Source organism: Peromyscus eremicus, chromosome 1 (genome assembly GCF_949786415.1).
Source record: "Peromyscus eremicus chromosome 1, PerEre_H2_v1, whole genome shotgun sequence".
Classification (NCBI taxonomy): Eukaryota; Metazoa; Chordata; class Mammalia; order Rodentia; family Cricetidae; genus Peromyscus; species Peromyscus eremicus.
The window spans coordinates 22,225,659-22,297,327 of NC_081416.1; the positions used below are offsets into that span (position 1 = coordinate 22,225,659).

At 44.6% G+C, this 71,669-nt stretch overlaps 2 protein-coding genes across 2 annotated transcripts in view; both read left to right on the forward strand.

The window, feature by feature from the left end:
- The first annotated feature begins 10,642 nt into the window (after positions 1-10,642).
- On the forward strand, positions 10,643-56,410 carry Pdlim1 (PDZ and LIM domain 1). The gene is made up of 7 exons (XM_059258383.1): positions 10,643-10,851; positions 29,255-29,406; positions 31,390-31,474; positions 36,002-36,201; positions 47,282-47,433; positions 55,506-55,623; positions 55,887-56,410. Exons 1-7 carry the CDS (start codon positions 10,756-10,758, stop codon positions 56,071-56,073), a joined length of 990 nt encoding a protein of 329 aa, XP_059114366.1. The 5' UTR covers positions 10,643-10,755; the 3' UTR covers positions 56,074-56,410.
- Positions 56,411-67,618: 11,208 nt separating this feature from the next.
- Positions 67,619-71,669, forward strand: part of LOC131896067 (cytochrome P450 2C29-like) — a 60,353-nt gene continuing 56,302 nt past the window's right edge. The window contains exons 1-2 of the mRNA XM_059246653.1: positions 67,619-67,786; positions 70,032-70,194. Coding sequence (XP_059102636.1) covers positions 67,619-67,786; positions 70,032-70,194 — 331 coding nt within the window. The remainder of the gene's footprint in view (positions 67,787-70,031; positions 70,195-71,669) is intronic.

Below are 71,669 nucleotides of genomic sequence, written 5' to 3' on the forward strand. Positions count from 1 at the left end.
CTGTTCCTAGTTTATATCTATCTCAACAGGTTTCCACTTGGCTGACAGATACATCCAAACATCATTTGCTGGTGACAACCTACTGCAAATGACTATGAGCCCTGAACTTGCTGAAAGCTGATATGGACCAATTCAGCCGATATGTATACCATCTCTTCAGCTGGTCAATAGAACATTCCCTCTTGTCTTTGACTAACATTCTGGATTTCCAGGGCCTTGATAACAACGTCCCAATGTCAGCAGGAAGTAATTACAGAAGAGAGAAAACATCGCCCCTGTTTCCCCCCCACTCCAGAATGTTAGCTGAAAAGGGAATTTCTTGTCATAGGGAACCTGAGATAAAGTTCCAAGTTCCTTGAGGATAAGGAACTCTGTCAGCCATCATAAGGCTTTTGGCCTTGTGCTTCTGCTAATTACTGTTGGCTCTTATATCACTGATGTCTTAACTAAATGATGATTCATGTCTGGGTACCACTAAACTGAGGATGCTAGCATTCCAATATCCACCTCTGAACCCATGACACACTTGCAGATGGCAAAAACTGAATAAGGGGAAGCTCGCTTTGCCATTGATAATGGGAAAACTCCTATGTTCTGGTCCAATTAGTCTCCGATATGGAATTCTTTGAGCAGAGAGGCAGATACACTCGAGAACCTGTGTCTATGACTATTGCCCTCTTGTTAGGTATTGGGGCATCACTGCAGGAATTGGTACAGGAACTACTGCTCTCGTGCAGAGCAACCACCTTATGCAGTTACAAATGGCTATGACTACTGACCTAGAGGCCATAGAAAGATCCATTTCTGCTCTGGAGAAATCTTTAACCTCGCTCTCTGAGGTTGTGTTACAAAACATAAGAGGTCTGGATTTACTATTTTTTAAAGGAGGGGGGATTATGTGCAGCCTTGAAGGGAGAATGTTGCTTTTATGCCGACCATACTGGTATTGTCAGGGAATCGATAGAAAAATTAAGGGAAAGGCTGGCTCAAAGAAAAAGGGAGTTTGAAAATCAGCATGGGTGGTTTGACCTTTGGTCCCTGGGCCTTTCAGCAGTTGACTCGGTTTATCAAAAATCAGATTGATTCGGCCTTACCACGACATGTCTCGATTCATTATCACAGATTAGATTCCGAGGAGGCCGGCCAGGAGCCCCATCAAGGACTCAAATTCAGTGTCCTAAGTCCCCACGGTCCTGCTAGAGGGTACTCAATGACGGGAATAGTACAGGGCCCACGCCGGAGACAACAGCATACAGAGGTCACCCGAGACCGGCTCAACACGGCATGCTGCCGAGCGTGGGAAGCCCCCTGTGTAGCCTAAGACAGGGACTCTCTCGGACCACCCCGATCACATGGACTTGGTCCATTTTTGAGAAAAGAGGGGGAACTGTTGGGGACCGATTCCGGACAGCAGTGTCCTTACTTAATCAAACCTTACAAAGGCAGGAAGTTCCTGGCCTAACCGCGGGCTGTACAACTTCCTGGAATACCTGCTAATCAGCCAGCTGCAGGGGCCTGGGACCAAAGTGACCTCACCCTCCCTTAGGAATTTGCCATCCTTCTCTCCGTGCTTCCCCTGTTCCCCCTCCCTGCCTGAAGCCCTGTTTATAAGCTTCAACACCCAGTCAATAAACGGAGACCTCGACGCAACTCAGACTGACTTTGTCTTCCTTTACGCGCCTGGTCTCCTTTCTCTCTCGCCCCCATTGATCTTTCAGGAGGTGCCTCCTCGAGTCTCATCAAATAAACTGGCCCGCGGGACCGGGCAACATTTGCAGCCCTCTTGTATTTTTCTCTATGGAACATAACACCGTTGTTCATAACATACCTTTTCTTTAAAAAGAAATATTTGTAAATAAATCCAAGATTACAGAAAAGTTGTAAGAAGAAAACACACCTGTGTATCCTTCCCCAGGCTCACTGTTTATATGTTTTATTTTTATTTTTTAATGATTTTATTTATTTTTCTCAGTGCTGTCACTAGATGCCTGGCAAAGATGACTGAAGGGAGGGCAGTTTGTTTTGACTCACAGAGGAAGACAGCCCATCGTGGGGGGGGGGGCAGGGCAGCAGGAGCGTGAGTGGCTGGTCACTCTGTGTCATGTCAGGAAACCGAGAGAGAATGAATGTTGATGCTCGGCTGGCTTCTCCCTCCCCCTGTCCACTCGATCGAGCCCCAGACCCTAGCCTGTGGAGCCCCATTCAAAGTAGATCTTTCCTCCTCCTCAGTCAAACCTCTTCAGAGACGCTCACAGACATATCCAGAGGTGTGTCTCCTACTGATTCCAAGTCCAGTGGACAGCTAAGATTAACCCTCATGCTATTGTTAATGCTTTATCTACTTGCCTCATTCTTTCTTTTGTCTCCCACCCCAACTCAGCAAATATACTCACACATACATAGCTTTTTTTCTTAACTGTTTTGAATGTTATATATATGTACGTGGTCTTTTTGTCTCTAACTATGACCATATGTTTTTCCTAAGGCTTAGGAATATTCTTGTTCATAGCCATAGTCCTCTATCAACCAACACATTAGATATTAATATGATACCTTTAATGTACCAGTCGTCCCTGATTTTGTCAATGGATTCAATAACATCCTTGACAGCAGTCTTCACTTCCAGGACAGGACTGAGTTTAGCATCAGCTATCACCTGTGGGTTGTCTCTACTCTCCTTAATTTTTTCCTACATGTTGTTGTTGTTGTTTTTCTGAGACGAGGTTTTTCTGTGTAGCCTTGGCAGTCTTGGAACTCACTCTGTAGACCAGGCTGGCCTTGAACTCACAGAGATCTGCCTGGCTCTGCCTCCCAAGTGCTGGGATTAAAGGCGTGCGCCACCACAGCTCAACTGCTCTATTTAATCTTAATATTTCTTTATTTTATGACATTGCTGTTTTGAAAAACATAGTAGTTCCCACTCTTGTTTTGGTTTGATACCCAGAATGCATTAAAACAAACAAATAAAAAAAGTGAAGATCATTCAGTAAACAGCTATTGACTGAGACAAAAAAGAAAAAGAAATATCCTGGACAGTATCAAAATTCTCTCCCTCCCTTCTTCTTTTCCTCCTCCCTTTTTTTCTTCTTCCTCTTCTTCTTCTTCTTCTTCTTCTTCTTCTTCTTCTTCTTCTTCTTCTTCTTCTTCTTCTTCTTCTTCTACTTCTTCTTCTTCTTCTAGCTCTCATGTACCCCAGGCTGGCCTTTAACTCCTAATCCTTTTGCCTCCACATTCCAAGTGTTGGAATCACAAGCCTATGCCACCATGCATGGCCATAGCACAGTTGTCTGTATATCATGTTCTCGGGGAGCCGAAGTTTAGCCAGGATTGTACTATCTGCACAGGCCTCATCCCACTGTAATCTGTCCTCTTTATCTCTGACCTCTGTCCGAGTCCTCTTCCCACCTCTGGGCTTCACAAATTCACATAGCCAGTGGTTAAGTGTTAAAGGTAGAGGTTAAGTGGCTAGAACTGGGGGTTAGAGTAGACAACCCAAGGGCACATTGCTCAATGATGATGGCTGAGCCTTCTCTCCTTCCTGGGATGTGGTTTGGATGAGGAAATAGGTCTCAGTACCTGGAGTCAGTATTGTCACTGCCTGCTGGCCTCTGGCTCTAATCTCACTGAATAGCAGTGCTGGTGTTACCCAAGGACTGGCCAGTCACAAGGGAGCAGAGTTTTGGAAGTAACAGAAAAAAGGTGGACCCACAGAGAGTAGGTAGGTCACAGTGAAGAGGAAACCACCCTCTAGGAGCCCTGACCTCATGGAAACTCCCCTGGTGTCCTCTATCTGTCCTTGGCCTCTATAAATAGTCAGCTTCAGTATCAGCTATGGCCAGACCAGGCCAGCGGCACAGGCCAGCACAGAAAGGAAATGGACTTGGCTGGAAGAATGGATTCACAAAGAGTGGATGGGTGGGATGGGAAGGGAATAAAGGAAAGCCATTGCATGTTCCCACTGCATGACCCATTAGCTCACTGGCCTTTGGAGCCTTCCTACCAGAATATCTAGGCTGCTCCAACAGTGTTATTTGAGAAGACCCTTCCTACCCCTCTTATGACCTTGCTTATTCTGTTTGTTGCCTAGAATGGCCTGTTTGCTTTTGCTTATAATTTAAGAGATTAAAATTTTTTATATTTTAGATTTATTTTTATTTTATGTGTATGTATGTTTTGCTTGCATGTATGTCTATATGTGTCCAGAAGAGGATGTTGGATCTCCTGGAACTGGAGTTACAGATGGTTGTGAGCTGTCATGTGGGTGCCAGGAATAAACTCTTCTGGAAAAGCAACAGGTGATCTTAACCACTGAGCCATCTCTCCCATCCCATGCTTTTGCTCTCTTTCTCTCTCTCTCTCTCTCTCTCTCTCTCTCTCTCTCTCTCTCTCTCTCACACACACACACACACACACACACACACACACACACACGCAAACATGTGTGTGTGTATATATATATATATATATATATATATTTTTTTTTTTTTTTTTGAGACAGGAGACAGGGTTTCTCTGTGTAGCTCTGGCTGTCCTAGAACTAGCTCAGTAGATCAGGCTGGCCTCGAACTCACAGAGATACACCTGTCTCTGCCTCCCGAGTGCTGGGATTAAAGGTGTGCACCACCACCGCCTGGTGTTTTTGCTCATATTTAAAACAAAATTATTATTTGAGAACTTCATACATATATATACACAATGTATTTTGATCACATCAGCCCAATTCTCCCCTGCCAACTCCTCCCAGATATACCACATACCACATGCCCCTCCATCACATGTTTATTTATTTATTTATTTATTTTAAATCACCCACTGATTCAGTCAGTGGTGTCCAAAAGTGTAGGGCTGTTCACTGGATCATGAACGAGCTACCAGGGGACATTTCCCTACCCTAGCAGTCTTCAAAAGCCAAAGTTCCTCAGCTAGGGTTGTGGCCCTCCCCTATTTACGCTGAATTTTTTGACTGGTCTGATCTTATGCAAGCAGTTGTGAGTTCATGAGTTCAACAGCCTCTGCTGTCCTGCTAGCAGAACAGGAAGATCTGGCCATTTTCCCCTTTGTGGCAAGAGGGTTTGAGGGGTTTCCTGGGATCCTGGGAACCCTTCCTCTGGATTCTATATCCCCTCTGCCTCTTGGTTCCTGGGACTCTAACCTCATGAAGTATATTAGCATATGTAAAGTACCCAGCACATGCTCTAGCTCAAAGACATTGTTTATTAAATGAGGACTGTTGTTACTTGAGTATTGAACTACAGCCTAATGGAAAACCCTGACCCCAAGCATCCTTCCTTCCTTGGAGAGACTGTCAATGTGTGGCTCTGTGTTCGATCAAGTCTCACATTTAGACTCTGGAGTTTCTCTAGATGAGAAGGATGTATGTCTGTGTGTATATTTGTCTGTGGCCACAGAAATACTTATATAAGATATAAAAAAATGTGCTTTGGTTGTTTACTGTGGGATTTCTTTTTGCTTAATTTTTGAGAGAACAGGGTCTTATGTAGCCTAGGCTAGCCTAGAATTATGTATCTGAGGCTGGTTTTGAACTTCTGATCCTCCTGCCTTCATCTCTCACCAGCTGGGATTACAGGCTTGAACCACCGTGTCCCTGCCTGAACAATATTAATGTGACCTTTTCTTAAATTTTTTCCATTCTTTCCCTCCCTTTTTTCCTTCCTGCGTTCTTTTTGGCATCCACCTTTCTCTGTCTCAGAAGACACTTAGTACCATCTCTTAGTACATCTCCAGGTGTGATGATGGCCAAAAGGCAGGTGGGCAACACACTTGGGGCCCTAGGGGCTGACTGCCTAATTCTTCCTCTGCCAGGTAGATGGCCGCCGGCCTCTGACCTGCCTACTGGTAGGCTCACACCCTCATCAGCCTGGAAGGTCTGGCAGTCAGGTTTGGTTCCCAGGTGTCCTTATGGCTAGAGGCGCCAGGAGCATGCTCTATGCAAACTGAAATCTGAGAGGCACCCAATCCTGAGTGGCCACTTCAAGATTCCCTCCTAAGGAGAACAGGAAGCAGGAGAAAAGACAAAGCAGAAGCTTGGTCTCCTGCTCGGTCCTCACCCTTGGGTCTGTCAGCCAACCTTGTCAGCAGCGGGGTACCAGCAAGGGACATGTAAACCTAGGAGCAGAGTTGACTTGAGCAGGTTAGACCGGTGGGCAAAATTGTGTTTGGTTTGCAAGATTCGGAGTTTTCAGTTCTTTTCACGGAAGAGTTGGCAAGTCCCTCAGACGTCATTTGACCAAGTCCCAGGGCAGGTAGTGACACTTGTGTCGGGCCTGGGAGACGCGTGCGCGTGCGTAGCTGGGTCCAGTCTTCCTACGAGTTCTGTCCTCGCCCAGGTAGCTAGTATCCGAGTGGACTCGCTGGTCCAGCCGGGACCACACGCTCCTCTCGCCCCTGGGCTGGAAATGCTCCAGCCCGGCCCGAGGGGATCAGGCAACAGTTGCGGAACTCCGGGGTCAAGCCTGGTTTGGTCACACCCAACCTGGCCTTAGCCAGGTTCCCTAGGCAAGTCCAGAACTTGTGGAGAGTACGAGACTGCGTAGACTGAGCCAAGCACAGTCCTGCACACCCTCTGTCTTTACAGAGACCTTTGACTCAGCAGCGTCCCACGCCCGGGCGTGGGCGTGGCCAGTTCAGCAGAGGCCAGACGCAGAATCTGGACAGCCTCTGCTAGTCTCCTAATCAGCTTTGGAAAGCTTAGGGGTGGGGAGATCCACTGTGTTCCCTCCCTCTCTCGGCTTCCCGGGGCCCTGTCTCTCGGCCCTCCTCTTACCCTTCATTCCATTCCTCCTACAGTCTCCTCTTTCCCCAGTATCCAGATGTTTGTTGAAGGGTGTTTAGGACAACAAACTCTATGGAATGCATTACAATAACAAGGCGGTTGAAGTTCGGGGGTTGTTTAAGGCCATCGTGTCGGGCAAGCGTCAAGCTACCTACGGTCTGAGGGAATGTTAGTTGTGGATAAATAAGTAATGGCTTTTAAGGTAAGGCTCAAGTTTTAGGGCCAGCCATGTTTTCTGAATATGTACCTTTTGCTCAGCTATAAACGCTTAGGGAAGGAGGGAGCGCTCAGATAATAAGGTCCCCATCCTTCGGAAGATTAGCATTTCTTCTACACCCTAGGAGCTGAAGCCATTTGGTTGATCCTGAATAGCTTTAGAAATTCTCCCTAGTGCAAAGTTACCTTTTGAATTTTTTCATGTTGTTTTTCCAGCTAAAGTTTTTTTTTTTTTTTTAATCATGGCATACAAATAATTTTATTCCATTCATTTCACATATTTTAACTTTTGTTGGGGAGTGAATATAAGACCTCCTGTACGTTGGGTAAGGGCTTTAGAGCCACCACCACCCCTTAGGTAGTTTGAAGACACTTTCTGGTAGTCTTCAGGGTTATCATTTTCATGTTGCACACTATTTCATTACATGGTTATAATTCACTTAGCCTCATTTTTGTTATTTGCTGGCTTGACTGAGCTTTTTGCCACAAGTAGCTGTAGACATAGGACTTTTCTTCTTTTAAATCATGCCTTTGGAATCAGTACCCGGAGAGGGTGAAAGCACTGGCATTGTGTAGAGCTTGTTCTGTAGACCTAGACAACAACCGAGGATGTTTAGTAACAAAGCAAACGAGACAGCCTTTACAGATGTCTGGCTAGTGCACCTATATCTGCATACCAACAAAGCTGTGTGGAGTAAAAACATCTTCACACCTACCATGCAACAGATCCATGCAAGCGGGAAATCTGGGGTGACTAAGAGGCAGGCCCTGCCCTTGGGGAGCACAGGAACCATGGCCTTTCAACTTTCTCTCACTAGGACACAAAACAGTCAAGACTGCTAAATAGGTGACATCTGTAGATGCTACCAAATTCTGCAGAGACATAAAGCACTAGTGCCTTCCTGTTTTTTTCCCCCCCTTCAATATTGGACACTGAATGCAGTTACTCTTATATATAAACATGGTTATACAGAGCCAGGCATGGTGGCTTATGCCTGTAATCCTAGCACTTGGGAGGAAGGGGCAGGCAAATCTCTACAAGTTCAAGGTTAGCCTTGGTATACAGTGAGACCCTGTCTCCAAACACTAAAACCAAGGGCCAGGAAGATGGACCCATTGGGTAGATTTAGGCTTTTGTCACCACACCTGACCACTGAGTTTGAACCCCGAAATCTACAAGTGGGAAGGAGAGAACTGACTCCCATAAGTTGTCCTACGACCTCCACAGGCAGGCTATGGTATGTGCATGCTTTTACACACACACACACACATACACACACACATACACACACACACACACACACACACACACGAAAAAAATCATAATAAATTGCTATTTGAGTGGCTGACTTGAGTTTCATAAGAAATTGTGCAATTAATGTTAGGATGAGATTAGGACAGAATTCCCAACAATTTCTGAAGTGTCCCAAGACACACATTCCTGTTTTCTTGTCCTATGCCATGATGCAAAGTGGCAGTCTTGGCACTGACAATTATAAAATCAAAATATCTGTCAACTCTGGAAAATGTTGAAGCTACCCTATGTCCTCGCATATCAAATATTCAGCCAGGATTTAATTCTTTATGTAAAAATAAACAAGCACATTTGCCTCATAGATAGCAGGTAAATTTGTTTTTGTCATTAATACACAGTAAAATTATGTATATACCGAAGAATAGCCTTAAAAGAATTTTTTTTGTGTGTATATTCCTGTGTGGGGGTACGTATGTGTGGGTGCAGTATGTATGCATGAGTATGAACAGACATGTGGAAGTCAGAGGACAACCGTGATGCCATTCCTCAGGTACCTTCCACCTTTTGTCTGAGACAGGGTTTTTCATTGGCCTAGAACTTCGCCGAGCAGACTAGACAGGTTGACCAGGGGGCTCCAGGGAGCCCATCTCCACCACCCGTCCTGCAGTGCCTGGGATTACAGACTGTCCTGAGCTCAGCCTCTGGCATGAGTTCTGGGGATCAAATTCAGGTTCTCACACATTTAAGTCAAATGCTTTACTGACAGGGTCATTGCCCTAATTTAAAATAAACGGACTTACGTTTTTCAGTAAATGTTTGGTGTGTATACCTATTAGACTTACCTATAGACTTGGGGTAAGTTTTTTTCTGGGTGAAAAGGAGTTGAAGATGGAAAAAGTTTAAGAAGATCTGATCTACAAAACAGTGGTGAACTTGATTACTAAGAATGAGTAAATCAGTCCCAAACATGGATGTTTGTATTGGGTGAGGAACCAGGTGATCTTTTCATGTGGAAATCTGTGCACAGAGCTCCACAGAAGGTTGGCCAGAATGGCAAGGACACACAGAAACATTTGTTTTCACAACTTCATTCAACCTGGGTCCAGCTTCCAGAATGAGTGGGAACCAGGAAAACCGGTGTCTCGAGGAAGTCAGTGGTCCTGAGGGTGGCTAATTCATCAAATGATCGTTCTAGCCCGGGAACACAGCAGTGAGCAGTTTGCCAGATAAAAACCCTTCCGGTTTTGAAACTAGTGTTTAGGAATGTGAGTGGATTAAACAAATAAGTAAACTGTAGATTAGACAGGGACCGGAAGAAAATTAAGGCAGGAAAGATAGAGGCGTTTTAGAGAGGATGTTTAAATGGCTCTGAGAAATGGCCTTATTAAGATGATACCTGTACAAAAACAGCCTTGGGATGTCTGGGGAAAGGGTATTCCTATGAAGGCCTGTGGCAAGGCTAAGAATAGGAGACCTGTGTGGCCAAGGGTGGAGGAGACGAATCACAACAGATTGAAGTCATTCTGACGGTGGCCTTAGAGGTATTCAAGGGTTTGGGTTATTCAGGGTGGGCGAACACTCGGTGGACAGCATGAGCTGTGGCTTAGTCTGGTTTGAGAATGTGCTTCTGGGGTAGTTCACAGCAGAAACAGTTAGGAAGCTTAGAACCCAGGAGTGTCCACTCACCGCTTTCCAGGCATTGGCCCACCCCGGACTTCAGGACTTAATTGCTGGGAAGATCAGAACCTGCCTCCAATTCCAACTTCAACCTGGAGGAAAGGTTTCTAGGAAAGTCGTGTAACCTAATTATAGCTCCCCTCCCCCATTACAGTCTTATTAGCGTTGGAAAACTTCCAGGGTGCCCCAATGAGCCTGCAAAGTGATTCAGTAGCAACCCCAAATTGCTGTGTAGCCTTAGGGGTGTCTTTTAACCTCAGGCAGCCTCAATTATTTCATCTTTAAGATGAGACTAGAGGGCCTTCCGTCTAAGCGTCACGTGAGATCACTTGAAAGTACCTCTTAAACCTCTGCGGTTTCCAAAAAGCAAAAGCGAAAACTTCTGACTTCGCTCAGCCCTTTTTGGCTTTTTGCCAAAGCACACTGCGTGGGTTTGTAGAGTCCACTGTGAGTCGGGACACGGATCAGGTCGCACCTAGCGCGCACTCTGGGCTGGGAGCGGCAGCGCGGCTGTGGATAGGGCGGAGGAGATGCAGGAGGAGGTGCGGGGTTGCTGGGAGGAGCCGCAGAGCCCGATCCGGCGACCTGAGTCTGGCGAGGTACGGCGGACGCTCTAGGAGGAGAGGCGCAGGCCGGGCGGGGCTGCAGCGACACGACCGGGGGCGGATCTGTCCCCGCCCTCGCTCGCGTCCCCGCCCGCTCCAGGATCTCCCAACCCGTGAGGCGCGCTCTTTCTCCGACAGCTGCTCTGGGAGCCCTGCGCGCCTTGCTGTTCCGTGCCTTGCCCGTCTGTCCCCTCCGATTGTGCCTAGAGATGACCACCCAGCAGATTGTCCTACAGGGCCCGGGACCCTGGGGTTTCCGCCTCGTGGGCGGCAAGGACTTCGAGCAACCTCTCGCCATTTCCCGGGTAAGAGTGTCTTGGGACGCGCGTGGGAACAGGGCTCTTCCGTAGGGTGGCAGCGCGCGGCGTTCCGAAGGGAGTCGGGGAGGTCGGAGCCCGGCGGGGATCGCAGCGGGGCGCATCAAGGTGCGCCGAGCGCTGAGCGTTCTGTGCCTTTCGCCGCCCCTTCCCCGCCACCTCGCTCCGGGGCAAGCGGGCTCCGTGCGTGCCGCGCCAAGGCCAACGACAGTTTTCCTTCTGCTCCCCGGGAGCGTGGCTCTGCGCGGCACGCAGACGCTCTTTGTGCCCGGGTGTGGAGACGCGGAGCTCTGCAGACCCCGCGCGCTGGGAGTTAGCACGCCCTGCTCTTTAAGGTGGAAGAGTTGGGGAGCGCTGATTGGAAGCAGCAGAAAGTCCTGGAAGGTGAATACGGAGGAGTTCTCTGGAAGGCGAGCGGGATTCTTTTAGCTAAGAACTGAAACAACTATTTTACACTCCTAACTTTGACCCATAGCTGGCTCTCAGCTTCGTAATGCTTTTCACAGGAAACACTGGAGTTGGGAAATAACCCCAGATAAACCTTTGTAGTCTCGCCCTGCCTCAGGTGGTTAGATCGCTTTTCTGCCCTCCAGGTTATCTGTAATAAACCCATTTCCTTCTGGAAAGAGCAGTTCCAACCCTGTGAGTGGTGGTGGTGATTGAAAAGCTCTTAGCTGGGCCTCATCTCTGGGAGGCCCGTGGCCCATCGCAGACTGCTAGACCTGTGATCCATAAACGAAATGTAGCCCCCTGTGAGACTGAGGCTCAGTTTTTGAAGGCTAACACTTTGGACATGTGATCTGGGCCAAACAAGGACTATTTCCCAGTGCTAGTCAACATTTTTAGCCCCTTCAGATAGAAGGTGTGTGTGTGTGTGTGTGTGTGTGTGTGTGTGTGTGTGTGTGTGTTACTAAATACCTTCTGATTAAGGAGAGGGGGAAAAACTACAGCAATGGTTGGCCTAGCGGGACCACATTCTATTCTTTGGTACATTTGCTTGCTGAAGCTGACCTTAAACTTGTTTCCCCAGTCTGGTAAATATACCTCTTTTTCTTAGAGGGGTTCTGGGATGGAAATGGAAATGAAGATCCTGATGGGTCCTCTTCGCTGATGGCCATGCTTCCAGTAGCTGAAGGAGTTAGATGGGAGTTGCAGAAGCATTTCTGCCTCCTCTTGACTTTTCTGCCAGCTGTGGGGCTGCTCAGGCTTCCTTACAGCTGGGCTGGGCCCAGCAACTGGCTCTTTGACTACCTTACTCCAAATAAGCAGGCAGCCTAGTTTTAAGACTGGGTCTTCCACTTGACCATCTTGTCTTCCAGAGATTTCTTTGTTATTGGAGATGTGAACTGTTTTCCCAGCCTCCAGCCAGACTTTTCAAGTGTGGGAACTGTGTTTTACGCTGTCTGGACTTCTTACACTAGGCCTGCCTCAGGACTGCACTTGTCTGTGAATAGTGTATCCTTGCAGACAGAACACAAATGCTAGCCCACAGAGGGCATTGCCTCTCACATTTAGAGTTGGTTACCTCATAGTCCAGTTGTTCCCGCTCTTTGTGTCTATAATTAACCTGTCAGTCCTCTCCACTTCCAAGAAACTTTCTTTTTAATCAGGGGAGGATGTATTGGCAGTCTGTTGGAGGGATAGTCTTGGCTTGTCATTTTGGCTGCTTCTGAAAGTCTTAACACCAGCTGGGAATATAGCAGAGTGATGCATTTGGCACAGTGTAGAAATGAAGATGGCGTGGAGTGGAAAACACACTGAATCCATTGCTTTGGTCCTTTAGGCATTAATTAATTTTACTTCTTTTTTTTTCTTTTTTGAGATAGACTTATCATGTATCTCAGGGTGGTTTTGAACTCTGTATGTAGCCAAGGATGACTTTGAACTTCTGATCCTCTTGCCTCCTGCCTTATGAGTGCTGGGATGTATGGCACATGGCAGGTTTATGTAGTGCAGGGGATTGAGCCCAGATGTCATTCATGCTAGGCAAGCACTCTACCAACTGAGCTACATCCGGAGCCCCTGATTAATGTATTTTTTATACTCCACACTCATGTTGAATGAGCACATGTCATATGCCTATGCAAACTCCTCAGACCTGAGAGGATACAGCTCTGGCTAACCTTCATTATGCCTTTGGCAAGTGTTTTAATTGAAAAGTGAAAATAACTCAGACATTGACATTGTGATACTGGCATAATTTACTTGTCTCTTTTCATTGCCTCTGTTCACCTCTTGGGAATGAGAAAGTGATTGTCATAAAGAGAATGTGGCATGGGTGATCCAGCGTTGGTCTGGAGTCTAGTTCTTACCAAGCGGTATCTAAGGCGAGCACCTAGAGTTTATTTATTTTTTTAATCACTGCAGTGGGGTAACAGCAACCCTTGGCTACCAGTTGAAGAACGTAGAGTGCTCTGTAAACCGTGAATAATGGTGAGGTGTGAGCGTTGGTAAAGAGCTCTGCCCACCTTCTGGCTGGTGTGTGCTACATTTACTGTTCTGGGCAGATACAGTTTGCTAGTATGTTTTTGTGTAAGTAGACTTTCAGTCTCCACACCAAAGCAAACCATAAAATTAGGCAGAGAGAGGAGTGCCTCTTATTTAAATAACCATGTTTGCTTTCTCTTGCATGAATTATTCTGGTACTGGCTCCAGTCTTTTGTTAGAGTGATGAAGCCGAATAGAACTCCAGAGTTGTGTGTCCTGGAGATACTCTTTTTTTTTTTTTTTCTAGATGCATTTTCACTGACTGTAAAATGAACACATGTATAGCCACACCCTGATCAGGATATACAATGTTGGTGGTTCATAGAAGCTCTATGATGTAGTCCTGTCCTGACATCCAGTAATTATTCTGTGCTTTCCTTCATAGTTTTACTGACTAACTAGTTGTGCAAAACACAAGATGCTGAGTTTTACCTGTTTTTAAACAGACTTATATAGAGCATTTTATATAAGTGTGTGTGTGTGTGTGTGTGTGTGTGTGTGTGTGTGTAGCGTCTATTACTCCTTTGTGCTTTCATCTTTGTTTCTGTGAGGAACTTAAATACCACAGCCAAAATTTCTAACTATAGATGGACATAAACTAGTTTTTTTCTATCTAGTATCTCATTTAAGGCTTGCCTTTGACTCCCTGCTGCTGAAGCCACATAGTATTTAACTGCTCTCTGAAATATTTTTCAGTTGGTTCCTGTTCCAACCCTGTGGCTCTCCCTGCCTCAGTGTGTGTGTGTGTGTGTGTGTGTGTGTGTGTGTGTGTGTGTGTGTGTGTGTTCTTTCTGTGTAATTTTGAGTTTTCTCTAGTAGCCTTCAAGGGAAACCTTCAGAGAATCCACACCCATGTTGAAATGACTTGCTGCTGGGTTATTCTGACAACTGAAAAAAGACAGGAAGAGGCGGGGCCAGTGATAAGGGGATACTCTTAGCTGGAGTTGCTACTTATTTGCCCCTTGAGTCCAGGGGAACCCTTTGCTAAGAGCCTGTGGTTTCATAGTAAGTGTTTGTGCCCTTTGCCCCGAAGACCCCAAGGGGTTGCTTAATAATGGTTACTCTGTAGCCAGAAGGTCTTTTTTGATTTTCAAGAGGGTTATTTCCAGATTGGAGTAGAGTTTTACGTCATGTCATAAAGGTTGGAAGAGCAGGGCTCATTTGTCAGGTTATAAAAAGGAAGACAAGCCTAAAACTGCCCTGTGTGCATTAAAGGACCTCAGCTGCATGCTGCATGCATCGTGCGCAGTAAATCACCTCAAAAACATTAGCCGCTCAAGCTGATCAAGGCTGACCTGGGCATACAGGAGGCAGAAGCATCTGAGAGAATGACTTGAGGTGGAAGCTTGAGCCTCCCTCCCCAAACCTCTAGGATACTGACCATGTAGGTTAATTTTCTTTTTAAAAATAGGTTCTGGTTGCTTTTTTAACTTTAAGATTTATTTTATTATTTTATTATATAGGTGTTTTGCCTTTGTGTATGTATGTGAACTGTGTGTGTGCCTTGTACCCATGAAAGTCAGAAGAGGGTGTTGGAACCCCTAGAACTGGAATTACAGGTAGTTATGAGCTGCCATGTGGGTGCTGGGAATCAAACCCGGGTCCTCTGCAAGAGCAATAAATGCTCTTTGCTATGGGGCCAGCTCTCCAGCTCCATGCTGGTTAATTTTGATGAAGACTGAAGGAGGGACAATGGCTTTCAGACATCGCATCTTGGGTGGTACTCTCCTGGGCTGATCAGGACTGGGAAAGGCACCCAGTGGTTGCTGCGTCGTCGGCCCAGTTAAGGCTGCCTCCCCAGCTGTCTCCTTCCCTCCAGGCCATGACTTGCAGATGTTCTGTGGAGGACAGCAAGGCTGGTATCTTTGTGTAGATGGGAAGTCCACAAGCCTGCAGGTTAGGTCATTTGTTTTCATTTACATGTTTTAGAAAAAAGTGACTCAACTGCTTCTTAACTTCCTGGTAACAGAGTGATTGGTTATAAGTGAACAAAAGTGCCTAGGTTATAAAATTAACTTTTAAAGCATGATTTATTTCTAATGAGTCTGGGTGGTGGTGGTGGGGTAACTGACGGGGAGAGGCTGAAAGGATGGGACCTGGAACTGGGTTCAGTGTGGGGATTCAAGCAGAGCTGTTGTTTAGGCAGCTCAGCAGGCGACCCTGTGACCCTGTACAAGTCATGTTCCTTCGTTGTAAATAAGATGATCGATGGCTCAGTGGTTAAGAGTGCTTGCAGCTCTTCCAGAGGGCCGGAGTTCAGTTCCCAGCACCCATGGCAGGTCTCTCACAACTGCCTGTAATTCCAGCTCCAGGGGAACACACTCTTCTGTCCCCTCCTGGGACACCAGCACACACAGCGGGTGGGTGGGGGAAGCAAATAAATTGTATTCGGACCCTTTGAATAACAGAGCCCAGCATCTCTCACAGCATTACTTGTGCCTTCAACTGTAAGTTGATTGAGAAAATGTGCCATCAATTCAGGCGTAGTTTCAGATGGACTTGTATTGCTAATTATAAAAGCATACCTGTCATAGACACAGAAAAGATTCACATGAGAAGAATTTATCTTATCTCCTTGCAGTAATCAGAGTACTTAAAATATATACAGTAGGCCTTTTTTATATAAAAGACACTGCTCTAAGTATTTAATATCTTCTGTCAGTGAGTCTCAGGAATAACTTGTGAGGTAGGTACATTGAAGGCCCTCATTTTACAGATAAGGACACTGAAGCATGGAAATGCTGCCTGTCTATGCCATACAGCAGTGAGTGGCTGGGCCAGCTAGCTCCAAGGCCTGTAAAGTCAGATGTTTTAATAACTACTAATATGTTTGTTATGATCTGCTAATCACTGTCTTTTATACACTCTACAGCCCATGACCAGAGTGAATTCAGGACCAGAGTGTACTGCCCAGCAGGCTGCCAGCCAGGTAGCTTCAGTCACCATTCTGCCTCCTGATAAGCCATGACAGTGAATATTGTATCGCCAACAGTGTTATTTAGTGCAGACCTCCAGGAAAACCTGGTGCTGGTTCAAGCCTCCGTGTGAAGAGCAGGACCCTCTTGGGCTTCTTACCCGAGAGGCTTTTGCATCTGTGAGGATTGGCTGGGATGCCTGTGTTGTTGCCAGTAAGCTTTAGCTCAGAGCATCCTGGGAAGGAGCATGGCCCCTCCTTGACCCTTCAGAAAGGCCTGAAGTCACAGCCTCACCTGGGAGAGGTTTTATTCGTTCTGGGGTCCTAAACCCTTATGGACACTGAGAACGGAAGAGCAGAGGAGTTAAGAGCTGGTTAGAGAAAGGTTTGTTTGGGTGCTTGCAGGGGATCTGGGGACAGTTTATGGCAAATGAACATGACCAGATACATCTGTGTCAGCTGAGCCATGTTCAAAACGCAGTATACCTATGTGGTGGTTTGAATAAGAATGGCCCCCATAGGCTTATATATTTGAATGCTTAGTCACCAGGGAATGGCACTATTTAAGAAGGATTAGGAGGTGTGGTCTTGTTGGAGAACATGCCACTGGGGATGGACTTGGAAGTCTGAAAAGCCGGCGCAGGCACCCAGTGTCTCTGTTTCTCTCCGTCTCTCTCGGCTTTGTGGATTAGGATATAGCTCTCAGCACAGTTCCAGCCCCATGTGTGCCGCCATGCTGGACTAAACCCCTGAAACTGTAAGCGAGCCCTCAGTTAAATGCTTTCCTTGGTAAGAGTTGCCCTGGTCATGGTGTCTCTTCATAGCAATAGAACGGTGGCTAGGACAACTTACAAAATCCTGAGACAAAAGTGTTAGTAGTTGGTGTATGGCTCGGTTGTACTGTTTTTAGCTTCCTAGTGGTTGGAGTGGACACTCATCAGTCACAGGTCTGTGGTGTACACAGCACATTCCCTCCTTGGTACTACCATAGGCACGAAAACCAACACACTGACCTTGTAAGAGGCCAGCTTCTGAACAGTGCTTCAGAGTGTCATTTTTATAGATGCTATATCAAATCCATTAGCTACTATGTAAGATCAGCTAATAAGGACATAGGTATGACTTATGTAAAATACAGATGCCTAAATGCACGTGATGCAGAGATGATTTACATTATTAAAAGTATTATGAAGGGCTCATACTTCTAAAAGCTAAAATACAATTCTAGTCAGATAATTAATAGAAATGACTCCATTTAAATATCAAGAGTCATACTTGGGAACTTCCCTGTGGCAAATTTTCCAATAGCTTTGAATTAAAAAAGTTTTTTTTTTTTCAGATTTACCTATTTAATTTTATATGTATGAGGGTTTTGCCTGCATGTACATATGTGCATCATGTGCATGCCTGGTACCCATTGAGTTCAGAAAAGGGTGTTGAACTGAGCTTGGATCCTCTGCAATATTGAGCCTCTCTCCTGCCCCAGTAGTCCTACATTTTAAATAATTCAGATGACTACTAACAACAGTAACGTGTAGGCAAATGCTGATTGAGTCATATGACACAAAACCCCACAACAATGGTGAAGGTGGGTGGTGCCCGTAAAGTGCTTAGCGCTGTGATAACCCATAGCAGGCATCAGGATGTGGCAGGCTGTTAAAGGTTTAATGGCAGCTGCTTTCTTTTTTTTTTTTTTTTCAGGATTTAAAAAGTTTTTTCTTTCAAAAATTATTTTATTATTTCATGTGTATGGTGTTTTGCCTGCATGTGTATCTGTGCACTGTGTATGTGTCTGGTGGCCCTGGATCCCCTGGAACTGGAGTTACAGATGGTTGTGAACTGCTACGCGGTTGCTGGGAATTGAACCCTGGTCCTCTGGAAGAACACCCAGTGCTGTTAACCACTGAGCTGTCTCTTCAGCCCCAAAGATTGATTTTATTTTTAATTATGTGTACGTGTGTGTAGGAGGGGGGAATGTAAGTATGGGTGATATCTACAGAGTTCAGAAGAGGGTGTCAGATCCCCATGTAGCTGGAGTTAGAAGCAGTTGTGAGCTGTCTAAGATGGGTGCTGGGAACCATATTCTGGTCCTCTGTAAGAACAGTATCGACTCTTAATCCATGAGCCATCTCTCCAGCCCTGATACTGTTTTGAACACTTTAAGAACACCTTTTCAACACCCTAATGAGATCGCTATGGTTGTCAATTTCATTTAATCAGTGAAGGAACAGAAACAGCCAGAGTAGTCTGCAAAAGTGAATGTCAGGTTTTGGCTGTGGGCGGCAGTGGTTAGAATTGCTTTAAAGCGTGCATAGTCATTGTAGGCTTTTGGACACTTGAGAATTGATGTCTCTTACTGAGAGATTAGGGTATTCTCTTTACTGGCAGCTCTTTTTGCCTTTCTGTCTTCAGAAGGGTGATTGCTTGGACCAAGAAAGCAGCCAGTCTCTCTGAACTTCCACCTCTGCGAACTGACTTTCTTTTACACTGTGCCTGAAGGGAAGCTGGGTTAGGACACAGCTCATCTACAAGCACCCAGCCTACTTAATTGCCTCATTTCCGGAGAAAGTGGTTATAGACTAACCAAGAACATTTTGAAGTTGTATTGTTTCAGGCCAGCCTATGTATCCTCATGCAGTGTTTGTGGCTTTGATGTGGCTTCAGGGTCTGGGTGGCAGCCTGGACCCACAAACTGCAAGCCAAGAGAGACCCAGGGAGGAGTTCACATTCAGCATTTAAATGTGGCAGGCGGCCTGCTTTTGTGTTACCCCACCTCCAGTTTAGACTGTCAGATTTATACCTAAAAACACTGACATGGCCGTTAGATCAAGAGACTGTGCTTAAAGGTCTGCATGCCATTGCGATGGAACTTGCATTTCGTGTTTTGTTCGTCCGGAGATGCATTGTATTTATGCTTCCTTTCTCACTTTGTTCTGCATGGATGTAAGGCAGTTTACAACACCAAAAACAGATACTTCTGATATTTAAAACACAAGGACATAATTAAGATTTAATGAAATGTTTGAAACATAGAAGCGGAAACAGCAGTGTTTCAGGAATGTTAAATCAGTTGGTTTCTGTAATTGCACACTGAGTTTAGCTGTGAGTTTTCTGGTCAGGCCAAAAATGGGAACCATGTTGAGTGTGTTAGACATCTGGCCTGACATGTCTTTTATAATACTTGACTTCAGTTCTTTCTCAGAGGTTGACCGGCATTGATAGGGCTGTTTTCTCCCTCCTGCCGTCCCCTCCTTCTGACCCTCTCTCCCTCCCTCCCTTTCTCCCTCCCTCCCTTTCTCCCTCCCTCCCTCTATCCCTTTCTCCCTCCCTCCCTCTATCCCTTTCTCCCTCCCGCCCCCTCTTCTTCTGTCCCTCCCTTCCTTCTCCTCTCCCCTTCCCTTCCCTTCTTCCCTCTCTCCTTCCTTCCCTCTCTCCTTTCTTTCTTTCTTTCTTTCTTTCTTTCTTTCTTTCTTTCTTTCTTTCTTTCTTTCTTTCCTTCTGTTGTAGTGAGAGAGAGAGAGAGAGAGAGAGAGAGAGAGAGAGAGAGAGAGAAATACCATTCTAACTGGTGTCTTCAGAGGGGCTTCCATGTGCAGGAGTGTGAGTCCTGCAGGTTGTTTCTTGAGGAGCTGGACTTTTAGGTTTAAGTGTTTATTGTCTGTCTAGTAATTTAACTTCATTCAGGAAGACAGTGTTGGGAAAAGAAGTAGTCAACATGCCCCTTGAAGTTTCCAAACCCAGTGAGCATCATTTAGGCTTTGCTGGGAAATGGAAAAAGCAGAGGTTAGGGGCTGAGGATATAGCCTGGTAGTAAGAATGTATGCTTAACATACCAGAGACCCCTAGTTTGGCCTGCAGGACAAAATAAAGTAAAGCGAACGAGTGCATGAGTATTTCTGGATCATTTTGCGTTGATTTGAGATGGAGTGGGGCTCTGTGTGTATTTTACCCCCTCCCTTCAGGGTATGTGGTAGGTAAGAAGTTAGAAGTCAGTACCACGTCCTTGCAAATAAAGTTCTGAGCTATTGGTGAGCTGGGTTGATTTCTGGCCCCAGGTTTAGTAGCCAGCTCCAAGGGGCAAGTGTTGTGTAGCAATGGGGAAATTGACCTGCAGCCCTAGCCCAAAGGAGAAGTTAGAAAATTATTTGAATAGAGAGCTTTTTTTTTTTTTTCCTTCAAAGGGGAGAGGGGAAAAATTATCAGTGCCTCAGAACATATAAAACAATGACAGAGGCTTGGTTGAAACTCTCACATCTGTCATAGGGCAACAATTAATTTATCATCCAGTATGGAACTCTTACTTTTCTTCCTTCTCTTGTTACAAGGTCTTCCTTGGTAGCCTAGGCTGGCCTTGAATTCATGATGGGACCCAGAATGGCCTTCAACTTTGATTTGGTGTCATGAGTGTTGGGACTGTAGGTGTGCACTATCACTCCAGGCTGGCTGGAACACTTGAGAACAAAATGGGGCGCTTTCCATGGTTAAGAGGCAATAGGTTACTGACCCGGGCGAACAAAGGTGTCTGGTAATCCTGTCTGGGAAGTATTTCTTTTCTTCGGTGCTGGGCATTGAACCCAGGGCTTTATCACCATGGGGTCCCACCTCAGCCTATCATAAAGGGCTTTACTTGTAATTGTGCTTTGCACAGCCTTGAGCTGAGCCTTCAGTCCCAAGCTCATTTGTATGTGAGACCCGGGAAGCAACTAGAGGCTGAGTAGAGGGTGAAGTAGTGAGATGAATCATGGTAGGAGTGATGACAAGTAGTGCTGATACTGGGTTTCTGTGCTGGGCAGTTAGAGCATGATGGGGCTTGTGGCTAAGTGGGTAGTATGTTTCTCATTGAGAGGGACCGAGTTTCCTCAGCTGGTGCTGATGGTTGCCATATAGAAATCTAAGGTCCACAACTGCCAGATTTTTCACAAGCTTAGAATCTATGGGTTTATATGAAATTTACCAGTATGTGATTTAAATTAAAACTAATACAAAGCAGTCTCGATTGCGGGCCCGATTCACTTGATGGGCTCAGCTTTTAATGTCAAGTGCCGAAAGTTAACGCCTCCAGCTGCTAGTGAAGTTTGGATTTTAGGTAGGACCTTCTAAAGATCCACTAAGGCAGTGGTTCTCAACCTTCCTAATGCTGGGACCCTTTGCTACAGTTCCTCTTGCTGTGATGACTCCCAACCATAAATTATTTAGTTGCCACTTCATAACTGTAATTTTGCTACTGTTATGGATTGTAATGCAAATATCTGATATGTAGGATATCTGATCAGGGCCCCCCAAACGGGTTGCGACTCATAGGTTAAGAACTACTGCACTAAAGGAATGGCTGAGCTAGGGGCTGAGTGAGTGACTCCTGGAATGGGTCCAGTTTGAATTGCCACTAGAAAGTATGCTGGCTACTTTTATGTCAACTTGACACAAGCTAAAGTCATCGGAGAGAACCTCAATTAAGAAAATGCCTCTGTAAGATTAGGCTTCTGGCAAGCCTGTAGGGCATTTTCTTAATTAGTGATTGATTGGGGAGGGCCCAGCCCACTGTAGGTAGTGTCATCCCTGGGCTGGTGGTCCTGAGTTTATAAGAAAATGGGCTGAGCAAGCCATGGGGAGGAAGCCAGTAAGCAGCATCACCCCTCCATGACCTCCGCATCAGCTCTGCCTCCAGGTTCCAGCCCTGTTTGAGTTCCTGTCCTGGCTTCCTTCAGTGATAGACTATAGTGTGGAAGTATAAGCCAAATAAAGCCTTTCCTTCCCAGCTTGCTTTTTCAGTCCTGGCTGTCTCATTACAGCGATAGGAACCCTTAGTCGGAAAGTATCCATCCAGTGAGGTACAGCTAATGGTCTCTAGTCGTCTCCTCACAGCGAATACTGTGTGGTAATTTCATTGTTTCCAGATAAAATGCAGGGTTCTCACAGCCTGCTCTCTGCATCTCCAGTCTCATACCCCCCTGCCCTCCCTTTGCTCCCTCGGTTTCGTCTCGGCAGTTCACAGACTGTTCTTGAGACTTAGTCTACTCTTTCCCCCCTCTTTTGGGGCTTTGTGGTTTTAAACAGCACCACCTTTAGGGAGTCATTTCTGTAGCCGTGTGTGTGTGTGTGTGTGTGTGTGTGTGTGTGTGTGTGTGTGTGTGTGTACGTGGATGTGCAGGTACAAGAGCACAGGAAGGCATCAGGTGTCTTCTAGTACTCTCAGCCTTATTCCTTTGAGGCAGGGTCTCTCCCTGAACCTGGAGCTTATCTCTCCATCCTAGGTTGACAGCCAGCAGAAATCTTCCTGCCTGCACACCCCCTCTCCTCCCACAGTGTGGGGGTGGTGGGGTTTGCAGGTTCGCAGCAAGACCCTATCAATCTTGTCACAGAGGTGCTGGCATCCAAACCCACATCTTCATGGTTGTTCAGTAAGCACTCTTAACCACTGAGCCATCTCTCCAGCCCCATCATTAGCCTTTGGATGGCCTTGTAGCTTCGACATGTATCATTCAACATTTCTCATCGGCCTGTCTCTTTAGGGACTGTGAGTTCCTTGGTAATAGGCTCTGCCCTTTTCATAGAACGTGGTTCCTGGAGCTCACAACTAAGAGCTCTACATTTCTTTTTTTTTTTTTTTTTCTTTTTTCTTTTCTTTTATTTATTTTTTAAAAAAATTTATTTAACTTTATTTTATACGCATTGGTGTGAGGGTGTCAGATGCCCTGGAACTGGAGTCTCAGACAGTTGTGAGCTGCCATGTGGGTGCTGGGAATTGAACCTGGGTCCTCTGGAAGAGCAGCCAGGGCTCTTAACCTCTGAGCCATTTCTCCAGCCCAAACTCTACATTTCTTGAGTTCGGAGCGCTTGCTCTGTTTTGAATCATCTCAGCAACCCTCACAGCAGCCTCCTGAGTCAGGACCACTGAAGAGTGAGCCACACAGAGGCACTGAATCACAACCACAGGATATCAAGTCCTGGCCTCCTGCCTCTAGAAGTTCTATCTTAACCTACAAGCTGCTCCATCTTTCAGAATATGCGTGGGGATGTGTGATGAGTGAGTGAGTGAGAAAGGAAGGATGGGGGAGGATGAAGCGAGCCAATGTTACAAAGGAGGGGGTTAGCTTTTACTTGTATGTCTCATTGAAGAACTAGGGAGAGCTACACCACAGTTCTGTTTTGCACTACTTAAACTGAAGTTAAAACCTTAGCAGGTTTTGAAGGCATCTTAGGAATATAGAGTATAGAGTCAGTGTGCTGGGTGATGGCCTCCAGGTAAGGAGTGGCCATCTGGGACTGCGGGTGGGCCCAAGGATGAACTCAACTTGAGTGACTACTACAGAAACCAGAAGAACATTCTTTCCTTAATAGAAATTGTTGCACCCAAGCCACACTAGTTTTTATAGCAACAGTTGTGTGCTCTGGTTGCATGATCTCTGGGGGGAAAGAGCTGACTGAGGGATTTTGGGGGATGTCCACTTAACTAAATGGGTCTGGTTTTTTTGGAGGGAAGTATCAGATTTCTTTTCTTTTTTTTTTTTTTGAAATTGAAGCTGACTCCATCATGAGCTGGTTCTGATGGAATTTGATGGGTGCTAAGAAATTAGGCTAGACACAGTGGTGTAGCGGACCCTGAAGCCTGCCCTGGCTTGCTACTCACCAGCTGAGTCACCTTGAGCAAGCTGCTTAACCCTTGTTCCTCCATTTCCTCATCTTCAATGATGCAAATAACATTGCCTGCCTGATAGCATCATGAGAGGATCATAAGCCAACCCTTACTAACCACTTAGACTGCACTTGGCATAAAATCCACACTCATTAATGGTGGCCACTGTTAGAACTGAGGTTCATTGTGGTCGAATAAGTATGTGGTAAGGAGTCCTCCATTCAGGACAGGAACTCTCCAGCAGCAAGATCCAGGTCTTCTCACATGCAGCCCTTTTCCGTTTTGTCTTATAATTGGCATGTTGGATAATGGGTGGGGCTCTGGGCCCCAGCTCAGTGCAGAGCAGGGGAGCTGTTTTCTCATGCCTGGGAGGCACCTGGCCAACAGGGTTTTATGGCACTCCGGTTCTTTGTATAGAAGGCCATGGCAGATGCACCTCTTAAAATTCTAGGTTTGTTTTCAGCTCTGACAGTGGGCTTACGGTCTCTGCTATGGTATTGCACCGAAGTAAAAAAGGGTAGAATTTGTGAGGGGTTCTGTGTTAAAACCAGGCATAAGCCTTCAGCTCTGTGAACTTGAACCACTCACAGCATCTCTCTAGTCCTGTTTCTAAAATGCTGCTAATATATGCTTGCCCATCTAATCTATGTGAGCGCCTTATTTTCATTTTTAACATATCCTTTGAATAGGCTCTGTAAAGGTAAGTTCTGTGATTTATTTGACTTACCACTCTCTCATCTTTTTTTTTTGAGACAGGGTCTCAGGTAGCCTAAGTTGGCTTTAAACTCACTGTGCAGCCAAGGATAACTTTGAATTTCTGTCTTCTGGTCTCCACCTCTCAAGTGATACCAAGTCCAGTGTATGTGCATTGGGAATCAGTCCTAGGTTTTGTACATGCTGGGTGAGCACTCTACCTTTTGGATTGTATCACCAGCCCCAATGTTTTTAAAAAAGAGATGGCTCATAAAAGAACATTATTCCATCAGAGCCTGAGCTGATGATCTTTTGTAATTTCCAAAACTTTCCTTTGGCTCAAAAAAAAGAAGAAGAAAAAGAAAAAAGGAAATCAGATTGAAGGATAGGCTGGGTAGGTCCAAATTACTCAGGTGTGGGGCTCCTAGGACTGGTTTTAGCTTGTCTAGGGCCTGTTGGGATGTTCTCTGCAGAAATGCCGCTCCCACAAAACAGTTTGAACCAAATGCTGGAAATTCCAGACTTCTTAGCAATTGAACATAAAATGTAAAAAGAAATCTTCTATTTTTAAGTCCAGGATAGTTATTTTAAGGGAAACAGTTACTTGACTTAAAAAAAAATACATTGTTGAATATTTTGAATTATTCATTTCAAATGGTAAAATATGTATGTGCCCGTGTGGGGCAGAGGTGGTCAGTGCCCTGCTCTATCGCTGTCCACCTCATCCCCTCCAGACAGAGTCTCTCTCTTTAAAATTGAAAATAAAATTATTTTTGTACTATGTATTCTGATCACTGTTTCCCCTCTCTCCTCTCCTCCCAGACTCTTTCCAACTCCTCACCCTTCTCTTTCTACATCTTCTTTCTCTCTCAAGAAAACAGACAAATAAAAAGACAAACAAGGAAAATAAAAGAAAACAAACAAAAAGAAACTAAGAAAGAGCAGGAGAAATGCACACACACACACACACACACACACACACACACACACACACTAAAAACTCAAAATTGGAAGCCATAATATATAAGCAAAAACCAGTAACGTTAAAAAAAAATGCCCAAACAAAGCAATGTGAGACAAAAATTCCAAAAATACCTTTGCATTCATTTTAAGTTGGCATCTACTGCTGGACATGGAACTGCCCTTAAGTGTGGTTTGTATACACAGTGACTCCCTTGGAGAAACTGCTTTTTTTCTTTGTAAGCAGTTGTTAATTGGAGATAGCTTCTTGGTTAGGAACAGTTGGACCATCTGGTTTGGACCTGTGTATCAGCTCTGTTGTGTCTGGAAGACTCCGTTTCCTTGGTATCATCCATGCCCTCTGGCTCTTAACGATCTTTCCACCTCCTCTTCCACATAGTTCCCTGAGCCCTGAGACACAGGGTCTCTTCCTGAACCTGGAGCTCACCAGTTTTTAGTTAGCTGGCTGCCGGAAGCCTCAACAATCCTACTGTGTCTCCCCACTACCTGAGCTTTGGGGTTATAGCATGCAGCCACACCCAGCTTTTCCGTGGCTTTGAGGGACCTGAGTTCAAGTCCTCATGTTTACACTGAAAGGCCTCTTACCTGGTAGATAATCTCCCCAGCTCTTGATAACATCTTTAACCTCAGTGGGTATTTTAATTTGAATCATTCATTGATTATTTATTTTGAGCACTGACTATCATGTGATATGTGCCATAGACTAGGGGTCAGGGGTGACTCAGAAGGGTAATTTCAGTAGAGACTTGAGAGGCCAGAAAAGTCAATCAGGCAGAGTTAAGAATACTGAGGTGGAAAAACACTTGAGGAGGAAGCTAGAGCTTAGTGGGGAGGTAGCTTGAGGGGGAGGGCCTTGCTAGAAGGTTTCTGGGTTATCCTAAAGGGAACTGCGCTGCTCTTTTATACTTCTATATTTGATCATAAATAAGTGGCTTCGGTTGGTGTTATTCTCCTGGTCTTCCAGCTAGTCTGCCTGGAGATAGAATTTGCCAGTCCAGAGCCATTATCAATCCCAACTAAAGGGATACTTAGGTAGGACTGTTAAAAGGTGAGCCAGTGGCTAGAGAGAGTTTGAGGCCAGCCTGGGATACATTCTCCAAAAGCATCAAACAAACAAACAAACAAACAAACAAACAAAAACAAAAAGCAAAGCTCTGCATTGTCATTTAGAAAAATGGACCGTATATGGTATAATACCAGGTCAGCCTGTGTTTTTACTGCCTCATGGAGTGACTCAGAATGAGCTTCTGATTGCTGACTGGGAGGAAGGCCTGTGTCAGACATCTCACTCAGTGGCTGCCTGGAGCACAGCTCTTATTTGGTGAGAGTGAGATCTCTGTAAACACATGATGGGAGAGCGGGAGAGGAAGGTTAGGAGGTCAGGATCTCTGTACTGGTTCCTCGTCTTCACATTCCAGGAGAGTTTTGTCTGGTGAAGCCAGAACATGTTCAAGCTAGAAGGGATCTCAAGGACTAACTCAACCCCTCATTTTGTGGGGTCAGGGTGCCAATGAGGGATGGGCCATGGCAGGGCTCCCACACCAGCAGCCCTATGAGGGTTAGCGTTTTCTGTTTGAGGAGGGCTCTTTGGGAACAGGGCTGTGGAATACGGAGGCTTTGGGCCTTAGTCCTGTATCCTGATTTGGCATTTTGAAGAACCAGCTTATGGGAACAACCTGTGGTTTGCAACATCTTCCACTAGCTCCCAGGAGCTATGGGGGTGCCCAAGAGGAAGCCAGAGCTCTTTGGGGTCTGGAGGTGTACCATTCTGGCCCTGGGATGGCCTTTTAATATCACACAGTCATGGACTGGCCCTGCAGTGATGATAGTAACATTTTGGTATATTCTGACCGAGAAACTATCCAATAGCAGTTACTCTGAGGCCAGTGCTGCTTCAAAATGAATGCCGTTCATCACACCAGCATCTGTGTTGACTTGAAAAACCATTGTAGGTCTGTGTGGGGGCACATTTACTCTGTCCACAGGGAATCCTTAGTAGGCAGGTGGACTTAAGGGCCTGTGACAGTGACTAATTGGCCACCCCAGGCATCTGTGGTCTACACATTTGGAACTACTAGTCTGGAAGCATCACCTTGCAGAAAATCAGCCACCTGTAAGGAAGGATCCTAACCATGGCCAACTTCCTGGTGCAAACCCATGCTACCATATTTAAAAATTAATCTTCATTGCTTGCTTTTTTTTTTTTTTATTGTAAAAGTAGCTCAAGCTCATTGTAAAGAAACTAACATGTTACTGAAATTTTAGCTGTGAGCAATTCCAGTTTTGTCTGTGCTCATAGTTTATAACATATGCTAAGATTTTATAGAAATAGAAGTTCTTGCTAAATGTGTGAGTTTAAGAAAATGTGTTGGTACAGGAGAGCAGGCCCTGCACCCTGTCTAGGCAGCATACTAGAGCTGACTCTGTTGGCAGGGACACCAGTGAGCTGACCCAGGGAGCATGAGAGCAGGAGAGCTCACTGCCTCCCCTCCTTCCCCCGCCCTCATATACCCCCAACAGCAATCAGGAGAGCGGGCCTGGCGGGCTAACCAGCCCAGCTGCCACCCAGGCTCAGAACCAGGGATTTGAGTTAGCTCACTCCAACATTCACCTCATCTATGAACTGCTGGAGCATGTGAGGGGGACGAATCTACAGATCAAAAACTTCAGAATCTCCATGACACAGGACAACAACAGGATATCCAAGAGGAGCCCCAATGAGGGCCCATTATCGGTAGTGTAGCAGAAGCCAGAGGCCTTGAACCAGACCAGTGACTCATTGCAGTGAACACTTGCAAATAAAGATGTATGGACTAAAGGGTAAACTGTGTTACTCATCAGGCTTCATGATGAGATTTCTTCTTCTTCTCTCCTCCTCCTCCTCCTCCTCCTCCTCCTCCTCCTCCTCCTCCTCCTCCTCTCTTCTTCTGTTTGTTGGTTTTGTTTGTTTTTTGGTTTTTCTTTTAAATTTTATTTTGTTTTGTGTGGGGAGGTTGTAAGGGCAGAGGGCAGACGTGAGGGGATGGGGAGATAAGTGGGATTGGGATGCATGATGTGAAATCACAAAGAATCATTAAAAAAAAACAAAACAAAACAACCACCACAACAAAAGAAACAAAAATGTGTTGGTGACTTACTTTGAGGTCAGAACACTGAGTGAGGCTCAGTGTTTGAGTCTGCAGTGGGCTGGCTGGATGGCTAGTAATGTACTAGTTGGGGGATCCTGGGTGGGTTGTCAAGCTTTCTAAGCCCAGTTGCTGGTGTTCACTCTCCTTTCTCACGTGGTTGTTGTAAGGGGACAGTAAGGTCACATACACCAGAGGACTCGGTAAATGGTAACAGATTGTATAAACATGACAGATCGCTGGTGGTTAAATTATGATTTTGGCACACTTTTTTGAGCACTTCTGACCCTGCTCTTTCTTTTTCTTTCTTTCATCCTTGCCGGGTCTTGTTATATATCCCAGACTGTCCTCAAACTCACTACGTGTAGCTCAGGCTAGCCTCAAATTTTCTCCTGCTTCAGCTTCCCCAGAGCTGGACTTGTAGGTGTGTGCCACCATGCCAAGCTCTCCTTTTTCCATGCTTTGATCTTTATTAGCGGATACTTAACCTGATAGTGTTTACTCACTGGTTTTCCTGGAGACAGATGGTAACTAATGCGCTCTCCTCTCTGTTGCTAGGTCACTCCTGGAAGCAAGGCTGCTATAGCTAATTTATGTATTGGAGATTTAATCACAGCCATCGATGGAGAAGACACCAGCAGTATGACACACTTGGAAGCTCAGAACAAAATCAAGGGCTGCACAGACAACATGACACTCACAGTATCCAGGTGAGGCTGTGGAAGTGTTAGTTCATTTCCAATGGACCCGAAGCTGTTTGTGGACAGCGTCTGCCTCCCCCATCTCAGAAGCCCTGGTGCTTCCCCGGCTCTGTGCTGTGCATGATGAAAGCACTCCGGGAGGCCTGTGGCTCCGGACCTTGAGGTTGCTTGTGTCTTTTCTGATCGTCACAGGACTTCTCATCATCTAGGCCTCTTTCTCTTAAGTTACCACATTTTTACTTGATCTGACACAACTATCGACAATCCTGAGGAGGTAAAATAGCTGCACACTGTTAAGGTAAAATGAAATGGAAGTGTCTTCCTGAAGACCTCTGAGTATCAACTTAGGATGGTGTTGGACCCTGAATAGTGAGTGGGTGGTGTGTCATGAGGTTACTGCAGCAGGGAAGGACCTGAGCCTGTTAGACAAAGCGCACGACACTGAACAGGCAGGCGAAGAAAGCACCTTGGAAGCTGTAATTAGGGTAGAATTTCCATTCTTCTTTCACTTGCTCTTGGAAGTGGCTTTACGGAGCCAAGATGTCAGGAGTGATTGGTTCAGCTTCTAGTGGCTTCCTAGTTCCTGTTGGATCAAGTTCAGCTTCTTTTTGCTGTGCACACCTGCTTTATTTAATGGCTCACTAACCTTAGCTTTTACAGCTCTTCAGCAGGTCCTCATCTGTGAAGTACACTTTGTGACCCCCCCCCCCCACACACACACACTTGTGCTATAGAATTGATGGACAGACCAAGAGTGGATGAGAAATGCCGGAATATTTTGTTCCTTTCAGAGCTCCACTTACTCTGTGGGAGGCGAACTGTTTCATTGTGATTCTTTCAAAAGCACATTGACCTTTGTTCTTGTCTCTTGTTCTGTCTCAGCCCATGTAGTCTCCCTCAAACTCATGTTCAAGTCATTCATGCATTGATTAGTAGTTTCTTTTTTTTTTTTTTTTCCTTCTCATTCATTTGCCAACACATTGTACAGGTGTGTCTGATAATTGTCTGGTTACTATGACAAATACAAAGTAAAGTATAAGTATTCTCTGCCTTGAAAGAGAGAAAAAGCCCTATGCTAATGAAAACTGAAACTGTACTAAGACCATTGCTGTGTGATTGGCAGGAAGAAAATCCTTTGCAAGACTGTAAACGGAGATCCTTGATTCATAAATATGTTGGTGATATGATCCAGGCTAGGAACACTGAGCCAAGATACAGCTGACGTTTATCCCACCCCGAGTGGAGGTGGCAGCGTGAGGCAGATCTAGCAACTCAGAGGAGCCTGGTGCTTATGTCGGCTCCCCAGACTGTAATGAGGGAGGCGGAGGCTAGATCAGAATGCAGGCCAGCTTGGGAAATCCCTTAAGGCTGAGGGTAGGAGCCGTCCAATATGGCTGCCATCTAATTGACAAATAGAGGGTATGTCCGGTGGCAGGGTACAGGTTCAGAGGGTAAAAATCAAGGAAAAGGGGATGTTTTTCTAATTTGCTTTTAACATGTAAAGTTGTTTCTTGGCATCCATGGGGGTCAGTCCCCAGAATTGTTATGGATATCAAAATCCCTGAGTATACAAGTCTCTTCTGTACAAAGCAGTGTAGTATCGCACAGAGTCTGTGTGCATCTTCCTGCATACTTTAAGTCACCTCTGGATTACCTATAATATCTAATGCAAAGTCAGTGCTATGCACGTGATTGCTGTACCATATTATTTGGAAAATAACAACAAGGGGGAAATCTGTACATGTTCAGAACAGGTCAGAGCTGTCTGTCTGCAGCTGCCCGAATCTAAGCAGAACCTGTAGATACAGAGGTGGGACTCGAGTCTTTATTTAACACGAATGAGACAGCAAGTAGCTTTACGCTGGAGCTGTTGCTCAGTGGTAGAGCCCTTGCTTGACATGCATGAGATGCTGAGTTTGATCACCAGCACTGCAAAGCAGAATGAAATGAAACAAAACAGAACGGAACAACAGCTTTGTTCATTTGTCGCAGGTCCGAACAGAAAATTTGGTCTCCTCTAGTGAGCGAGGAGGGAAAGCGTCATCCATACAAGATGAATTTAGCTTCGGAACCCCAAGTAAGTGCTTATCTTTGCCCCTCCTCTGCCAGCTGCTTTCCTGCCTGGGCATTGTTTGGCTAGTCCCTTGTTTTTCCTGCCCTGGAGGTCTGGGGATAAAGAGGCAGGGAGAGCCTTCTACTGTCTTTGCTGGGATCTGGCTCAAGTTCAGTTCTTCCCGTAAGGGAACTGCCAGAGGAAAGGGCTGGAAAACCCCAGGGCAGGGACGTGGCCTGGGCTGGAAGCTGCGTGTAGGAAGGCAGGCAATGAGGGAGGAGGGCGGAAGCCATCCTGTAAGCAGGGTTGGTAGGACTCTAGTGAAATCAGAGCTCTAACTCAGCTCTTACGGAGTTTAGATTCAAAGAATCATTGGCGGTGAGGGTATGTTTAGGCCTGAAGCCGAGTAAAAAAGAAACATCGGAATTTAATGGTAACTTTTCTTTCCCTGTGAGTCCTGAGGCAGAAATCTGTTATTCGCTTGTTAGAGTGAAACTTGAAGAAAGACATTACAATTAGTTAAAATGAGGTTGAGGATTACTCTTTAAAAAAAAAAATACAGTAAGGAGTCATTGCGTTGTTCGTTGGTCAAATAGAATTTTCTGGAACAGTAGATTGTCCTGAGAGCCCATATTTATAAATAAATCTCTCAGTAGATAGCTGCTTATAGGTATTTTTATTTCTCCCTTAGTTGTATCTTCTAAGATATCTACACTGAGTGGGTATGTTTTGAAATAAATAGAGAAATAGTTAGAACATCTTGGTAAAATTCCCACATTGCTCATAACAAAGTATGTTCTCTACTGGATAAGTGGATGAATTATTAATAAGTGAGGGACCTAAGGAAGTGGCTTATGGGTTAAGTGCTTTCACACAAACACAAGGACCTGAGTTCTAATTCCCAGCACCTGTGTATCAAAGTTGGGCATGACTGTGCCCGTCTGCACCACCATCAATGAGAGCTGGTCCACCAGCTCAGCTAGAAGGCTAAGCTTCAGATTCGCTGAAAGACCCTGTGTCTCAAATGTGGAGAAGTGAACTGAGGGAGACATCACACATCAACCTCCAGCCTCCAGCCTCCACACACTTTCAGGGGTGAGTGTGCCTGCACACATACACACACACATACACACACACACACACACACACACACACACACGCACACGCACACGCACACGCACGCACGCACGCACCACATACCAAAAAAACACCACCAATAAGTGAATAAGTAAATTGATAAATTTTTTTCAATTTAATTTTCTTTTTCAATTTTCAAACCAGGGTTGTGATTATTATATATTTAATACCAGTTGAAGGTTTGAAATTGAATTTTTTGTTTCTAAGTTTGAGACCCTAGTTTTTATATAGAAATAGTAATCAAAAGTTAATACATAGTCAGCTCTTTTATGTATAGTATAGAAATTGTATGAAATTGAATTCACATGGTGCCTTGGTGTGTATAAATTGAATGGTTGATTATGTCCTTATTTCTTAAAGTGGTTCCATTAAAATTTCAGAAATGTAGTTACAGTTTTTTCTATTAATACCATAACAATCATACTTAAAATGCTGAGTCCTTTTAAGATTGTTTTGCATCTGCCGTGTTGAAACTGACACGAACATATTATTCTGTATAAGTCCTATAAGGAAATTCATAAAATGTTATTTTGCAAACTGGCAGTTATATAAACAAATTTAAATCATGCCAGAGTTAATTTCAGTTTCCCTGGTAGTTTAACAACTTATTAAATTTACTGTACATGTTGAATTTTGATGTGTTAAGTATTCATATCTTTTATAACATGAGGAATGATTTTGGTTTAACTTGGTCCAAAATGCTTACTTTTCACTTGAGGTAATTATTCATATCTTGGTTATACTTTTTCTTCAATGCTGATGTTTTGAAGATCATTTTCAGACTAAAAAATAATTATTCAAACTACTATAAAGGCTAGCTTGAGTGTATCTTTCTCTTTATTCATCAAAAAATCTTCCCACCTCCCATTTTCCCCAGATCTTCCATTTTTAAGCCTTCTTAGCTAGAGGACAAATAGAACAGAGTTCATGGATATTATAAAGATCTGCTAGTTCACATAAAGCTAACCAACACCCCAGCTTATCTGAGGTCAGCATAGTTACATACCTAGTTTGTATTTCCTCATTATTGAGTTTCCTTGGCGACTGATAAATACAAAACCCAAACAATTACGTCATCCCTTCCAAAAGGCAAGCCCTAAATCCGCCTGTCTTCTGGTAAGACTGGAATCCACATGGGGGTAGAGATGTTTCTTTTTATGTACAAACCAGACGCATTCCTGAAAGATGCTTTATAAAGCAAGCATCAAAAATTAAAAAAAGAAAAAGCCACTCCAAAGAAAAAAAACTCCACCATTCCCACAAAAGAAAACGGGTGGAGTGGGGGAGGTTGGGGAGATGGCTCCTGATGCCAGGCCTGCCTGAGGACCTGAGCTTGATGCCTGGCACCCATATGACTCTCGTAAGTTGTCCTCTGATCTATAAATGTGGGCAGCAAACAAACAAACAAACAAACAAATAATAAGAATTTTCAACATGACTCTCCCATAGACTTCCGTTCTGACCAGAACTATTTTTGTTTCTATGGGGAGAAAGGCCCTAGCCTAATGAGAATACGCCGTGTTCTGCACTGTGCTTGGTGAACTGAGGCGTCACACCATGTCCTGCTGAAGAAGCTTAAATAAGTGGGCTCAGAGAGGCATAACTTGCTCATAGCAAAGTGTCAGGGAAAGTTTGAGCCAAGACTAAAGAGTAAGCATCCTGTGCGGCTCCCAGATTGCTGTGGAGACTGAAGGATGCATGCTGGATGCTGTCATGTTGCCCAGGCTGCCCTTAGTGATGGGGTGAGAGCTCCAGGCCTCTTCTGTAAATCTGCTGCTGCCTTCACAGCCAATAATTTCAGAATTCCTTTGAGTCAATGTACATAAAACTACGTAACCATTCCTTGATTATGGCCATTTTTTTCTTTAACATCCTCTTTTGTGATTATTTGTAGCCAGGCTTGGTGGCAGAAACAGGTGGATCTCTGTGAGTTTGAAGCCAGCCTGGTCTACATAGTGAGTTCCAGGATAGCCAAGGCTGCATAGAAAGACTCTGTCTCAAAACAAAAACAAAAACAAAAACAAAAAAAATACAAGCCTCTTTTGATTATTTGTGCAGACATGGACAAAGTCAACTAAAACTCTCTGAGTCTGACTTGAAGAGAAAATTTACTGGAATAATGGAAAAAAAAATTTTATCATAAAAATATGTCTATGCTGGCTTTTACTTTAAATTAGCGTTGTAATGAATTAAACTGTTAGTTTTCATTCATAATGTTTTGCAATTAAATGCTGAAGTTTCTTTTTCAAAGGAGGAAAAAAGAGCAATAGAGGGACTGGAATTCTTTTCAGTTATTTGGGTGTTTAAGAAAGAAACCAGGGTTTAGAAGAATTTTCTTGAGAACTCAGAAAACATGTTGAGTTTAGTAGGCAACACGGAGTTTGCGGTACTGGAAGCCGGAATTGATTTTGAGCATTGGAGCAGGGAGAAACTTGCTAAATGAGTCATCACGTAACCTGTGATTATTTTTTTAAAGGAATGTTAGTTTAAAAAGTATACCTGGGTGGTGGTGGTGGTGCATGCATTTAATCCCAGCACTTGGGGGGCAAAGGCAGGCAGAATCTCTGAGTTCAAGGCCAGCCTGATCTACAGAGCGAGTTCCAGAACAATCAGAGCTACACCGAGAAACCCTGTCTTGAACACCCTCGACCCCCAAAAGTACTTTGGTGTGTTTGTACAGATGCCTCCAGAGGCTGTAGTTGTAATTGTTCACCAGACTTCCGGAGGTGGGCAGAGAGTGTGTTGTCACATTAAGGAGAGAAGGGGGACACAGAAACTCAAAAGTCCTCCCTTCACAGGTTCTGCTTTGGACTCGGCTTCCAGAACCTTCCACCTTGTGTTTTACCCACAGAGAACAATAGTCCCTCCGCCCCTCCGCCCCTCCGCCCCTCCGCCGCCTTTGCAGAAACTGAGACTGGAGTCGGCAGCTCTTGCTCCTGTGTTCCCATTACCTCCTTCCTTGATGATCTAACCCGGGGAATTATCTACACCTTTCGGCATTGAGGGCTTTGTGATGACCTAAGCCACTTCTCCTCCTCTTCCTAATGCCTCTGGAATGTGTCCTGAAAGGATGCTTCTTCGGATCTGACTTGGGTTCTGGTAGCCTAAGGCATGAGGTGTTATCCTCCCAGAGGTACCTGGAGATCAGATCTGCTGGGCCTTGGAAAAGAACCAGAGATGGGGCTGATTGAGAGTGTGGGGGATGTACAGTTGTGCATCTGTGGACGCTTCCGGGTCATTGCTCACTGTCGCCTTGCGTTGGTTGGAGCCCCTCTGCCCCCAGTTGAAGTTAGATTTGAACCAGGGCTGCTGTATCTTAGCAGGAAGTTCTGTCTGGCTTTTAGCCTGTACTGCACATGATAAGGGGTACAGGGTGGACACCTCCTTGATTTTTCCTCTGCTCCCTGCCTTCAGGAGGTCTTGCACATAGGAAGTGCTCACAACCGAAGTGCAATGCCATTTACTGCCTCACCTGCTCCCAGCACTGCCCCCCGGATCATCACAAACCAGTACAACAACCCCACCGGCCTCTACTCTCCTGAAAACATCTCTAACTTCAACAGTGCTGTGGAGTCGAAGACCACGGGCAGTGGGGAGGAGGCGAACAGCAGACCGTAAGTCGACCTCTCCACACCACCCCAACACCTCCAGATAAGTCCTGGGAGAGGCCTTTTCTATTAGTTTCTTCTAGCAAGTTGAACCACTCATCCTGGGAGGGAACCTTTGGCATTCAGCTTCTTCACATGTGAAAAGGGGCTCACTCCCTCCTCTCGGTAGGATTGTGGTTAAAAATAAGAAAATGTGTTACTGGAGCAGGAGCTTAAGGTTGATGTGGCTGCTGCTCAGGATAGAGGATCCGAGTTCTATTCCTAGAGCATACATAAAAGCTAGGTGGGCTTGGTGGCCTGTCTGTAACTCCAGCACTTCAGAGGTACAGATGGGGCATCTGGAGCAAGCCGGCTGGCCAGACTAGCCACATGAGTGAGCTCTGGGTTCAATGAATAAGGTGGGGAGCAATGGAAGGAGATTCCTGATGTCACCCTCTGGCCTCTACATGCGTGTGAATACCTGTGCACCCGCACTGTGCACACAGGTTTGCCCATACACTCACCAGAAAGAGAAATAAAACATAATATAAAATGCCCAACCCTGTGTCTGACACTCACAGTTCTTGTGATGATTGAGAATTGTTCTTGTCCTGAGTGCTGTGATCACTCACTCTCAGCTGCTGGTCATGGTCTTTCACAGGACTGTTGTGTAGAGTCCTTGAGGGGGCTGCTCCTTACCATGGTCTAGCTTATATCCACATTTCCCACACAATCTGAGCAGGGGGAGGTACCCCAGTATGTGCAGTGGTGAAGCAGTTTCTCACCAGAGTAGACCAGAAATGATAGAGAGAAATCCTTGAGGCTGCAAGTGCTCGCCCTTGGGATTAGGTTCTGACCTGGGAAGGGAAGAGATGGGGACTGTAGGTGGAACCAGACAGGCACCTTCCTTTGTCACAGACCTGTTGGCTGTACCTGCCTTTAGCTCTGTATTGGGTCTCTGCATCTTCCAGCAGAGGGGCCTACTGTCTGCTCTGTCCCCAACTCTCTGGGGACAGATTTCAACACTCCTGCCACCCCATGGCAAGGGAACTGGGCGTGACAGTGTCAAGTTAGGAGGGTGGGGAGTATATTAGGAGTTGACAACTCATACGCCTGAGGATGGGCCCGCAGGGTAGGAGCGCAGGGCAGGGCTACCAGATCAAATGTAACTGATTTGCACTTGTGGCGCCTCATGCTCATGCCCTGCCCACAGGGATGGGTCCTTGGTTCCAGCCAAGAGTGCATGCAGACCTGGGAATTCCACGTCTGCTGATTACTTTCACTGAAACACAAGTTGGGAATTTTTTTTTTTTTTTTATAAACCTGAAATTGCTGACTTTTAAATGTTGGTGACATTCAAATTTTGTTGGAAAACAGTACATTCTAAAGTTGTCTGATCTCTCAGGATCTTAACTCAGATTTTGTGTTAACTCCAAAAGCTTATTTTGGCATTCAGTTTCTTCCCTATCCATCTTTATAATCTGCCCAGATTTCTTAGTTGTAAACTAACTGTTTCAAATGCAAGTTAGGAGGGGGTTTTGATCCCAGGTTCCTTAACTGTCTGGAGGGCTGTTCCAGGAACCCCATTGTCTCCAGGGGATGAGAAGGAGGGGTGGGAGAGAGAGGAGAGGAGAGGAGAGGAGAGGAGAGGAGAGGAGGGAGGGAGGCAAGCAAAGACAGACCAGAAAGATACTAAGACTGTTGGGTATCCACTACATGCAAGTCTCTGCCCCAATACTGAGAGGACAGGACAGGACAGATCCGATATGTTCCCTAGAGTCTAGTGAGGTTTTGGATTCAGAAGATGCTGAAGATCACTGGCATTAATGGCAGTGCCCAGTACCACTGCTTCTTACCCCAAATCATGGTTCCTGTGAGTCCTTACCTGCTTGATACATTGATGCCCTTCGAGGTGGTCATGGGGATGCTGGGGATACTTGAGAAAGCTACACAGGGGTGCTTTAAGCATCACTCTCTGAAGGGAAGCTTGCATGTAGCTCCGTGAGGAGTGGTTTGAATACCAAGGGCCACCATTCCTGTGTTTGGAGTGCTTGGAGAGGCTGGGAACGTGACCCTTCTTTTACTGTCCCAGAGTGGAATGTTCCATGATCTGGATTTAATAACCCAGGAAATGACACATCCTTAATTGAAAGAACTGCTATGCACTGTGAGAAGTATGTGCCTGGAAAGTATTTTTAGTGTGGCTGCATTAGATAGTTTTCCTTCATTAATGTCTTCTTTCTTCTTCTTTCCTGCTTCCGGGTTGCTCCCCACCCCCACTGTCTGCTCCTGTCAGTCTTCTTGGCTGCAGCAGCCCGAGGATCTCTATCAAGTCTCTGTTCAGATTCCCTCGCCTATTACCTACTTCAGCCCAACAACCTCTTTGAGAATGTATCTAAGAAGTGGCGGGAATCCCTGAAGCCAGAGGCTGAGGAGCTACTGAGCCTTGCATGTTTCTTGTACAGGGATCTCTGCCTGCTGCTTTGTTTCTAGCATGTTCTCAGAAAGGAGAGACAGGCAACCCAGCAGCCATTCTGTAACTCTCCCTGCTCAGCACAAGGCTCTGAGCTGGCTCACACTCCCCCCCCCCCCCCCCAACTGTTTAGTCTGAATTCGCTGAGGTTCCAGAACTGGCTCACCAAATACTTGGCATCTGAGGTCATCACCCATTCCCTGGGGCTCACCCTGGTTTTTTTTTGTTTTTTGTTTTTTTTTTTTTGGTCCCAAGCACTTGAGAGCGTTCTGCTGTGTGTGTGGCTGGCTGTCTTGTAGGTCTTGGTACAGCTGCATCCCAGGCAGGCCAGGATGTCAGCAGCAGCGTTACCACCTGGGAAGGCAGGTGGGGGTCTCCTCAGCAGATCTTCTAGAACACAGCAGAGGGAGAGGGAGGCCCTCTGTGGCCCTTCCCCTCTAGGTGACTTCAACTCAGCGGTCCTTTTTTGAGTACTTGCTATGTGCCATTCCAGTGAAAGAAATGGCACCTTTTCTCTCAGCTCTTTAATTGTGTGTAGAAGGGACCTGTTAAAGTTTGGTAATGCCGAGACTGGATTTCATAATTTAGGTGATGTCTGTTTACTTTCTACAGGTTTGTAGATTTGAGTCCTAGAATTGGCTCTGCCCTGCCAGCTGAGTGACCTTAGGCAAACCTTGTAAATCCTCTGAAACCTTGTCTCCAGAGCTTAAAGGTGGGCCCTTCACTACGTGTCTTTCCACCAGCTTGTCAAGGGAATGCAATACCTTGTGTTGGAACGTACTGAGTGAATGCTGTTACTTGGGAGAACCCTGCCTCAGCCCTTACTGAGTGCCGGGGGCTCAGAGTGGAAGCGTGGAAGCGTATAAGCACGTTCTAGAGGAGATTTGCCTTGGTCTACTGTGAACTTCTTTCTCCCCCTGGAGTCCTTGCCTAAGTTGAGCTATGGATACCACTGGCCAGCATCCTTCTGGGGTGATGGTCTCTTCACGGCATAGATGGTTGAGCTCCCATAACCAGTGTAGAAATCCCAGAGTACTAGGTCTTCCCAATTGTGTTCAGGGTACTCCCCCAAACACTCAGGAGGGAGATTTCTAAGCAAGTGCAGTGGAGATAAAGGGTCCATTGCTATCCAAAAGGTAGCAGGGGATTGTGTTAGCCCTGTCTAGCTGGGAACAGGAACAGAAGGCTTCCAACATGAAGGCTGCTTGTCTCTGTACCTAATATGCCTGCACTCCACAGTGTCTGGGGTCTGAGTGTTCTTCCCTTTTCTCCTGATGGCCAGAGTTATTCCTTGCTCATCATAGGAGACTAAAACACAGGGAACATTCAGACCAGGCATTCCCTTTAGAACTGATGCATAAGCTTTCCAAGACTTAATTTTTAAAATTTGTTTTTATTTAATTATCAAGTAATAATCTGGGGCATCTGAAACCCAAGATCTTATTTTCTAGGACATCATGAAACATAAAGGATTTTTCTGCTTCAGCTTACTCCTCGTGTATGTGTGTGTGTGTGTGTGTGTGTGTGTGTGTGTGTGTGTGTGTGTGTATGTATGTGTGTGTTTTGAGATAGGGTCTCATTGCTTGGCTGCCCTGGAACTTACTATATAGACCAGGCTGGCCTTGAACTCATAGAGAACCACCTGCCTCTGTCTCTTGAGTGCTGGAATTAAAGGAGTGTGGCACCATGTCCATCTTTCATCTTACTGTCTTTTTTTTTTTTTTTTGGTTTTTCAAGACAGGGTTTCTTTGTGAAATAGTCCTGGCTGTCTTAGAACTCACTTTATAGACCAGGCTAGCCTCAAACTCATTGAGATCCACCTGCCTCTGCCTACCGAGTGCTGGGATTAAAGGCATGTGCCACCACCACCCAGCCCTTACTGTCTTTTAAAATTTCTTTTGAGATTTATTTTTATTTTATGTGTCTGGGTGTTTTGCCTGCATGTTTATGCACAGTGTGTGTGCAGTACCTGAGGAGTCCTAAAGAGGGTGCTAGATCCCTTGGAACTGGAGTTACAAACAGTTGTTAGCTGCCATGTGGGTGCTGGGAATTGAGCTCTGGTCCTCTGGAAGAGCAGTCAGTGCTCTAAACTGCTGAGCCATCCCTCTAGCCCCGCAGTTTATTTTCCTTATCCCGACCTTAAGACAAGAACTACAACCTCTGCATCACTTAATGTTAGCACTTCTCTTTGAGACAAGGAATTCTTAAAGTGGGTTCAGCCTCTCCTTCTGAGATAGCTGTAGATGTGTGTGAGGTTGGAGGGAGTAGTACAAAGAGGTCTCTTATTCCTTATCCAGTTTCTCCCGATGCTGACTCTTGTGTTGTTTGTTTCTTGAGACAAGGTCTTATTCTGAAGCCCAGGCTGACCTGGAACCTACAGTAATCCTTTGGCCTCAGCTTCCTGAGTTTAGGATTACAGATGTGAGCCACTATGCTGGGCTGAGTGAATTATCAGTAGAAGATGGACAGCAATACAGTGTAAAGAGCATTTGAGTCAACTGAGCATAGTGTCGCACGCCTTTAATCCCAGCACTTGGGAGGCAGAGGCAGATGGATTTCTGTAAGTCCAAGGCCAGCTTGGTCTACATAGTAAGTTCCAGGCTAGCCAGGTCTACTGTCTCAAAAAAAAAAAAAAAAAAAAAAAAAGCATTTGAGTCTGCACCAGGATTCCAATGCTGTTGCTGTACCCACCCCTAGCCATATCCACCACACCCACATCCCTCACTGCACAGCCTCCAGCCCACCAGTCTCTCATTATTACAGCTTTGTTAGTTCAAGAATGTTTTATTAGCAGAACTGTAAAGTATGCAACCTTCTGGGGTTTCCTCAGCGTAATTCCTTGGAAAGTCATCCAGGTTTTCTTTATATACCAATAGTGTGTTCCTTTTTCCTTTTTAAAGTGTGGTAAAAACCACATGACATAAAATTTACTATTGTAAAACCACATGTGCAAAGCTATGCAACAGATCTGTTGAATTTGTTCAGCTTGAAAAGCTGAAACTCTACACCCAACGAACAACTTCTGTCTCTCCCCAAGCTCCTGGAAGCCCCCGCTCTACTTTCTGTTGTGAGCACCTCTTGCAAGAGGAGCCATGCAGTATTTGTCTTCGTGAGCTGGCATATTCCCCTTAGCATTGCTCCAAATTCACCCAGGTAGTATATGTCAGGATTTTCCTCTACTTAAGGACTGAATCCATTCTTCATCACATTAAAACAAAAATCCATCTATCTGCTGATGGGTAGTCAGGCTTCTTTCATCTTTTTAAAGATGCCCCTTAATGATGAACGCTGAAGGCTCTCTCACAAAGGTGAATGAAACCAAGGCTGTGCACTCTGGTACTCTTGTGCATCGTGCCATGGATTGTAGCCAGTAACAAGGCAAGGGAAGAATCTGGAACTAATTGCTATGTCCAGCAAGAATGTATCAGAAAAACACCACACAGGCTATAAGATGGACATAGAATCAGGTGTTGTTTCTTTATGCTGGCAGTAAATGTGTGAACATTGACATTGAAATATACAATTTACAGTTACTTCTCAACAGACTAGACTGGAGTTTGCCAGAGGAGTGGGGAGAATAGGAGGAAGGGAGGAGAGGCCAACCAGTGTGTACAGTGCTATTGTTTGAGAGCTGCAGCTAATTCCAGTGCCATGTATCACCATGGGGTGAATAATGAACACAAATACATTGTATGCCTCAAGATAATGAAACAAGAGAATTGACAATAAACTCATCTAAATGAATGATAAAGCTTAAAAAGAAAAAACAAACCCACATCACTTCTCAGGTACATGTGAAAGAGTCCGCTAAAAGAGATTGTAAGTGAGACTTAAAGCACATCTTATTGAACTTGAAACTGACAGTAAGTATCTTTTCCAACCACAGTGAATGAAAACTAGAATTTAGCAAAAAGAAAGCTGGAAAAATGACAAATACGTGGCCAGTGAACAGCACAACTGAACAAGCCATGTAAGAATCCCGGGGAAATTAGGAGATATTCTGACAAATGGGAACAGGTAACATTCCCAGCATTTAGCAGGGTCAGGCATGGTGGTACGTGCCTGGCATCCCAGCACTCAGGGAGGCTGAGGCAGGAGGATTAGGATTTCACAGCCAGCTTTGGTCACGTAGTAAGATCTTGTCTCCAAAACAAAAACTTAACAGGAGACAGGAAAAGCAGAACCAAGAGAAATCAGAGGGAAGTGCCTTAACAAAGCAAATCTGACTTTTAAGGAGGCCCTTTATTAGTTTGTGCTTTTAGCGGTTACTCTTGGCGTCTTAAGTCTGCCTATCTCTACAGGCTAAGAATTTCTACTTAAATTTTTTTTTTTTTAAACATGGTTTTCCTTTGTATGTTTCAGTCTTAGGCATTAGCGTACATTGAGTTAATCATGTGGGTGTGAGATAAACAATGTGGGGTTGATCACAATAGCTGTGAAAGGAGTCTTGAAATCCTGGAGACCAGTTCCCCCCATTTTATTCTTTTTTGAAATTGTTCTTAACTTTTCCTTTTCATTGCCTCTACAAATCACAAACTTGGCACTCTGTAGATTCTTTTTCCTTTTCCCTTTTTTTGGGGTGGGGACAGAGTCTCATACTATAGTCCAGGCTGGCATTGGAGATTACCATGTACGACAGGCTGGCCTTTGAACTGGTGGCAATCCTCCTGCCTCAGACTCCAAAGTGCTAGGAATAGAGGTGTGTGTACTCGGCTTCTTTCATCAGCTGCTCTGTAGTACCAAGGATTGAACCCAGGGCTTCCTGCATGCTAAGTAAGTGCCCCCTCCCACCTCCCCACTGAACTACATCCCTAGCCTTCTCCTATTTTTTATTTGGAGACAAGGTCTCATAAGGTAGTCTAGTCTTGACTCACTATGGACACCAGGCAAGGCCTGAACTTTTGATTCTCCTATCTCAGCCTCCTGTGTAGTCAAAAATTTTTTTTTCCCCTTGTGAATCTGCTGATATGGTCAAATGATTAAAACCTGACTGAGTTTTGAATAGTAAACCAAGTAGTACATGCTACTTGGCTGTGACATATAATTCTTTTTATATATTGTTGAATTTTATTTGCTATGAAATTTACGTCTCTATGAGGGACTCAACCTGCTTTCTTTTTTAGTACTGTAATCTGGTTTTACATTAGTGTGATATTTACTTCATTAAGTAAGTCAGGAAATACTTTCCTCTCTTTACTTCAGGGAAGAGGCTATGTAGAGTTAATTTGATCTCTCGGTCTTTCTCTGAAATATGTGCCTTTATGTAGCCCAGCCTAACGTTGAACCCTTGAGGCTCCTGTCTCAGCCTCCTGACTGTCGAGAACACAGGCCTGGCTCACTGTAGAATCCTTATTTCTTTACTTTTTTATCTATACAAATAAGAATCTTTTTCTCCATTTCTTATGCATGCTTTTATCCTAATTACTTTTTTTTCAGATATTGCATTAATGTCTTATAGCTGAATGTCCAGGACGTAGAATTTCTGAGTCTTGTACTGTTTTTTGAATTAGGTTGACAGTGTTTCTGTTAGGGTAATGGATACTGAAAATACTTCATAAAATGTCCAGCATATAAAGATGTTATCAATATTTGGAAATAAATAGTGAATTGGTCTGTCTGTCTCTCCCTCCCTCCCTCCCTCCCTCCCTCCCTCCCTCCCTCCCTCCCTCCCTCCCTTCTCTCTCTCTCTCTCTCTCTCTCTCTCTCTCTCTCTCTCTCTCTCTCTCTCTCTTTCTCTCTCTTTTTCTTCCTTCCTGGGAATGATTCCCAAGGCTGTTTGCTGGAAGAATATATGATGACCTTGTGGTTTAGTTCTGTTATTTTTAGTGTTCCCTTGGTGGCTTCCAGACATAACATACAACAAGTAAGAGAAAAAAGTCTTCCCCCAAACATTCCATGGCCTGATCTTGATTTTAAAATAGTCCTAAGAGTAATAGGAAAAAGATTGATAAAGAATAATGTAATATGCTTATTATAGGGCAGGTTCCAAGCTCAAAACGCAAAGAAGCGAGTATCTAACTTAAAAAACAAATGGATGGAATAGAGCCGGTAGAAGACCCTTGCTTAAAAAAAACGACTTTACCAGGTTTTCACTTTACCTGCCCCACACTTTCCTGCAAGGGGAGGGAGAGAGAGCGACAAGGGGTGAGAGACACCAGCGCTGCAGGCAGGCCAGGCGAGGGTGGCTGCTGCCACTCAGTCACTGCAAACCCAAGGTGGCGGGGGGCAGCCAGCGTCAACCTTGCCTAACAGTGGCAGAGCTTGGGTCACCCTTACGGGCCTCGCTTTCGTTAATGGCAGAGCTTGTGTCACCCTTACGGGCCTCGCTTTCGTTAATGGCAGAGCTTGTGTCACCCTTACGGGCCTCGCTTTCGTTAATGGCAGAATGTGGTTGGAGTCCAAGGGAAACACCTGGGGCTTTACCCCTGTGCTTGAGTCTTTCAGTTGGGGCTGAGTCTGTAAGTGTCCCAGGAGGCTGTCCTGGCTGCCCCACAGCTTGTTTCGGAAGAGAGAAGAAGGAGAGACAGAAAGGGAGAGAGGAGCAGGGAGGGGTAGCAACCTAGAGGCAATTACCCATGGAAACCATACTTCTTCTTTTCAAAATGGAGCGTGAACCAGTTGTACAGTGGTGGGTGGGAAATGAGTGGATGGATGTAACCACTGTCAGTCCTTTGCTCCTGCCTGTGTCCTTCAGTGCTGTGGAGGCTGCGAGCTCCTACCTCAGCAGCTGCAGCTTGTGCGTCTGTGTATGGGTAAATCTATCTGTGTGCATTGCTAATATCCGTCACTGGTAGTTGATCTGATCTTGGTGCTTTGCTTCTTCTGGCCACGGTGTCCCTCAGGCAGCTTCTGAACAAGTTATGGAAGTGAGAGGAAAGAGGGCATGTGGGCTCAGGAAGTGGGTCCCCCGCAACCCTGCATCGTTTCCAGGTGGGCTTGTAGGATCAGGGAGAGCATAGCAAGCAGGAAGTGTCATCTGTGCTTACTCACTTACTTTCCTGATGTCGAGCTCTGAGCCTGGGCTAGGCACTGAGCCAGACCTGGGCGTTTACAGAGAGCAAGGCAGTATGCTTGCTTACCTTCCAGGGGAAGCCAGAGGTGCAGAAATAAATGCAAGTAGAGAATGCGGTTAGGTGTGGTGACCCCAATACCTGGCTCCAGGTTTGTTCTTATTAATAAGACCTTTTAAGATTCGTGCTGCAGTTAGGAGAGTGAGTTAGAGGGTAGTGAGGAATGGGGATGTGCGGGACCGTCATAAGTCAAGGTCACTAATCCTCTCTGAGGAGTGTATCCTGTGTGAAGCAGGCTTGGAAGTACATGAGGAGGACAGTACAGGCAGGGCAGTGAGAACAATGCCTGGAAGGGGGCTGGCTGGCTGGTTTAGCCACAGCTATTCTGAGGAAAGGCCGTATCTTAAGGGCCTTACTCCTTATGTAAATGAATATTTATTCCAAAGGAGTTAAACTTGATTAAACTTGTGTTTTGTTATAAAAACAAGGAGTGTTTGGTTCTAAGTCAAGCGAGAGGACATTGACCCTCACCATGAAACGGTCTTGATTCATGTATCAGAAATATGTCTCTGACCTCTGGTTGGAAATATAACTGTTCTGTTGTGCGGTGGTGGTGCACGCCTTTAATCCCAGTACTCGGGAGGCAGAGGCAGATGGATCTTTGTGAGTTCGAGGCCAGCCAGGTCTACAGAGTGAGTTCCAGGACAGCCAGGACAGTTTCACAGAGAAACCCTGTCTCGAAAAAACAAAAACAAACAAACAAACAAACAAAAACCAGCAACAACAACAAAAAAGAAAATATAACTGTTCCAAGGCTGACCACGGCCGTAGAGGGACAGGTCAGCTGGTAGGTCTTGCTGGTAGTCCACAGTGTGGCTTGGTCATTCAGGGGAGCTGGGAAGAGTCAGGCTCAGGACAGTCTGCAATCGAAGGCTCCCTCCCTCCCGCCATCCTCCTCACCACACTGCCTGCCTCAGCTTGTCCTGGGGTACGCCGCCGAGTGACAGGAGGAAGGAGTGGGAGGCGAGGCCTGGCTTGCCTCTTCCCGGGGGTCTGACCCTTTACATAGCAAAGCCAAGCCCGTGGACTTTTCCTTCTTCTGGCAGCCCCTGGGAATGGGGTGGGTCAAGACTGCTGCCTCCAGCTAGGGGCGCAGAAGCCTAAGTGCCATTCTGAATGATGAGGAACGTCTGGAGGCACGAAAAGCATGTTGACGTGGGGGAATGAAAAGGAATTCATGTGCACCCCCCTGCCCCCTCAGGAGACCCAGCTGAGCTTTAGTGGTCAAGTTGTGATTGAAATTTTTCCTCTTTGAAATTTTCTCTTGACGTAATGTTGATTATGTAATTTAAAAAGAAGGGAAGAATTCCCCATCTGTGGGAGTTGGCCAAAGTGTAATTGAATTACAGAGACTATTTGGGAAAATGGCCTCTTACTGTAGTAAAGTGGCAGCCAGCTCTGCCTACCAGCATCCCTTATAACATTGTCAAGAGGGCTTGAGACATGGGATAATCACTGTTCATTCTTTCAATCAGTGCGTGTTTGCTTAGAAGGGAGTGCCTGGTGGAGTTCGGAGCCTAACTTTTGACCCTTGTCCTAATGGATTTCCAAACATTCTTCTTAGCTTGGATCAGCCTCATCCTTCAGGCAGCCTCATCATCGACAAGGAATCTGAAGTTTACAAGATGCTTCAGGAGAAGCAGGAGTTAAACGAGCCCCCCAAACAGTCCACCTCCTTCCTGCTTCTGCAGGAGATCCTGGAGTCGGATGGGAAAGGTAAGGGGCGCTGTGGGGAGTCTCACTGGAGAACACAGGGGAGCACAGCTCCCAGGAGGTGGAGCCAGCACAGCTTGTTGTGGAAGGCTGGGTCCTGCTGTGCAGCCTAGAGCTTGCCATCCTTCCCCGAGTCTGGAGTTATATGAGCACACACCACCGCTTCTGCGTTGGCATTGACCTTTTTTAGATTGCAAAACATGTATGGAAAACAGGAGCAGGGGAGAGGGGGAGAGGACTCAGATGCAGATCAGTTGTAGAACCTACGTAATATGCATAAAGCCCTGGGTTCCATTTCCAGCACTTGGGGTGAAGGGTTACTGGGTTAGGAGTGGATGGGAGTGTTGGTAGTAGGGGATGGGACAAGAGTGCCCCCTCTGGATTATACTTTCTGGCTCAGCCTTTGCTTGTAAAATAAAATGAAATAAATATTTTAAAGTATGGTTGCTTTGCCTGTACATATGTCTGTTTACTATATGCATGAAGTATCTGCAGAGGCTAAAAGAGAGCTGTAGTTAAGAGTGGTGAGTCACCATGTGGGTGCCGGGAACTGAACCCAGGTCCTCTGCAAGAGCAACAATTGCTTTTAACTACTGAACTAGCCCTGGTTGTTCAGTCTTTTCAAATGTTTTAACTTTTAAAAAGAGATTTATTTTATTTATGTATGTGTATGTGTGTATGGGTGATTGTGGAGGCAAGAATGGGTGTTGGATCTCCTGGAACTAGAGTTATAGGAAGTCGTTTTGAGTTACCATATGGGTACTGGGAACTGAACTTGGTCCTCTGCAAGAGTAGCCAGAGCTCTTAGGCACTGAGCCGTATCTCCAGCCCCTATTTTATGTTGTTATAGATTCATTGTACAAAATGATGGGTTTTATATGACATTTTCATTCAAGTACATCACATACTTTGACTTTATTAACTTCTCCTGCCCTTACACACATTAGTTGGTCATATGTACCATATTTTCTTTACCCAGCTATCTGTTAATGGGCATTTCGGTTGACTCTATAAGTTGGTTATTGATTGCATAGAGTGTTACAAAATAAACATGGATGATCAGGTTATGCTGACCTAGGTTCCTTAGGGTATATTTGTAGCTTGTGTTTCCCTGCCTGGCCCACAGTCAGGACAAATCTCTCTCACCCACCAGTTCCACAGCCGCTCAGACCCAACCAAGTAAACACACAGAGACTTATATTGCTTACAAACTGTATGGCCATGGCAGGCTTCTTGCTAACTGTTCTTATATCGTAAATTAACCCATTTCTATAAATCTATACCTCACCACGTGGCTTGTGGCTTACCGGTATCTTAACATGTTGCTTGTCATCATGGCGGCTGGCAGTGTCTTCCTGCCTCAGCCTTCCACTTCCCAGAATTCTCTTCTCTGCTTGTCCTTCCTATACTTCCTGCCTGGCTACTGGCCAATCAGTGTTTTATTTACTAACCAATCAGAGCAACACATTTAACATACAGAACATCCCACAGCATATATTTCTATAAGTGGTATAGCTGGATCATACGTTTTCTTTTTAGTTTTTTGAGGAGCTTCCATACTGATTTCCCTAGTGGCTGCCTCAGTTCACATTCCCACAAGCAGTGTATGAGGGTGCCTTTGTACCCCACATCCTTGCTGGCGTTTGTTGTTGCTTGCTTTTATAGACAGCCATTCTGAGAGGGGTGGGATGCAGTCTCAGTGCAGTTTGAATCTTCATTTCCCTGATGACCAAGGATGCTGAGCACTGACTGTTTCATGTCCTATTGGCCATCTGCACTTTGGCTCATTGATTGATTAGATGATGGGGGTTTTGTTTTTGGTGTTCAATATTTTTAGTTTATTGTATATTCTAGATATCAACCCCTTTGTGGCATGTAGGCTTTATTGAAGCAGCTTTGTGCCTGGCCATCTGTTTCCTGCCATACATACATTAGAGAGCTGAGGTTGTAGTGAGTGTGACCTTTGTGAGATTCTGTTGGTCTGTCTCTTGGCTGTTTTATTTATTTATTTATTTATTTATTTATTTATTTATTTATTTATTTTTGAGACAGAGTTTCTCTGTGTAGCTTTGGTGCCTGTCCTGAATCTCGCTCTGTAGACCAGGCTGGCCTTGAACTCACAGAGATCTGTCTGCCTCTGCCTCCCAAGTGCTGGGATTAAAGGCATGCACCACTGCCGCCCGGCTCCATTGGCTGTTTTAATTCACATACCTTGCTCCCAAGGTGACAGATGAAGAAGAGCATGTGGAGGCCACAGAAGGAAATGGATCTGTTAGGCCAATGAAGCTGGAAGTCTTCCTTCCCCATGGGGCCCCCAGGTTTGCTCTTGCTTTAGGACAGATGGCCTTTCCTCATCGTGGAGGCCCCTGGGTAACCACATCCTCAACTCTTGGCTAGTTTCTGAACTATGCTCCAGGCTCAGAAATCACAAAGTGTGTAAAACAGCCATCCCTGTGTGCACAGAGTCAGCAGTCCATCATTGTTATAGATGCTGGCACTTCATCGGGAGGCACCAGCTTTGCTTGTTTGTGCATGAGTTCTGATGCTTCTGCTGGTCTCAGGAGACAGCTCTCCTTGGAGAGATTGCAAACCATGTATGCTGAAGTGACGTTCAGTTAGGTAGAAGGGAGGTCTCCGTTCAGTGGCTAAGGAATGTTGTGAGGCTGATACCAGGCAGAAAGGTTTTCTCTTCTCTAACTGCTTTGCCTAGCAAGCCTTCAGACTTGTCACCTCCCAGGTACCTTCCATCAACACCTCCTTGTAACACGAATCTTAAAAGGTCTTATTAATACAAAACCCAGAGCCAGGTATTGGAGTGAAAACTGAGAGATCAGAGAAATAGAGCAAGCCACAGCCAACCTCACCTCACCAACTCCTCAGCTGATTCTGTTTCCTCAGAATGAAAGCCTCTGAGTCCTCACCCGAATGGATCTCAGCTGAACTACTGCTAAAAAGCTTCTAGTTCCTGGTCCTCACGCCTTATATACCTTTCTGCTTCCTGCCGTCACTTCCTGGGATTAAAGGCATGTGTCCTTCCCAAGCAAAGACATGAGATCTCAAGTGCTGGGATTAAAGGTGTGTGCCACCATCCCTGGCTCTGTTCCCAGTGTGGCCTTGAACTCACAGAAATCCAGATGGATCTCTGTCTCCCAAGTGATAAGATTAAAGGCATGTGTGCCACCACTGTCTGGCCTCTATGTCTAATCTAGTGGCTGTTCTGTTCTCTGATCCCCAGGAAAGCTTTATTAGGGTACACAATATATCAGCTACACCCCCCTGCTCCTGTTCTGGAGAACTGCTTTTGTATACTTCTCTGGTCCCTATGATGTCTACTCCTCCATACTCTGCCCCCTTCCCTAAGACTCAGGCACCTAGCTGACACTGTGCCATCTACACTCTTTATCTCCCCACAGTGAACACCTATAGGTGCTTCAGGAACAGATACCTGGGAAGGGTAACGTCCCTGAATGTACCATAACTGGGCCTCCTCCTCAGTGGTGTGGATTCTGTAGAGAGGGACAGTTTACACCCACAAGGAAGTATAGTCAAAGTGCTTCTTTGATGCTGCACATTGTTGTTCTACTAGCAGTAAGTGAGCTAGACATTGCTTAAACCCCACTATGAGGCCTGCTTGACAAACAACTTGAGATCCAACCTGTAGGGATGACAGCGCTGTCAGAACACATGAGAAGGGGCAGGCGGTTTCATCTTGAGTAAGGACATTTCAGTTAAGGTAAATGTCCTTACTTCAGTTCAGTAGGACACAGACTGTGCCACAAAACTCATCTGAGCTCATGCATGAGGACCTAAGCACATGTGAATCCATGTTTATAGCATCAAGACCTCCTTTCATCTTCTGCCTCAGTAACCAAAACCCAGAGCTCCCTTGTTCGAAGTTATCCTGACTGGCATCTGGAGCTCCGGCCATCATCCTTACTTCCAGGCACCAGGAGGAAGGAAGGGGTCAAATCTAAATGGAGAACCCCTGTCAGATGCTCCATCTATCTCCTTCCCAGAAGTTGACCACTAGTGTTGCAGTATACACACTACCATTCCACTTATATTTTATTATACACACTACCATTACACTTATATATCATTATACACACCACCATTCCACTTTTTATTGGCTGGAATCTAGTTGCTGGGCTGTACCTAATTGTGTAATCTGGGGTTTATGATTTTATTTTATTTTATTTTTTTATTTCTTAGACTGGATGCTTTCTTGCCTCAAACCCAGGATTTTGCTAAAAAGGTGATGGCACAGCTCATCGTTGCTCCATGTCTCCTGATGTGGGCTTGCACTAAGTTTTCCCTTAAGGAAGCAGGATAAATTCTAGACAAACATTCATCACATGGAGCAGGCTCTGTGCGAGAGCCCAAAGGCCTGTTTTCACTTGAGGTTGAATGGACAAAGCCTAGATCACTGGCTAATATTCATAAGGCACTCAGATGTGTTCTGCTGTGATTGGCAAAGGCCTGCGGTGCAGAGAGAAGTCTGTGGGTGGAAACACCAGCATCCAGGGTCCCCCTGTGACCTGCCATGAGACCTCAAGCAGGTTGCTGGTCCCTCTAAGCTCTAGTGTTTGCGTGCAACCCCTGAGCACAGCCCACCGCAACAGGGCTGTTGGAAGGGTTCAGGGAAAGCTTGTGAAATGCTCAGTGCAGCTAGGCGCCCAATCGATTTGAGCAGAGTTGGTGATAAACCTCAGGAAATTCCACCAGAGCAGCTTGTTCTTCTGAATGCAGTTCATCCACTGCCTTTCTCAGGGGTCATCTTGCTCTCGACAAATCACAAAGTTTGTAGGCAAAAGAAGCATAAATATTGTTTTAACTGTAAAATACTCATAACATAACATTTCCCATGGTAATCACTTTTAAGTGTTCGGTTACACCACGTACGTGTGTGTGAGATGCTGCCATCACTGTTGTCATCCTCAGAACTCTTCGTCTTGTACAATGGAAGCTCTGATCCCATTAAACCCCACCTCCCTATTCTCTGCTCCAGCCTCTGGCCACCACAGCACTACTGTCTATTCCAAATACCTTGTGTGAGTGGAATCATAGTTTTCCCTTTTTGTGACGGGCTCATTCCTTCAGTGCAACATCTGTACATGTTATAGCACACATCCTTTCCTTAAACTTTTTATCACATTTATTTGTTTATTTACATATTTATTTGTGTGTGTGTGTATGTGTGTATGTGTATGTGGTGTGTCCGTGTGTAAGAGTGGGCATATGGACAGCTTCTGGGAGTTGGTTCTCCCCTTTGACCATGTGGGTCCTGGGGACTGTTCTCAGGCTTACCCTATGGACCATCATGTCAGCCCCTTCCGGTCCTTTTGAAGTAGAATCATATCCCATCATCTGTATATTCCTCATTTTGTTTGTTCACTCATCTGTCAGTAGAAGGAGATCTTGAAGGAGTGGAGATGTGGAAGGAGACAACATACATGAAGGAAACAGTAGTGGCTGGGGGCTCCCTCAGATGAAGAAGCTGGAGCTGGAGTCTGCAAACTGCTAGGTTCATGCTAGCTGCTGTCTGTCAGGGCTTCCATGCTAGCTGCTGTCAGGGCTTCCATGCTAGCTGCTGTCAGGGCTTCCATGCTAGCTGCTGTCAAGGCTTGCGGGGCCCTCAGATGACCTGGGGTCAGGTTCTAGAGAACTACCATTGTCAGGATCGTGGTCTTTATTCTGCAGTCACAGTGGAACCATGGAAGATAATGGAGCCGGGAAATGGGTAGAGAAACAGCTGTACTTTATTTAGCTCATTTCTCTTCACAAACAAACAAACAAACAAACAAACAAACAAAACTTGCATGAAGGGTTTCCTGGAAGAAGAGACATTTGGGAATATTTGTAGTTGTATGGAATCTAGCAGTAAGCTAGTTGCAAAGGAAAGAATTCCAATTTCTAGGGTTGACTTTTTAAGTGAGAGAAAAACAACTTGGAGCCAGCAGGTGGCGCTGTAGGGCTGAGAATGAAGACTGCTTCAGCACACAGCTCCTTCAATGCTCCCAATTCTAGTCTCTTAGTTCCAGGAATGGTTGTGGATTTTCCTACCAAGTAGGGATTTCACCTCTCTCCCTAACTTGTCTCCTTCTACCAGTTTGCACTTTCTCTTATTTCCGGGTGCTTTTTCTGCTTACTGAGTAAGCTATGGGAAGAGGATGGCTTATATTTGAGACCTCAGCCCTTGCTGAGTTGGTCCTTCTATAGTCAGTTAACCTCTCTACACTGTCTGTGTATGCAGAGGTGCTGCTCTTTCCTACCTGTCAGACAGGACAGGCAGCCAAGTCCCTTCAGGCAGAGAGTGAGAGAGCCTGTTTGTTGTGCTTGAGGCAGGATGCCTTGAGCAGCTGCTTGCTCTGGCCCCTCTGAGATGCCTTCATGTAGGGCTGAGGTTGGGTGAGTTGAAGACTTTGCCTTTGATAGAAAGCTAAAGGGGCCAGTGTGGTGATTTACACCTTTAATCCCAGCACTTTGGAGGCAGAGGCAGGTGGAGTGCATTCTACATTGTCAGTTCCAGGACAGTCAGGGCTACATAGGGAGAGCTTCTCTCAATAATCAATCAGTCAATCAATCAATCAATCAATCAATCAAACAAACAACCACAAACCAAAACCAATCCCAAACCAAACTGTAGGGACCATTAAAACACTCGGTTATGGGTTGGGAATTAGCTCAGCTGTGGAGCACTTTCCTAGCATGTGTGAGGTCTTGAGTTCAATTCCAGACATTTTAGGGCTGGTGAGATGGCTCATTAGACAAAGGAGCTTTCTGCCAAACCTGAGATTGAACCCCACAACCCACATGGTAGAAGAAGAAAACCACGTCCTACAAGTTGTCCTGTCAACTACCTTCCCTCCACATAGCATGGCATGCACATACCTGTACATATGTGGGTGCACACACATACACACTAAATACATGTAATTTTTAAAATTAAATTTATGTGTATGAATGTTTCTCCTGTGTTTATATCTATGGCTATATGTGTACCCAGGGCCCAAGGAGACTAGAAGAAGGCATCAGATCCCCTAGAACTGGAGTCACAGACAGTTGTGAGCCACCACAAGGATGCTAGGAATTGAACCTGGGTCGTTCGGAAGAGTAAGCAGTGCTCTTAAACACTGAGCCACCAAAAAGAATTCTAAGCATAAAAACATTATAATAAATAAGCAAATTAATAAAAAAATCTACAATTACAGAAGTTTGGATTGTGGACTTCTTCCAAAGGAAAGGAAGAATGTCCCCTGTGCTTTGGGATATGGGACCATGGAGGTGAGGACATGCTGAGCCTTCCCTGTGTGAGAGGACCCAGTACTAATGAGAGAAACCTGAGAGACTGCCATGTGTAGCTATGAAGGACTGTTGAAAGTACAGGATGCTTTAAAAAAGTCTTAGTAAAAGACAAAATACTTAGGTTGTTCTCCATAAACCAGCAAAGCACCTCAAACTCACCCTCCCATTGTGTTAGCATCAGGTGACTCATGCTGTAGGGGGATATTGGTTAGTGCTGGCTCAGCTTGGTGTGGCACCCCAAATCTTCTCATTCCAGGTCCCTGGACAAGGTAGAGACATCCAATGGGGCTTGCTCTTCTCATGGCATGGGTCGGAAGCTCTGTGGGGACATGACCAAGACACACACGTAAATTTCTGGACTTGCATTTGCTCATGTCCATTAGCCAAGGTCTTTGGCAATGGCAAGATTTCCCAGCCTTGGACCTGGTGACATCGCTGGTTGATGTTAGTGTTTGCACATGTGTGAGTTGAGTGTTATGTGACTGGTGTTGTGAGGGCCGATCGTAGACTAGGCACTGTAGGAGGGCCTTCTGTATTGGGTTTTAACAGTGAAGGGGAAAATCATCTCCTATTTTTTTTACAAAACGGAAACTAAGAGACCATAAAAGGTTAAGCAACTTGCCCAGTAATGCACAGAGTCGAGTCGCCGACTGTCTGATCCCAGCGGCTGTGGCTTGGCTTGAACATAGAGATTCACAGGTGGTTCTAAGAGAGCTCAGTGATACTGAGTTTTCACTGGCTGGCTGATGTGGGTGTTTTCCTCCCATCAGGGGATCCCAACAAACCCTCAGGATTCAGAAGTGTTAAAGCTCCAGTCACCAAAGTGGCTGCATCAGTTGGAAATGCTCAGAAGCTGCCCATGTGTGACAAATGCGGAACTGGCATTGTGTGAGTATTGACTTCCCCTGGTCTTAGAGGTTGGGCAAACCATGGAAATGTGGGAGATTATGGGCATTTCATAGCTTGGTGGTAAAGTCAACAGATCAACCAGAACCTGCAGAGCTCTTGTGTTGACATGGGAGAGGCTTCGACCCATTCACAACCAGAGCGTTGTTGTGGGCCCTCTGGAGAAGCCCCAGATCTGAGCTCAGGAAGGACAACATAGGACTCTCATGTCACTAATACGGCCCCATTTTCCCTCCCTCCTACAGAGGAGTGTTTGTGAAGCTGAGGGACCATCACCGCCACCCTGAATGTTACGTGTGCACTGACTGTGGCACCAACTTGAAACAGAAGGGCCATTTCTTCGTCGAGGATCAGATTTATTGTGAAAAGCATGCCCGGGAGCGGGTTACACCACCTGAGGGCTATGATGTGGTCACCGTGTTCCCCAAGTGATCAAGAGGACCTGCCTTGTCTGCTGCCCTCCAGCCAGCCTGCTGTCCCTGGTTCTCTGAATGTTCTGGCCTCTCCTCCCTGACAGTCCTGTGCTCTACTAGTGTTAGTCCTGGTCAGTGAACATGGAGTCTACCGGTGCTGACTCCCACGAGCTGTCTGGTGCCTGCTTTCTCATTACTGGAAATGGTTTTGTCCCTGTCCCCTCACCAACACCACCATGCACCTTCTTCACTTGGGGTCTTCTATGCTGCAAAAGGACATTGGCCACAATGGAACGAAGCCAAATGTAGTATCTCTCACATTGATTTTGTTTTACTTAATAAATTTAGACTCTTAAGGCATTGTGTGGCTTCTTAGTTGACCCTGCCTGTAGTCTGTATGCTCATGAAATCCTGAGTCTCCCTCTGGTTTTGGTTTCTTAGTTGTGAGAGCTGCAGGCCTTTCCCCTGGACATGAGAAGGCTACCATGAACATGCCATGTTCCTTTACATCTTTGAGGCTTGCTCTAAGTATTGTTGATTAATGCTAACTATCTTCACTACTTTTCTGTTGCTGTGGTAAAGCACGTTGAAGGCAACTTTCAGAGGAGCAATTTTATTTGGACTTACGATATTGGCAGAGAGGCATGGCAGCAAGTGGGAAGACAGCTGGAACAGAAAGCTGAGAGCGCATATCCTTAACTACAAGCAGAGAGTGAACTAAAAATGGTGTGGAGTCACTGAACTCTCAAAGCCCGCCTCCAGTGACGCACTTTCTCCAATGCTATTCTTCCTAAATCTCCCCAGACAGCACTACCAACTGGAGACCAAGTGTTCAGTTCCTATTCATTCTCATTCAAACAAATCCACTAATATAAGTGTTCAGTTCTGTTTTAGTGAGGTTGTCCTAGAGTTTGAGGGAATAGAACTTCCTGTCTTAGTAACTCTCTTCTATTGCTGTGATAAAACTCCACAGCCAAGGCAACTTATAGAAGAAATCATTTAATTTAGCTTACAGTTTCAGGGGGTTAGAGTCCATGATGGCAGAGCAAAGGAACAAGCCAGAGCTTACATCTTAGTCCATAAGCATGAGGAAGAAAGACAGACATACCGATGATGGTGTGAGGCTTTTGGAACTTCTAGGCCTGACCTCAATGACACACTTCTTCCAACAAGACCACATCTCCTAATCCTTCCTCAAACAGTACCACCAACTGGGAATCACATAGTCAAACATAGGAGCCTATGGGGCCAATCTCATCCAAATCACCACACTTCCCAAATAACAGGTGGCTAGCTTCACCAGTTGGTCTTAAAGTATGCCTCAATAATCCATTTCCAGACCATGTGATGGTGCAATAAATCAAGAGTTGTGACCACTAGCAGCAGAGAGCTCAGAGATGGGTAATAGGTGATTAGTATGTTCTTCAGCTTTTCTCCTCAGTGTGCCAATCACCGTTTATCTAGTTTGGCTACATGCTTGTGTATCCAGCCATTTGATATTGTGATACTGCGTTGCTTCTGGCTGGAAAATAATGCAGTCCGATTGTAACAACCACATACAAACAAACACCTCACAATGTTTTAAGTCAGTTTATGGTATTTTGTTGGGCCATATTTATAGGTATCTGTTGCCAAAAGGGACTCTAGCCAGTAAACATGGCTCTGGTAGGCCTGTTCTTCCCATTCTCTCTGACTGCCAAAAACTGTTGGATTACATTCCTGAAGCTAGCCCGCAAGATCCGTTTCCTTATTGGCCAATTCTTCCTCCTGAGGCTGACTACCAAAGTACAGCTATCAAAGTATTGAAGTCCATCAATCAAAAGCTCCCTTTGGATCACCTAATTAACATGCCTAATAAAAATTAAACACCTCATCCTAACACAGGGTTTCCCCCTTTACCTTTATAAACCACCATTGACCTATGAGCCATGTCTGTCTCCTCTCTATCCAGAGGCAGTCTTTTGTCGTCATCCCAGGACAAATACCCCTTCCCTTCTCCCTTTCTGTTTCTACCCCCCCTCCCTTGTTCCCTTACCCTTGTCCGTCTTCATCCATCTTCTGTCTTTGTCCCTTATCCCTGACCTCTCTCCCTCTGGGGCAAATAAATCTCCTTTGTGCTGAGAACTTGGTCTTGGGGTGTCCTGATTCAACTTAGAGGTTCCCCATGGGCATGCTTGACAGGTGCTTTTCCTCAGAAGCTGATCTTACAAACAGGGCTTTCCTTTCCAGTGGCTTTAGAGAAAATCCTAGTAAAGATCAATCATCAATTAAAAGAATCAAGCACAAAGTCAGAGAGCCATCTTTGTAGAAGATTAAAAAAGGCAGAGAGCCAGGCTTTACGCCATGGAATTATAACAATAACACCAAAAATTGGGCTAATTCAGTGCTTACTCTGATAGTATTTAGATGGATTTCTACCACAGATGTTTAAACCTTTATATCTGATCTGTTTTAAAGTTTGTAAAAGGCAAGGTGCTTTAAATGTTGCAATTCTCGGAAATCAACATAAGAAATACTGAATTTGGTTCATTTACAAACATGAGAACATGTCACTTGGGTTAATGATTAGAAGGGGGAGGTCATTAAACTTTCAACCTTGACAGTTCAACCATGCCTAAGCCAGGGCTCAGTGTGGGGTCATGTTGGTTGAGTACCACAAAATCTTGAATTCCTGTTTCCCTGAATAATAAGAATCTGTCCAAGGGCCCTACTCCTTTAGGGCTATTGTTGCCTCTTGACAACCCTGAGACCTCTCACTTGAAGATAATGCATTTCCTCTCTGGTTTGCCCTCCATCCTGACTATTAGACAATATATAAGGATAAGTTAATATAATAACCCAGCCAGGGACACATTAGACTCGATCAGAGAAACATCCTATACCCATAATTCATTATAGGATTGAACAACATACACTGCTAACCAGGGAAACATGGACCTAAATCCAAAGTTGCTGAATTAAAGAGAACAAAACAAAAATGTTGGACCCCCAGGAGATATAGCATGAATCTTAGGATGATGGAAAGGTAAATGGTCCAGAGCATATAAGACAGACAGAAGCCATATTTGACATAGCAGAAGTAGAAGCAGGGATTACGTGTTTAGCAGATTAGCTGTGCTGAAATGGATCTGCTAGGTAAGAGATACTTCCCAATGACTGCCCTGTGGGAGGGAATGAAGAATCATTCCCAAAGTGTCACACTCTGTACAATATCAGGGCAAATGTTTTTATTGATCTTGCTTTGCTTGTTTTCCTGACCTCTGAATACAATTGGCATAAGCATTCTTGGTGATTGACACAGCATCGTCTTAGTTCCTCGGCCAATGAAGAATCTTGCTGCATCTTGGCGAGAAAGATGAGTAAACTGTTCATGGTTGACCTTCCTGTGCAGCTTGGGCTGATGTTTTATGTGGCACATACAGAAGCAGGCTCTGTAATGGCATTGGGGATGTTGATGCCTGGAATAATAATGAGCTGGGGATGCTCTGAGCACCAGAAGATGGTTGGTTAGTAGACAGAGGAGTGGCAAGGTTAGATTGACTGCTGGAGGCACCTATGCTGGTGAGATGATGCAGATGACTAATAAGACAAGCAAAGCTAACAGCAAATGGGTGAAACCAATAAGGGTACTGTGCAAAATGAAGAGCCAATGAAAGCAAGAGGGAATCATTAGGGAAGCAAGGCCTCTCCCCAACAAAAAATTGTTCTCTGTCCATTGTCCAGTTTCCATATCTCAGTTACTAGAACTGAAACCCAGCACTGAAGGACAGCCCAGGTTATTTATTTATTTACTATTTTTTATCACTTTGCTGCAATATCAGAGTAAGTGGCTTTGTTTTGTTTCCTTTACCATGTGTGTGTGAGTGTTTCACCTGCATGTACATGCACCAAGGTCCATGCAGTGACTGCAGAGGTTAGAAGAAGGCATCAGATCTCCTGGAACTGCAGTTGCAGATGGTTGTGAATTACCATGTGGATTATGGGAACTGAACCCAGGTCCTCTGTAAGAACAGCAAGTGCATTTAACTGCTGAGCCATCTCTTCAGGCCCAATGTAAGTGTTTAAATTAATGAGTCCCTTGCCTTTATCCAAAGAGATCTGTCTTAACTAGGGTTTCTCTTGCTGTGCTAAAACATCATGGCCAAAAAGCAGCTTGGAGAAGAAAGAGTTTATTTCACTTCCACTTCCACAGCACAGTTCATCACAGAAGGCAATCAGGGCAGGAACCTCACCAAGGCAGGGACCTGGAAGCAGGAGCTGATGTAGAGGTCATGAAGGAGTGCTACTTAAAGGCTTGCTTGATGTGGCTGTCTCAGTTACCAGGACTGGTAGTCAGAGTTGGCTCCACCCATATAGCCTGAGTCCTCCTGCATTAATCAACAATTAATTAAGAAAATGCAGTAAAGACTTGCCATCAGGCCAATTTTATGGAGGCATAGTCTCAATTGTGGTTCCCTTTTCTTGTATAATTCTAGCTTGTGTCAAGTTGACAATAATAGAACTAGCTGGCATAGGATTCTTAGTGGTTTTCTCAGGTAACAGTGCAGTTGAGGCAGGCAGAAGCAGACAGATATTTCTGAAGACTGTTGGTTGGATACAGGTTGAGATCTGTTGATACTCACAACCCAAAACATTGACATGAACTCTGTGTTAGAGTGAGGGAATACAGGGGCCAGTGGTTATTTTTCTGACCTCTGAATATAATTGGCATTAACATACTTGGTGACTGACACAGAATCTACTTAGTTCCTTGACCAAAGAGACAAGTACTATGATTTTTAGTAAAGAAGTTTGAAACTTCTGATCTTCCCTTGCATAATAAATTGCCTCCCCAAAGTTCAGTCCCCTCAAATAATGCAATGCTTTTCAAAACCCTTAAGAATCACAGCCCCCAAACAAATACATAAATAAATAGAGCCTTGCATCTCAGGGAAGGGGGTTGGGTTCAAATGGCATAATTATTGTCACTCTTAGAAACTTCAAGGGTCTGGAGTTAATATTCTTTAATAATGTGTTTATTTATTTTGCAGTGTTTGGGTCAAACCCAGGAATTTGTGCTTGTTAGGCACAAATCTCTACTCCCAGTCAACATCTTCATTTAATTCATTATTTTGATCCATATGAAAACATGACAGGTCCTGGAAAATGACAGTGAACTCCTGAGAACTTCCTCAAGAAGTTGCAGCAATTGTAGCTTCTGTACCAGATATTATGTCCCTGTAGACAGTTGATCAAGATAGTCTCAAGTACATAATATGTGGTTTGATAAATGAAGAGGATCAGAAAAGGGGAAAATGATTGCATCTTTTAATTATTGCTTCTTATCACAGCACAGGAAGTTCTGATTGGTTTGTGGGCATGGAGTATTCCCACTTTGGAACACGGTCAATATTCACACACTGGGGTGTTGCAGGATATTCGAGGCAAAGGTGTGTTACATTTGTGTATGCTACAGAATATTACTTTAACTGTGTAAAGGTGTGTTACTTTTGTTTATGCTCCATTTGTTCAATGATGTGAGGATATGTGTTTATTATGTAAAGATGTGTTGCATTTGTTTTGAATGCTAAGGTACCCAACTGGTCTTATAAAAAGCTAAACAGCCAATAGCTAGTCAGGAGAGGGATAGGCAGGGCTGTGAGTGAGAGAGAATAAATAGGAGGAGAATGTAGGCTTGAGAAGAGAAGAGGAGAAGGAGAAGAGAGGAGAGAATGAGGAACACACCTGGGCCAGAAGCCAGGCAGCCATCAGTGTGCCAGACATAGAGACAGAAAGAAAGAAAGAAAAAGTAAAAGAATGAGGAGGCAAAATGTAGATTACTTTAGATTGAAGAGAAATAGGTTACATTAAAAGAGCTATCCAGAAACAAACCTAAGTTAGGCCAAGCATTCACAACTAATAAGTCTCGGTGTCATGATTTGGGGGCTAGTTGGTGTCCCTAAAAGAAAAAAGCCTGGTACACTGAGATAACACAAAGACTACCAGCTTGTGTGAGGCCCAGTGTGGGAAAGTTTGCTTAAGCAGGTTCAGGCTGTGTTGCAACTGCCCTGCAACTTGTGCCACATGGCTTAACATATCCTCTGACCTCACATACCCTCTGACCTCAGACTTTTGAGGATAGGATATCAATGAGAGAATCAAAAGGCAGCTTCCTGGGTTCCTCACTAAGGCAATTCAAAGAATTTTACACTTTTCATAAGACAGCTCCTGGCATGCCTCTACACAGTGTTTGGGGATGTAGACCCCGACTGAGATACAACCAATGTCAGAATGGTCAATTATGACCTGGATTCTGTTATTTCATCAGTCAAGTCAGGCATCTGCAAGTTCAATCCTTCATGAGGTGGAGGAGCTGAGGACATATGCAAGCTGCCTTAGCCCATGCCCTTCTGTCACTTACTCCTACTGGACCTGTGGCTCCTCCTTGGCTCTTTCCTGGGTCTGCTAAGCATCCCATATGACCTTATGGAGGTGGAAGAAGCAGACCAAACTTGACCATAGATAAGTTAGGTTGGTATTTAGGAGCATGGTGTAATGGTGGCTGCTTGCAGCTCAGTTGAGTTGGCATGGTAAGGGTAAATCCTCCAACTGGCCATAGCTTTCAGTGGTACACTAATGTGAATGCTCTACCTTGTGTGGGAAGAGGAACAGCTCAAGTTTCATTGTTCCTGGACTTGTAGACACTTGTAAATTCATTGTCTATTAAATGTCTAAAAAGTTCAAAGTAATAAAAAGAATGTGGGGTATAGGAATGTGAGTAGACAATGGTAACACTCATTTGTGAGGGAATCAATGGACAAGGGCACTGAATGACCAGATTGATCAAATGAACCTAGTACCAACCTTATCTATAATGACAACTAACCTGTAGTATTGAAATCCTGGTAGATAAAAGTCCCTGGAATACAAAATCATGAAAATCACAATGTTGGAAGGTTTAAATCTCAAATGTTGAAATTCTGAAAGTCCACATCTCCCCAACTAGAATTTGCAGGTGGATCAAAAGCTGTTTGAAAGAGATTGACACTGAGTTTTGAAGAACAGATTAGCCACAATACTTTGCTGAAAACTTCAGTTTCAGAGAGCTAATATGCAAATTTAAAAAGAACTCAAAAAAGTAGATATCAAGGTAACAATCTAATTAAATTGAGAATTCTCAATAAAGAAAACTCAAATGGCTGAGAAACACTTAAAGAAATGTTCAACATCATTAGCAATCAGAGAAGTGGAAACTAAAACTACTTTGAGATTCCATCTTTCATCTGTCAGAATGGCTAAGATAAAAAACACAGTGACAGCCGGGCGGTGGTGGTGCACGCCTTTAATCCCAGCACTCGGGAGGCAGAGCCAGGCGGATCTCTGTGAGTTCGAGGCCAGCCTGGGCTACCAAGTGAGTTCCAGGAAAGATGCAAAGCTACACAGAGAAACCCTGTCTCGAAAAACCAAAAAAAAAAAAAAAAAAAAAAACAACAACAACAACAACAAAAACACAGTGACAGCTCATGCTGGTGAGGATGTGGAGCAAGAACACTTTTTCATTGCTGGTGGGAGTGGAACTTGTATAGCCACTATGGAAACCAGTGTGGCATTTCCTTAAAAAATGGGAACTAATCTACTTCAAGATTCAGCTGTACCACTCTTGGGCATATACCCAAAGGATGATTTATCCACCACAAAGTGACTTTGTTCAACCATATTCATCACTGCTCTTTTTATAATATTCTGAAATAGGAAACAACTTAAATGTCCCTCAACAGAGGAATGGATAAAGAAAATGTGGTGCATTTACACAATGGAAAATCACTCAGCCATTAAAACAACGACACCATGAAATGTGCAGGCAAATGATGTGGTTCGAAAAAAAATCATCCTGAGTGCAGTCTCTCAGACCCAGAAAAACAAATATGGTATATATTTGCTTATATGTGAAGATTAGTTCTTAAGTCTGTGATAACAAAGCTATAAGCCCTAGAACCATAGAAGGTAGGTATAGAGTAAGGGACTAGATGTTACTGAAATATCTTGCTTGGGAAGGGAAATAGAATAGTAATTATGGAGGGATGGTGGGGGCTGTAACAGGAGGGCTGTAACAGTAGGGAGGAGGACAGGGTTGAGGGAGAGGATATGGGGACAAACAGCTAAAATTTATGGGCATTTGAGAGGCAGTATGGAAACCTAATATAGGAGAAACTTCTTAAAATATATGCATATATGATGGTGACTTAATTAACCAAATAATGGGGAAGACAGAGTCCAAACTGGCTATCTCTTGTCACCAAATGAAGCTTACAGTGCTGGGATTGGGTTACATCTAGTTGAGTTGTTTGCCAAAGGGATAGAGAGAGATAAATGGACAGAGATGTTGAGAAAGGTCAAATTCTACAGATTTATTTTAGATTTGAGAAGATTTTCTACTAATCTATCCTTAAATATCTTTCTTTAATTCTGACACTTATTCAAAATTGACTCACTTCTTTTGAGTTAGGATTTTTTTCATTTCTTCTCTTAGATGCTTCTAAATTCCAGTTAAAGTAGGCTGCCCACTCATTACTGTTTGTTTTATTCTGAGGACTTCTAGACTTGCACACAAAAATATCAATTTAGGAACATCAAATATTCCCCATTGAGGAACGTGTAAGACTATTATCTTTGGTTACAGCTCTCAATTTTTTATATACTTGTAAGATGAAAATCCACAATCATCACATATACTGCAGATTGGAGTTCCTGATGGCGGGTATGTAAACACTTCTTCCTTCTTCAAATATGTGTCTCCCATTTTTTCCTAGAAAACTGCGAGCTTTTCTATGCCAGCTAGGGAATGTTCATTGTGCATCAGGCTTATGGGATTTGCTTTTGGGACTGACCGTCTCAGCTGTCATCCCAAGACCATTTCCTCCTATAGTGTCATTGGTGTCCTACATGTTTTCCAGGGACATGAGCATGACCAGACTCTTCTGTGTTCTGGGACAAGACGGTGAAGTTCTTTCCAGCCTGAGAGCAGGGTGTGTTTTGTTGGATCCACTGTGAGGATTTTGGACATCACAAGTCCTCCCTGCTGCCACCACCCTGTCGGATTGGTGCCTCTTACTTTGTGGATGTTTCTCATCAGATGCTTTAGAAAATTCCTAAGCCAAAATGAGCCTGGTGGCAAGAAGAAGCCATGGGTCAGGAATGCAGAAATAGATATTTGAAGAGTGTCAGGAGACAAAGGGCAATGAGCAAATCAAACACTCTGAACACACGAAACCAAGACAAACCAAATAGAAACCTGAATGCCTTCAAAGTTCCAAGAACCAATGAAAGTGAAAACAAACAGAAAACTCAGAAACCAAAATGCTCCTGACACACACAGAGCAGCTGCTTTAAAACAATCACTTTGAAAGCAAAGCAAGCATCCAAATGAACAGGATCCTGCAAAAATCAGAGCTCAACATACAACACTGGACTAATGATCAAATCTAAAGAAAGAACTCACAAACTTCTAAACAAGGAGGCAAGACTAGAGAGCCAGCACCAGGGGAGTCCTTGTAATGGTGTCTGGTACCAATGCAATTGAGTCCTTTGGTGAACAGTGGGCCATTCCTTTAAGGCCTGACATTGGTCATCAGGAAAGACATAGCTCTTTATTCTTAACCCTCAAAGGAAAAAGAGACAGATTACTCTAGAGCCAAATATGAGTGATAGTGGCCCAGGAAAAGATTCAAATTTGTCAAAACAGCAAGTCCCAATGTGGTTCCAGTTCCATGAAATTTTAACAATAACAGAACAAAAATAATCATAAATGAAGACATTTTTCAAGTGCATTGGTGGATGCATCAAATAGATGGGCTCCAGAAAAATGGGGGAATCTTAGCCTACATAGGCCTCAGATACTGTCTGATGACATTCTTGGCCTGTTGATTCCTAGAAGATAGGGTGTGTGTTTGACATCCAAAGGATTTACCTAGTAGTCACGAAATTGTTAGGTCTCATATAGAGGAAGGAAATAATTGTCTATTGAAGGGGTTAAAGGTGTTGCAAGGTAATTTGTCTCTGACATGCAACATCTTAATATCCCCACACCATTGAAATTATAATCAGTTGATCAGCTTTTGTAGTTCAGTAATCTTTCTAAGAGTTCTTATTCCCAAAGACAAGCTATTGAAAGACAAAGTTGGCACCATGGCTTCATCTATTCCCTTCCCCTAGGCTGAGGTTCCTTGTGATATTCCAATACTTTGCAGATCATAGTTTTAATAGTCTGATGGCCAAAGGGAGGGCCACATGCATTTCTGTTTAGAATGTCTTCACTCTTACTAGGAAAGTTATAAATAGTAATTAACTTTATTGTTGAAATACAGCCATCTGTGGGATTAGGAGGTGGAGGGAAGGACGGCGGGGGGGGGGGGGAGAGAGAGAGAGAGAGAGAGAGAGAGAGAAAGAGAGAGAGAAGAGATAACTGGAATTGAGGGGTTTTGGGGCTAGTGATGTGGAAACCTAGTGAGTAGAAACTTCCTGGAACCTATGAGGTGACCATAGCAAGGACCCCTAGTAATGCAGGATATGGAGCCTGAACTGACCATCTTCTGTAGTGTGGCAAGGCTTCCAGTGATGGGAATGGAAGATCATCCCAGCCTTACAACCTTCGACCTACAAGCTGTCCTGTCTGTAAGATGTCCTGGGGTTATGGTGGCTCAGAGTTTGTGGGAGTGGCCAACCAATGACTAGTCTAACTTGAGACCCATACCAGGATAGTGAGCACTTGTCTGACACCACTTGGATGGCCAGGAACTGGAAGCTGGACAGCCCAGAGAAGGGAAGAACCAAACACAACTGGCCAAAAAAAAAAAAAAAAAAGTCAGCAAAATGATTTTTGATGATACTCATAGACTGGTGCCTAGGTTAGTCATCGTCAGAGAGGCTTCTTCCAGCTGCTGATGTGAGCAGATTCATAGACCCTCAGCCAAACATTAGGTGGAGCTTGGGGAAACCAGAAGAAGATGGGGAGGAAGTATTGTATGAGAAGAGGAGTCAAAGACACCAAGAGAACAAGACCTACAGAACCAACTAAGCAGGGCTCTTACAGGCTTATAGAGACTGGAGTATGATTCTTTTGCCTGCTCTTGAGACCCCTTTCCTCCTACTGGGTTGCCCTGTCCAGCTTTAATATGAGGGGTTGTGCCTAGTCTTATTGCATCTTGTTATGCCAGCCCTGGGAGGCCTGCTCTTTTCTGAAGGGAAACAGAGGGGCAATGGATCTAGGAGAGAGGGGAGGTGGTTGTGGGAACTAGGAGGAGTGGAGGGAGGGGAGGCTGTGGTCAGAATGTATTGTATGAGAGACAAATGAATAAAAAGAAAAAAGAAAAAAAAGCCATCTGTACTACACTTTAAAGAAGGAAGAGTTGTGTTGAAATGGCAAATACAACGAAAAGTGTTAGGAAATGGGTAGTTTTGTTTATACAGATCAAAGTGTACTAAAGATAGAAATCCCTCCCACAGTCCATACACTGTGTACTTTTTGGAGCTGAATTTATAGACCTTTGGCGCGTATGCTTTCCAGTGTATTTGTTCATAGCGAGTCAATGGCTCTCTTTGTCATCCTGGTGATTTGCTTGTCTTGTTTGATTTTTCTTTCCCTATGGAATCAGCACTATGGCAAAGGGAAGCTCCCACCTGGACCCTCTCCTCTTCCAATTGTTGGAAATGTTTTGCAAGTGGATATTAAAAATATCAGCAAATCTCTGAGCATGGTAAGTGTGATTAGCTTCCTTTCAGTGATTTTCAATGAGTGAATTATGCATCCTCAGTACAAAGAAAATGTGGTTCTAGACTCCATGTAGATGTTACCAGGGACTGAGAAGAAAACCCTGACACTTGGGGTCCCAACTGACTAGTTTTGACCACTTATCTTAACAGAAGTGTAGGTATAGAAGTTAATAGTACAGCAAGAAAAGGTATTTAAATATCACCGTGGCCACTCTGACAGAGAGAGATCCAGAAGATTTCTTTGTGTTGACAGTCTTGAGGTTTTTGACAGGTGAAAAAGCAAAGGCAAGGCTTGAGGGGCTTGCACAGCACAGTCTTATTTATCAGTGCTGAGGAAGTTTCCAGTTCTTGAGGGTAGAGGACAATGCTCATTTGGTACCAAGGAAACTAATTTCCTTTTGTATTCAGGAAGTTGTTAAACTGGTCAGAGGCAACCTCCTGGGATTCTGGATGGGGTACTATGGTTCCCATGGTATTACTGCCCTTTTCTGGGGTATCTCCTTCACAGAGTGAGCTGCCTGTAGAGCTCTGCTGTTCCTGGTGGTTTAGAAAAATGATGGATGTCTTCTAGGGCACTGTAGAGTCTCTGTAACAGAACCTGTGACCTTGAAAAGACTTCAGTCGTGTCAGTGGCTTTAACATTGAAGCAGGAGGATTAAACACTTCGTATAAACACTGGAGTGCTTACCTAGCCTATAGGCAAAGTCCAACAGAAACTGAACCACAGCTTAAGGTTAAGGAGACAGGTATGAACTGAAGGCAGAGATGTTAAGATTGATCTCAGTTTCAGTTACTCACTAGGCACCTGAAGGCCCAAGTGAATAGTGAATGTGTGTATGATGTGTATGCATGTATATATGTGCACATGTGTGTTTGAGTGTGGGCACACATGTACCACAGTGATCATGGGACAGTCAGAGGACAATCTTGCCACTATATTTGAGACAGTGCCTTTGTCAGTCACTGCTGTGTATCTCAGTCTAGCTGGCTGTGAGCTTCTGAGGATTCTCCTGTCTGTCTCCTTTCTTGTTGTGGGAGTGATTGGATTGCATGTGTGTGTGTGACTGTGCCTGCCTTTATGTGAACATAGCAAGTGTTATACATGGAACTACCTCCCCAGCCAAAGAATGAAAACAAAATTTTTAATAGAAACCCAAGCCAGCTTCCAAGTCTGTGCTCTACTGAGAGCTAGAAGGAAATGGGACCCAGGAGATGATTTGTGACACTATGAGGGAGCAGAACAGTGTTCATGTCCTGTTCTGGGTCCTATTTTAGTAGAGCAATTATTCTCTGATGAATTGCATGGAAGATGGAACTGTGTTCAGTTACAAAAACTTATTGTATAAGTTCTAAAATCTACATTTTCCTATAGTATACATTGATTTGAAATGAAGGACATAACTAAGGATTCAGGAATTCGGAGAGTTCTTACCACATATTTTGGATAATGAATCAAAGACTGCTCTACCACTGATCCACATGGCAGCTATTCCCTGACATCTGAAGGAATGACCAGAAATCTATCTTTTCCCTGAAACATCCAGTCACCAGAGCACTCGCTGCCCCCACAGCTTCTTCATCCTGGGCAGGGAGTTCTGAGTTAACTCATAACTTGGGGCAAGTTTTAAAATATCCTTGAGATTTAATTTCTATTTCTTTAATATGTAATGTTTTCACACAGATTAGTTGACTGTGTTTACATTCAACAGTGATGAATGGTTACTTGGCTTCAGGCACTGTGCTCTGTGCATGCAACTGATTTTAAGGGTAATTGGCATGTATAAGCCTTATAGAAGGTACTTTTGGAGAGCAGGCATATCTATCCTGCTGTGTCCCCAGTGCTGTTGAAATTCAGAGACCTCAGCATAAAGGATGACATGGAGAATGGATGACAGGAGATGATTATAAGTGTACAAGAGGGGTGACTTTACTCAGGGAGAGAAACACATTGTTTATTGTAAGAGCAGGCTAGAAGAGAAATCTAATGCAAATGTATATTTGACAGGAAAATGCAAAAGTAAAATTTGAGCAAATACGTATCACAGTCTCCATTTCATAGAGGAAGAGTAGTAACAGCAATGTTGTCAAGAGCATAATGATAACGGCTATTTAACTGTCATTTCTTATTAAACTACTTGGTCTAAAATCAATGCGTGTGTGAATATTAAAATGTCTCTTCAGTATGAATGAACATATTTCCTTTACTGATCATCCCTGCTCTGTTTCCAGCTAGCAAAAGAATATGGCCCCGTGTTCACTGTGTATCTGGGCATGAAGCCCACGGTGGTGCTGTATGGATATGAAGCATTGAAGGAAGCTCTGGTTGACCGGGGAGATGAGTTTTCTGGCAAAATGCAATCATCATTACTCAGTAAAGTCAGCCAAGGGTTAGGTATGGCTCTCTGTTGGGGCACATCCAGGTCTATAAAAGTGGGAATGAAGTTATATAGGCAAGGAAACTGAGAGACTAGAAGTATTTGTAAATTTATGAATTATTTTATAAAAATTGAAAACAATTTAAATATAGCATATGAAAAGCATTTCCTTATGCCATATTTGTGTAACCTTTGTTCCTATTTGTCATCTGCCCACTGCACTCAGCCACTCCTGTCTGTGTTACTGATTCCCTTCTTCTCCCCAGTAGATCTTATCTCTGCTTTCACATATTTTCCTCTCTTTCTATTCCCTACTCTTAGATCTCTTCTTCCTCTCTCGTGGTCTTTCTTCTTTCAACACACACACACACACACACACACACACACACACACACACACACATCCTCTAGATTCTCTATAACAGAAAATTGCTGCATTTGTTTTTAAGAGTCTGGGTTCCTTGAAACAAATAATTTATAGTTTCATCCATTTCCTTGTGTCTTAGTAATTGGTTTCTATTGCTGCACCATGACCCAAAGCAAGTTTGGGAGGAAAGGGTTTATTTGGCTTACCCTTCCATTTTGCTATTTATTATTGAAGGAAGTCAGGATAGGAACTCAAACAGAGCAGGATCCTAGAGGCAGGAGCTGATGCAGAAGCCATAGGGAGGTGCTGCTTACTGACGTGTTTCTCATGGCTTGCTCAGCTCACCTTCTTATAGAACCCAGAACCACCAGTCCAGGAATGGTACCACCCATCCTGGGCTGGGTCCTCCCCCACTGATGACTAATTGAAAAAATGCCTTACAGCTGGACCTCATGGAGGCATTTCCTCAACTGAGGCTCCTTTTTCTCTGATGACTCTAATTTGTGTCAAGTTGACACACAAAACCACCCAGCACACCCTGCAAATGTGATTCCATTTTCTTTATGTTTGGGTAAATTTTGATTAACATGCATCAGTAGATTTTAGTGGCATTTGCTGTGACATTTCAGTAAACAGATAAAACGCTTACTGAAGAGTTTGGCTCTTTTTTCTCAACTTTCTCTGCCCTCTTCTGACTTCTAGTGTTCATTAATGAAATGTGTTGTTTATAAGAGATCATTAACCCATTTTCAAATTGATTAACTTTACACACAATGTCCCCATGAAGCATTAAGTTTGAACGTGTGACTACAGCATACTCATTTTCTATTACAGTCAGAAACATGACGATAAAGATACTGAGACAAAGTGACAAAACATCTTCGTCACCAAATATTCTGTCTCATGGCCTGAGGATGGATCTAGATGACTTTATAAGTGTGTATAGTGTGGGGATCAGTACAGATTCATGTATTTCCAGACCTGTATCCAGTCTTTTATCTTTAAAAATTGTAAGGAATATTTGTATATAGTGGGATGGGAAAAAAAGCACAGTCATGCTCTCTCTGCAGGAGCCACAGGCACTCAGTGTTTGTGTACTCCACTGATATTACAAACTTTTTTCTTT

Bases quoted from the DNA above. Each gene is read 5' to 3' on its own strand.
- Pdlim1 (XM_059258383.1), top strand. From the start codon at position 10,756: ATGACCACCCAGCAGATTGTCCTACAGGGCCCGGGACCCTGGGGTTTC. The intron at 36,202-47,281 runs GTAAGTCGACCT...CATTCTTCTTAG, and splicing joins GAGGAGGCGAACAGCAGACC to CTTGGATCAGCCTCATCCTT. The intron at 47,434-55,505 runs GTAAGGGGCGCT...TCCTCCCATCAG, and splicing joins CCTGGAGTCGGATGGGAAAG to GGGATCCCAACAAACCCTCA.